The 65,344-nt window shown below is 37.5% G+C and overlaps 1 protein-coding gene across 4 annotated transcripts; it reads right to left on the bottom strand.

Annotated features, from left to right (window-relative positions):
• Positions 1-6,477: 6,477 nt before the first annotated feature.
• On the bottom strand, positions 6,478-57,110 carry LNPK (lunapark, ER junction formation factor). 4 transcript variants are annotated; one of them, XR_014226587.1, is made up of 14 exons: positions 57,031-57,110; positions 53,238-53,319; positions 51,955-51,999; positions 50,633-50,820; positions 47,275-47,333; positions 44,035-44,075; positions 37,795-37,875; positions 37,657-37,708; positions 30,391-30,609; positions 24,060-24,165; positions 23,283-23,353; positions 21,847-22,017; positions 13,490-13,749; positions 6,478-7,091 (listed from the first exon to the last, which is right to left on the bottom strand). XR_014226587.1 is itself a non-coding variant. In XM_082285417.1 (13 exons), exons 2-13 carry the CDS (start codon positions 53,262-53,264, stop codon positions 13,553-13,555), a joined length of 1,257 nt encoding a protein of 418 aa, XP_082141543.1. In that variant the 5' UTR covers positions 53,265-53,319; positions 57,031-57,110; the 3' UTR covers positions 12,798-13,552. The 4 variants fall into 4 exon arrangements, 1 of the variants encoding a protein (XP_082141543.1); XR_014226588.1 differs by having other exon boundaries at positions 51,955-51,996; XR_014226589.1 differs by lacking the exon at positions 57,031-57,110 and adding an exon at positions 56,325-56,460.
• Positions 57,111-65,344: the final 8,234 nt, after the last annotated feature.

Here is a 65,344-nt window from a genome sequence, read left to right as displayed (position 1 = left end):
ATGAGAGCTTCTTTCTCCAGTAACTGCATTTCCCAGAGCTTCCAGTGATTTCTTGGCTAAGAATACTTTCTCATTCAGTGAAAACAGACTCGTTCTCCAGAGACATGCCTTAGAACTCCAGTAAATAATAATTTTAAAATAATTTACTTGCAGTCCTAGCATATTTTCAGCATAAAAGACAGTAAGCTAACATCTGAACAGTGCCTTTTCTCTCTAACATCTCCTGGCCTCTCACCTCACATGGAAAATGATATACATTGCACACAACTAAGGAATTTTCAACTAAGCATTATAGAAACCATCAACTCTCTATCAAAAATACCAAACTAATATTTCAATTCATAATTACTTGGACAACCACCACATTAGAATAAGATTTCTGAGGAAATCATTGATGCAACAAAGTCAGGTTCGATAAAAACATGGTGATTCCCTTTAGACCTATACACACTGTCCTTGTCATTAAAAATGAAAAATATGGGTAGACAAATCATGCTGTATGATCTGAGGCACTTGAGCTTTTTGCTAAAGAAAAACCTGAAATGAATCTTGGGTGGATCAGAAGTGCTTGAATTTAGAACTTAGTATTACCATTCCTTCTTATACCTGCTGTACAGAAGCAAAATATTCAGTTTACTTCAGTGTGTCAGTTATCACCACTATAATTATATACAATAGTGAACACATACAAATAGAACACAAAAATTAACTTTTCTAGAATTCTAGCCCTGATCCTTAAAAAAACTCCCTACCTAAGCCTTTTTTTCATTCAATGAAAGGAGAATCACTCATTTAAATGTTATTAGTCTGGTAAACCCCATCTTTCGTTCAGGTATTAAAATACCAGATAATATTCCAGCCTTATATAAGCTCAGAGAGAAGAGTTTATTAAATCATTATTTTTTAAAGACTGGAAAATAAAAAAAAAAAGGGGGGGGGGTGGTCACTATTAAACACATACATATTTTAAAAATACAGGCATCTTGTATCTGTAGATGTATCACAGAATTTAGATGGAGTCCATTGACTGAGAATCCTTGCAAAAACAAAATTACAGCTGGTTTTAACCAACTCTTCAGAGCACAGAAGTCCAAAGCATAACAACAGTCTTGAAGACATAATTCCTCAAATGTGGCTGAAAATGCACTCCCCCAGTGAGCCATGTTTTGGAAGATGTAGAGACACACCTGGATGTAGATCCAGTCCCGGGTAACCAGGCATTGTAGAGCCATGACATCACGTTTCTCAGTCCTGCTGCCCAAGGAATGCTTTTTCCATCTCAGCTATTATGTCAGTGACGGAAATTAAGAGTGGCAGTGATGCCTTAGGTTTTAACTTTTATATTTTTCAAATCCTGTACTGCCTAGTGTGTAACTCTGAAGTTCCTTGTAGCCTGTTAATTTCTGCTCTCTCGTGCTGGTTACACATAACAAAGCCTCTCCAGGCCTGCTATTCAAGGACACCCAGACCATCCTAGGCCCCAAAAGTATAAAGCAAAAGCCTTTGAGAGGGGGGCAAGCTGAGGGGAATTACATAATTAAACTGAAGCTTTAATTGGAGAATTAACCCTGCTATGCAAATGAACCAAACCTATAAAAGTGTGAAGAACTCGTGACCTGTTGTCCATCTTGGGGTCCATCCTGGCAGTAGCCTCTGGCTCCCCAGGGGGGACCTTTGGAGGCCTTTCAAAGAAACACCTGCCCTACTCCCTTCCTCCTGTCTAGTCTCTGTTTCTCGGAGGCCACTCAAGGCATCAGCAGCAGCATCCTTAAACTGAAGGGTGCATTTCTGAAAGCCACAATATTTGAAGGAACTTCCCTTCAGGCTCAGTGTGGCAGCCTTTGGCACAACCTGAAGAAAGCAACAGCCAGGCAAGACATGTCTGTCCTTTACACACCCTGACCAGAGGTCCAGCACCAGTGGAAGGATCTTACAACCACAAAGCCAAGTTTTCAGTGCAGCAGTACTGGTTCAGGGGGAAACCTCAGAGCTTTAACCAAACAAAATACACTATTCCAAGTAAGTAGCTGGATGCTCCACTATAAACATGAATTCACAGCTATTTAACGCTTTATAAACGTGTGTTTAGCCACTGAGCTTTTTGATATTTTGTATCTTTAACAAGCTACCTTCTGAGCCCAAAAGCAAAGATAATGGAGAATCAGCATTAGTTTCTCTGAGGGAAGGCAAAAGGAGAACGAGATATATCCTTGTACATTTGGCATGCATATTTTTGGGAGTTATACAACTTCAGTTTTGCAAAGCAATTTTCTAAACTTTCACTGACAAACAAATCTGATCTGAAAAATCTTACATCAGCAGGGTTGGTTTGCAGATGTTATTTGTGCCATTTATTTATCAAAAATAACTAGAAAATGTTTTTAAAACATCATTCCAGACTGTACAAATAGGAATGTGACATGGGCTGTCTATTTTACTTATACTGTTTTACTGCTTCATATTCTGAGCAAACAGAGAGGCTATTTTCCCCAGGGGTTCAGGAGGGCATACTATTTCATTTCTTCAGAAAATTGTTTCTCTGGATTTCAATCTTTTTAGCTAGATATGACAAAATATAATATCAAGAACACTTATGCTTTTTATCAGCTCTATTTTCAAAGCATAAATAATAGATCAGTATATATTTAAGTCAGGTGACCAAGTCTTATTTCTGAAATCAAATAAGCATTTTGCAATTTTTAAACGATGCTGTACATTTTCACTACAGTATCATTATACCTTTAAAATGCTTTCAAAAGACTAATTTATAAGCACAAAGTGATTTTGAAGATATTTCACTAGTGTTAATAATACCTCACTCAGGTAGCATTCAGTTTTCTGAATCCTTGGGTTAATGAGGCAAATAAATCAAAATTGAATAGGCCTAGGCAAAAAAAAAAATCCAACAAAACTCGAAACTACATCTATTACATTATACATCCTGAGACTCCTTCACTACTGTTGACAATGGCAAACAATATTCTAGCTCTCAGAATCATTACACTTACTCAGAAACTGAGATTAATCTCACAATCTGAGATTTTAAAATCAAATAGATCAGACTTCACGACTACACAAACATAACACCTTATTATGATATATCAGGAGTATTCACAAGATGTTGTGCACAGTCTTAGTCAAGTAATTTCCATTAAGTGTCCATAATTTCAGCTGCCTACCGTTTCTTTAATAATCCAACAAAGTCCTTCCAGGATTTTACCATTGCAAACTGCTAAGTCTTTTCTTTTAAGATAAGCCTTTAAAAGAAAATACCTTCTGTATCCAGGCTGTTATTCACCATTTTTTAAAAAGCTCCAAAATCACACAGATGTAGGCAAATAGCTGAAACAAACAAAAATCCTAGCATTTCTGAAAAATAAATACTTCTAGTCATACTGCTACAGTAGGAATTGTGGAAAAAATATTACCTTCATCCCTTTCTCTAAAATATGAGAGAAAGGAAATATTTTATAGATACTATAAAAAGGATCCTACTGTTGGGGCATATCAGTGTTGTCAGCTCTTTTTAAAAAATGGTTACTAATATACAATACAGAGAACTAAAGAGGCCTAGGTTGTTACCAGAACTAATAAACTCAGCATGAGCAAATAATCAACAAATACTGACAAGCAATGAGCAGTTGCCATTGCATTCCTCTTATTATTGTAGTCAAGTAACAAATGTACTTCCCTACCCAGAGTCACCTACCTGCACAAGGGCAGCCTTTCAGCCTAAGGAACTTTACTATGGCCCTAGAGCCCCAGCTGAAAAACTAACTTCCTCGCTGAGCTGTCGTAACCATCATCCCCTGCTAAGTCACCAGCATAGACTTAAGATTTCCATACACACAATATGTACATTTTCTAATGGAAAACTGCAGAAAAGTAGGTTGGGTGTTTTTTTCCAAAGTAAGTTACTACTGGCTATTAACATCTAAAAATTAATGACAGTAAAACAACCCAACACCTCTACTTTTTTGTGTATTGTAAAGGAGTTAAGGGCTCAAGTGCTCTCAAGTGGCACAGGCCAAAAGCAACAAGAAACAACACATGAAACAGAAATGTTTGCACCTTGTCCCCAGGTAGCACCTTCCTTGTGGCTTTGCAAAACAATCTGTATGGTCAAGAGCTTGCTTAGGAGCAATTTCTATGATGATCTAATATATTTGTTTTGAATTTCCCCCCTGAGGACAAACACCACCACAATAATTAAGAATTTTCTCTTGCTAGAAAATAATGAGCAAATCTGTTAAAGACACCTTTCCATTGCACTAGAAAAGTTTTTAGTTTTATCAATCTGTAACAAGTGCATATGCACAACAAGAGAGCAACCTCCACAGGCAGGAATTCAAAGACAAACCCAGCCTAGCAAAAGCACCCTTCTGCTCATGGTAGTTTTGCAAGGGACTGGCTCAATTCAGTCCCTATTCCACATCAGCCACGGGGGTCAGCTGCCTCCTGTGCCCCAGAATGGCCAAATGGTACTGGGGACTAGGAGTTTAGATTTTTGACAGTTTAAAAAAAGACATTCCAAAAGATGCTGATTTCATCTTAATATGGAACAAAATAAGCATTTCCACAGCTCCTGAATTAAAGTTCAGGGCCTAACTCCAGCACAGCAACACTGCTCAGCGCTTGGCTACTGAGGAGGCAGGCATTTCAGAAGAACATGAACTTCTGCTTCAAATTATTCCTTTGAGTCCAGGCTGTGGTAGACAACAGTGACAGAAAGTCACCATTCAATGGTTACTCAATTGCTTGCTCAGAATGACACAGTAATTTTATTCTGACTCTTAGTCCACAGAACAGAAACCACAACTGCTATCAGTCCTCTCAAGGCCTTATGCTCTTTGGCAAGGAGTATTGATTTGTGTTTTTATAGCACTACCAGGTAGTAGTTGTGCACTATCATTGTACAAATAATTTATAACAAGCGAGAAAGAACATCTGGAAATAAACCAAATGTATCTCGATCTGCTCAATGAAACATTGCTGGGGTACCTAAAAACAGCCTCTTAAATCAGTATGTGATGCACATCTGAGATGCTCTGATGTTCTGAAAGGCACTTAGAAGCATGTAAACTTGCATTATTACCATGCACATAACCAACTCACGAGTATTATCATGGGAGCAACATGAACACAGTGACATGCCAACTGCCTGCAGGATCAGGCTTTAGCCATAAATTAGAATATGAAACTTAGATTACATTAGAACACAACAAAAATCGTTAAAGAAACTCTCCCAGAAAAAGAGTACGGTAAAAGCCAATGGCACCAGACTCCTTTCTACCACTAAAACAATGTTAATTTGAAAGCCAAGATTAATTTGAAAACGTTCACCTGTAAATCAGAAAGTCCCCAGAGATTAATTTCTGCACTTATGCTATTTGCAAAAAATATTTAACTTAAAGGCATCCCTCTTTTCCTGAAATAATTGCTTGCAAGATGAGAACTAAAACACAATCTGAAGTGTAGTAAAGGTAATTGCTGCACTTACTGTTCATGTCATGTTGATGTATTACTACGTATCAAAGGTCACAGTTCTGTACTCATACATTATCAAATTTGAAAGAGCAATATTCGAATCCGACCAACCTTTAAACTGCCCAGAATATGTGCAAAAATGGATGTGGGCTAACGTGGGTTTAGAAAAAAAAAGAACCCATGTTTTGGAAGCTGAGGGGTCAATCAAGCCAGACTGACAGGGTTACGTGTCACTTCTGTGCATCTAATACCCTCTTAGATTATCAATGAGGTGCAGTACACTGATCTCAAGCCAAAGCAGCTGTGCTAATGAAAATGAAACAGTCTGAAAAAATTAGGTGATACAGGCCTGTGACACAGGGCAGTACTTTGTGGACAATAATGGAGGAATAAGGACATAAATCACCATTTAGATACAATAAAACCTGTAACACCCACCCTGAAAAGTCTATGGAATCGTGGGTCAAAGTCAGCATCTTTGCAACTCCACAATTCCCTCTGAAGCTGCCACATACTTTCAATCCTGAGTCAAGGCAGGTTTTCCCTGCCTCTACTTCAGCGCACACAACATTTTGCAGTCCCGTGCCAGCCTGACCTCTGAGGGTGGAGAGCTGGCTGCTCATGCCATGAGCCAGGAGTTCTCCCAATTGGTTGTAGCACAGATAAATGGGTCTTATCAGAAACTACTCAGCCTTGAACAACTTTCTTCTCCTACATATGCCAGTCCAACTGGGGGGCAGGGACTGCACTAAAGAGGCAGGGGCACCCTCATTCTTTTTTTGTAACATGCAGTCCTTAAAAAAAGCCAAATAACTATGAAATTCAAGTTGATTGAGTACAGCCAGCACAGACAGAACTGTTAAACAGAATTATCACTTTAAATCATAAATTAAGCTCAGGTAAATAAATAGCTTTTTCATAATCAATTTTTTTCTTGAGAAGTTACATACACAGCAAAGACAGCATATATTGAAGTAACAAGCTATGCAATTTAATTTCATATGCTTTAAAATCTGCTTCATTTGGTAAAATAGTAAATTTCAAAAGGGGAGAGCACAAGCTCAAATGTTTTCTCAGTTACAAGCAGAAAAGCTAAGACAGACATTTCATGAAGTCTATTAGAGCCTAAGAACTCACACTAATGAATGTTTTTGCCATTGATTTTAATGGAATTTGAACTGCAGGTGATGTGTTAGTGAAGACCACAGCTAGGATTAAAATGATACTTCTGATTAAAGATACTATTTATAGTACAAAAACACACATACCCTTTACTAATGCAACAAGGCTATTACAACAATAGCATCTATAAATATACAGGATCTCCTGTTTAAATAAAAGCTCAACATACAAAAAATACAAGTACAAACATTCCTAAAGAAATAACAATTTTCACATTTCCTTTAAAACATCATTCAAAACAGTTTGCTTAAAATGAATTTTCCTGGTGGTTTTGTAAAATGTTTTTGACTGCTGAACAAGTCAAAATTAAGTTTCGTCAACTGAGCAGAAGTCCTTGAAGTGATGCAAGGAATTAGAGGGCAGACCACTTGAGAAGAGCTGGAAGGTCTTTGTTGCTTGAGTTTTCTACAAATTCAGCTTCTCTATTTTCATTGAGGCAGGAAAATGGAGAAAGAAAGAGAGAAAGAATTATTATTTCAACATAAGTTACAAATTTAGAGATGACTTTGAATTTACAAATTGAATACCCAAAATTGTCAGCTCTCCAGTATCTGCACCCCTTGTTTTCTCCTATATCTGATTATCTCAGGATTTTGCTGCATGTATTCCTCCCTGGCAGTTGCAATCTCCCTTTTGCAAATTATTTTTGTCACACAACAAAAGGAGAATACATGATTTCACAGTGGCAAAGGCTTATGAAGCCCTCCTGAAAAACATTAGTAATTGTTCACTGAAAATCCTAGCAGTACAATGCGAGGCATATACAGTGGCAGTCTTGAAATAGGTTTATTCCCACGGTGACTACTGTGAAAAATAACCAGTATTATGAGACTTGGTCAGGACACCCCCTTCTAACCAAAAATTTAAGTCAGGATCAAATTGATTTTATGCAACCTTGAAAGTTACATTATGATACAGTGCTTTAGATTTTTCACTGTTCCAAAGTTAAATAATCTATCGAGAATCTTTGAAGTGTTTGCTTTAATCTCAAAACCCTATGGTTTGGGAACAAATTATTGTATAATCAATACATTTCATTTTAAAGCCCTTCTCACTATCCTGCCTATCATATACCTCTCTCGGTCTTATTCTTCATAGAATCACAGAATCGTTATTCTTTCAGGGAAAAGATTGAATGTGACCTGACAAGACCCCAGAAAGGTCCACAAATCAAAAGCAATGGTGAAGTCAAATTCCTTGAGAATCGTGATCTTAAGGGACAACTCAATTTCTTTTTTTTTTTAATGCTGGAGGGTAGCAGCTCCTATTGCTAAACACTATTAGAGCTTATTCTATTTGTTGTGTAAACAAACCTCTAGTAAAAACCTAGTGCTAAGAAATTCCCACCTACTCAGGATGCCATCCTTTTCCTCCAAACACCCAGAATCCAAAGCATGAAGTACACTGAATTTCAGACTGTAAGACAAACTCAACTAGGACACGTTTCTGATGGAAGTTTACAGTTTGACAGACACTTTGGTGCATTACCACACACCAGGGCCTGGAGCCAACCACTCTATGCCAGTCAACCCAATCAGCTGTAATTCCTTGCCTTCATCACCCTCCACAAACCTGAGATATGTAAATTCCACCTAAAGGCCACACCATGGAAGAGAGGAGCACTGCCAAAGACCAGTAAGCATTTCATGCACGTTTTCCTATCAGTGAATCAAAACTTTCTGACAACCGCCAAAAATCTCTGCCATTCACATATTGCCATTAAATACACTCTTAAGCAATAATAAGAAAGCACATGTCATCAATCAAACACAATCCACTGGTCATGGAGCAATCTTTTATTGCCCTCTCATTCTCCAGTGTCATTTTAAATCTAATGCCTTCTGCAAGGCTATTTGTCCAAATTATTAGGAATTTTCAAACTTCCAGTTTTAATTCCTAAAAAACTTACTCTCCACCTCATGTTTATGCACTTGATGTACTGCAGCCTTTTTTTAAATTAGCCTGTATTAGGGATACATGTTTTCTGTACAGTCTCCTTCAGAGCCTTACTACACCAGAAATCTGGACAGGGTTGCATTTACCAATTCTAGAAGGGAACTGAAACATGAAATGCTGACATCTGAGGCATTAACTTTTAACCATGTGATTGGACAGGAAAGAACCTCTTAGAGAGATTAGGGGGAAAAAAACACAACAAACCAAAACAAAAAACAGTCTGTAACATGGAAGGAAATGAAGGCCTAAAGATCTTGCATGAGACACTCAGTGAACTGGTCAAATGATTATTTGCCAAAGACACAAAATGGATCTTCAAGGTTATTGTTCTAGTGCAACATTCCCATACAGGACATTCCTTATTCCCTGAACAGCCTTCCTCATTGTAGAAGACCTAACAAAACCTCATTCCAGAAGCAGAGTAAGTAAGGAGAAGCAGCTTACTCTAAACTTTCTTTACATCCACTACTCTTGTACTGAATGTGTTCAGACTTTATAGAGATTAAGACTTTTAAAATTTTTAATAGCAGGCTTAGCTATTGAATAATGGAAGTTTCCTCTAGCCTACTCACTCCTCCAGCACCACAAATCCACAAGTGCACAAACGTTGCTAAGTTCAGAACCATGTACCAACACCGAAGTGTTTCTCCCAGCCTTTGAAGGTTAAAAAGGTTATAAATCTCTCATAATAGCGAGACAGCTTCTTTCTACCAAGTGATTGTCATACACTTATTCTGGAATTAATTCTAAAAAGCAAACAAACCTCTCCAATATGATTCCTTGTCAACTGCATCCCTATTATTTCTGACATAAGAACATGGTATTAACCCGAGTTATGTACTGCCATGTGGTAACAGCCAAACCCTACTACGTTTTCTGAAAAAAATCTCTTCAAGCGCGCATTTTTTATTTCTTGATTAAGACTTTGTTCTAAAATAAAAAACCATTGTATCTTCCCTCCCCCCAATATGTTTCCCTCATGAATGACTCTGTCATTCTTTTAAGTCTTCCACTGCCTTGGGGTTCAATCTTCTTGACTTCAAGGCAACCATACCCAACCCTAGTTACTTGCTTTCGATAATCTCTAACCATTCCTAAACCATCAGCTTCTACATTATTTTCATTTGCCATTCCTTGGGAGCATCTTTTTCCTGCATGGAGGCTAAACAGATTTTTTGAGAAATCATCAGATTCCACTAAAAGTTTTAATTATGTCAGAATGTCGAAGGGCAATCAATTGTGTTCTCCTTTAGAAGAGGTACTAGAATTTAAAATACTATTGCCTGTTTTAACCCTGTTCTGCTCACTTCTAAGTAAAATTTAAATTTGACTGCCCCATTTCAATTTATTTTGAACTAGAATACTCATTTGTCTTTTGTGCCAGAGTTTTTAAGCAGCCAAGATAGCTCCTCCCTAATTTATAAACTATATTTAAATACAAGGAGACCTCTGCAGTTATTCACAATATTCCACAGTCAATAAAAACACTGCACCAACAAGCTTGCTAAGTATTACTTCACTACCCAACTTAATTTTGCTTTTCATCCCAGCCACAGAAAAAAATGGGGCTCCTATGACATCTTAGAAGTCTGGTCCTGCGAGAAGTCTCAGTACTTTTGAAAAAATTGAGATTCAAGTACATGCCAAGAAGTCAGAAGACAACAAAACATGGAACCACAGTATTTATTTTTTTCCCTTTACTTTCTTCCATCCTTAAGAGTCAAACTGCAACTGGATTAAACGTGACTGACAATTACTGTACTTTTTTTGCCTACATACTCCTACTTCTAAGGTTTTTCTGGAGTTACAAAGACATGACTAAGTGTGGCTACAGCAGTTCATTTACAGGAATTTTTGGATTTCGATTCAATTCCTGTTGGACAGGTACCTTTTACTATTGCCACACAGAGTACACAGAAGCCAAGAAGCAATTGCTGCAGAAACAGAATCCTCTTCTCATATTCGTATCAGGACTGGGGCACCCACACTTGGCAGGAGTAACATGCAAATGCTTACTGTAAATTGAGAAAAGCTCAGTCTACAACAGTCATATGTATCATCATGAGCCTGAATTCACCCACAGATTAACCCTGTGCCCTCATTTACTAGAGCTACTTTAATACCCTGAAAACCTAGAAAGTTAAAAATAGATCTTTCTCTACCAAAATTCTAGGGCATCCTTAACATAATCTTGAAGCCTTCTGAAGCAGTTAATGGAAATGACTGCTCAGACACCTTTTTAAGGTATGAAAGTCTTTCAGAAAATTCTATCATGCACTTAAAACGGACTTAATCTTCCTGTGCTCAAAAGTTTTAGGTATTTTTAGGTTACAAAGCAGGTTTTCACATTCAAAAAAGTATTTGTTTTCACATCAGGTTGACTGTCTCTACTTGATCCTTCAGTGATATATTAAACAAAAAGTACCAATCCCTTCTGTGGGAAGTTGCTCATGTCTCATTTAAGAATCTTGGGAGAAATAACACCCCACCCCACCCCACTGAGTCTCCTTTTTCAAAAAAAAGTTCATATTCCCAAAGTCCTAAGAAGCATCAGTTTCTTTGGCAAATGCAGGACATGTGAAAATATACATGTCCCAGGCTAATTAAAACATTGTTAATATATAGATCCAATATCAACAGTTTTCTCAGTCAATTCTATAGATATTACATGCATAACAGCCACTGTTTGTCATGGAAGGGACCTAAAATTCCTCTACAAAAGACCAGACACTTCAAATGTACATTTTTAAAAGGAAGCAATATCTGTGCCTAGAGTAAATTTAAGTTCTGAACTGACAGTAATTCATGCCTTCATATCCCCTTTGATGGATTAGGATATCAAATTTTACTTGGTTTTAGAGCTTATAATGTAAGCACATCCAACAGTTAACTGTACTGATTTACTCACATGGTCTGTGATTTTTTTCTCTCCAAAGAAATAAGCCTTTAAACAGATAAATCAGTGAGGTACAAAATGCAGTGTAGAGATTAACAACTTACAAAACAATAAATAAGCTTCGTCACCTTTCAGGCAAAATTATTTCCATTTTAAATAAATTCTGTAATCTAAAATATATTCTCTAGAAGTATTAAAAGATTAATTCCCCTATCACTTTGTACCCTGTTACTTTTCTCATACTGTCCAACATGTTTGGAAAAGGGACTGTTTTCTTTGTATTCCCAACTAAGACAGTCACACACAAAATGCTTATTTGCTAATTGTCCATGTAAGTATGGACAAGCACCTATAAGTACTCCTTTAATCATATGCCTACATTCTGTCTATTAAGAATAATTAAAATTCAGTAATTAAAATATTAATTGCAATTTACATAGGGAAGCAGAAAAAAAATTCCTCTGTAATCTAAATACGGACCAAACTTGATTCTGACTGATGCAAGGCTGAGCTTCTAAACTATCCCCAAAGAATCAGAAAATTAAGCATGTCTTTGAAAAACAAAATTAAGCATTTTTGTTCATGTAACAATTATGTCTTGCATAAAGACATGGATATTAAGGTCACATTTAGAAACATGCTTTTCTTGTAAAAGACTCTTAAGATACTAAGATTTATGGGGTTTGTTGTCTTCACAGTGTAAAAACCATTTCCATTTGGAACCAAGACAACAGATTAAAAATGGTTTTGAAATTTCCCCTCTTTCTGTAGTAAGATACACAACACTGCACAAAATAATACTTTTATCAGAAGTATTACTAAATCAATCAAGTTACATATGGTCAGCTTTTATTTCTAAAAAAATCTGTTTGACTCAGGTACCTCACAGACAGAAAACTTCTAATCCAGGATCCCAGCTGTTACATTTAACAGGAAATGTGTAACAAATGTCCTTATCTTAAAAAGCAATGCAATTAAAAAAAAAAACAAAACATTTTCAGTACTCCAGCAGCAAATATTCATTGCAATTGTAACACTAAATAGTAACAAGTTTTAGGTACAGTTAGAGAAGCCTTTTGACAAATGCACATGCGCTTTCCCTTTCCATCAGGGATCTACTTCTATTCTATCAAAGCCACCTTAGCTACATACAGACATGCTCCTTTTAAGGTGGCACACTCCTTCTGAACTTGCACAAAGTAATGGCAGAATAGCTGCATACAGCAGAACGAATTCTCTTCAGTTTTAGGAATCACAAAGCAAGTAATGCTGCTAGATGTCTTTATTTTCCTTTAACAAAATACACAAAGGCACAAAATTCACTTATATCTTGTAATTATTGTACAGGTATAAATAGTGCTTTGTATTCAAGTACAATCGAGTGCAGAGACTTTCTATATTTTATGTAAACACAAAATAGTTTTGCATGAAGGTGCCTCTGGTTCATCTGCAACACAAACACCAAAGGAGATGCCATTTATCCAAGTGCCATTTAACTGAATTCTGTCAAAAAGTTAGACAATGAATAATATTAACACCACTGCAATGACACTTCCATATGCTTAAGTCAAATGTCGGATGACCCTTTAGCTTGTAAACATCTGTGTATTAAACATGTACTCAATCCATTTTAACAAGGCAGCATTAAAAAGTATCTTAAAGTTCACTAGACCAAACTTACTAGGTCAGATGCCATCAGTAATTGCTCTTTATGTGTGACAGTTAAAGAGATGTCAAACTGTAAGTCACCCTTAGCAAAGCTTGTACTTCGAAGTTTTTCAAGACGCAAACTAAACAAGGGCTACAACTGTTAGGCTTCAACCAACTACATGGTCTATGTGTTAACTTTAAGAGACATGCTTAGTTTACAATACCCACTTTTACACATAGCTTTGACACACTGTGGCAGTTGAGGCAGTTTAAGCCCAAGCAAGATTATTAAGTTGTACCATTAAAAAAAAAGCTCACCTGAATAGTAACAACAGGCATGAACAAAGCTAAAAACTAGCTACAGAAGGCACTTGAAGTACTTTATTCTGCTTTTATTAAAGATTCTTCACTTTGTTCAGCTGAAGCAGACTCTGAAATAGTCTCTTCAGTTGCTGAAACATCTTCTGCTTCTTCTTTTTCAACTTCTTCAGCTAGCTTATCATTTAGATGCTCAGAATTTGGTGCTTTATCATCTGTGTCATTTGTCTCAACGATCTGGGCCACATCATCTTCAGATTCTGTGAAAAGAAAAATTACAAAATAGCAAAATTACATTTCCAGAAATTAAGAGGCAACTAATATTCTTAAAAAGCAAATGAAACATTCTGCAATCACATACAGGTTTTGACTAGTAACTGCACGATGTTCTCAACTCATAAAAACTTTGATTTTTCTAAGATAGTCACAGGTAAAACAATTAAAATTTAAGGAAAAAAAGAAAATACTATGGAAAAGAGCTTAGCTCCCACTAGAAAAATACTTTATTATTTGCATACATTCACCCTCAACAGAAGCTTTCTAAGCTTGTTCACTAATGTGAGATGTTAGACACATGCTAATTCAGTTTCTTTGTGCTTGGTAATGTCAGTTTCATCAACAGTTTTATTTTTTTAATAAGGGTTCAATCTGTACACAAATTAAAGCATTCTACTTGATGGAAACTATTTTAAACGTAAGGAGTCTGATACCCAGAAAAAAATTAAAACACAAAAAAATCCCAACCAAAAAACCCATAAAACCAACCCTAACAAACATATCAAACCAGCCAATGAAAATTACTATATATTCTGTCTTCCATGGAGTAGTGCAGGAAGGTTGAACAGGAATATACTTATTCTTCATCTGGGATGGGACTTTCTTCAATAACACATGTATTTTTAAGATCAAAAACATTTATTTTAAGTACTGCCTCTAAAGTAAATTCTAGCTTCACAACAGGACTTCAGTAGCATATGAAAAGTCATATTTTGAAGTAAGCAAAAGCACTGAAAAACTGAATGCGGTTGCACTAAATGACACAAAGGTACTGTAGAATGGCATTACTGATGGCAGTTGATTTATTGACTAGTATTAGTCAATACTATACAGTACTAATGCATACTGTGAATGCAAACAGTTTGCAAAACTGATGCAAAGTTACAGCTCAAAAATGTTAGCCTTATCAAATGTTTCTAACTGCATAGAATCATAGAATGGGTTAGAAGCAACCTTAAAGATCAGTCTAGTTCCAACCTTCCCCTAGACCAAGTTGCTCAAAGCCCCATCCAACTGCACCTTGAAAACTTCCAGGGATGGGGCACCCACAGCTTCTGTTGGCAGTCTGTTACAGGGTCTCATCCCTCTCCACAGTGAAAAATTTCTTCCCAATATCTAACCTAAACCTACCCTTTTAGCTCATATCCATTCTGCCTCATCCTATCACTATATGCCCTTGTATAAAGTCCCTCTCCAGCTTGCTTGAGACCCCTTTAGATCCTGGAAGGCTGCTCTATGGTCTCCCCAAAGCCTTCTCTTCTCCAGGCTGCACAGCTCCAACCCTCTCAGCTGTCATCACAGGACAGGTGCTCCAGCCCTCTGACCCATGCTTGTGGCCCTCCTCCAAACTTGCTCCAAAAGGAGAGTGTCTTTCTTATGCCAGGGGCCTGTTGTTTAACCCAGCCTGCAACTGGGTTGCAGCCCAGACACCTGCCTACTCCCCACCCACCCTCCTGCCACCCTGGTGGGATGGGTAGGAGAATCACAAAAAAAGTTAAACCCCAGGGTTAAAATTAGAACAGTTTAATAATTCAACAAATTAAGATAGTAACAACTACAACAAAAATAACTGTATCTAAGCAAGGGGGCAGGGGGAAGAGAAAGGAAAAAAAATTAAACACATGTGATGTCGAATACTATGGCTCCCTGCCTGCTGACTGAGGGCCAGCCCATGCCCCAGCAGTGTTCAGCCCCTCACATCCAAGTCCCCCAGTTTACGCACAGTCCATGACATTCTGTGGTATGGAATAACCCTGGAATAACCCGTCCCGGCTATGCCCCCACAAAGCTCCTTGGGCACCTCATGCTGGTAAAGCATGAAATACCAAGAAGTCGTTGACTTAAAATAAGCACTACTTAGCAATAACCAAAACATCCATGTGTTATCAACGTTATTCTTGTACTAAATTCAAAACCAAGTACTGCACCAGCTACTAAGAAAAAAATCAACTCTATCACAGCTGAAACCAGGTCAGTCCCCCGAAGATGGACACAGCTCTCCAGGTGGGGTCTCACAAGAGCAGAGCAGAGGGAGAGAATCATCTCCCTCACCCTGCTGGCCACAATGCTTTTGATGCAACCCAGGACACGGCTGGCTTTCTGGGTTACAATCACACATTGCCAGGTCATGTTGAGATTCCTGCCAACCAACATCCACACATCCTTCTCCTCATGGCTGCTCTCAATTCCTTCTCTGCTCAGCCTGTATTCGTGCTTGGGATTGCCCTGATCCAGACACAGGACCTCGGACTTGGCCTTAATGAACTTCATAAGGTTCACAGTCCCACCTCTCAAGACTCTCAAGGTCCCTCTGGATGGAATCCCTTCCGTGCACCACACAGCTCAGTGCCATCAGCAAATCTGCTGAAGGTGTGCTCAATCCCACTGTCCATGTCCTGACAAAGATCTCATGCAGTGCTGGTCCCAATACCAACGGCTGAGGAAAACAGTGTCAGTCAAGTGCCACGTGTTCATGTTCATCTAAATGTGTTGAGTGTCTGAAAGTAATCAGACTGCTTCAGGCTGATACAGAATTCAAGCAGAGACAAAAGCTTTAGAAGTACTGCTCTGGCTTCTTGGCCCATGACTGAGTGGAGGAGCTGCTGGCACACCCATGTCAAGCAGACCTTGTACAAATGCCATCTGTCACCAAGAACTTAAGACCCCTCTTCCCACACAAAGCTCCACCTAGCTAGTTCCAGGCTTCATTTCAGACTGCTCAGAGCAGCCCAGCTTCTCCGTTCTTTTCTCAGACTCGATCTTTCATTTTAGCAAGTTTGCAGCTGACTCACCTCCTGGTTCCTTCCCTGCTCTCTCAACTACAAGCTGCTCAACACCTGCCCTGGCTTCTTGTTCCAAAATTTTTCAACCCTACTTCTGCCCAAGCAAAATAATGTCCCCAGTTACTTTCCAGCCCATCCCACTCTCTCTTCCTGCTCTTCAATTTCCATCTTGATCCCATCTCTGTCTGTGCTCAATCTTTATCTCCCAACTGTCAGTTTTCTTTCTGTCTCATCTCTGCATTTTTTCTTCAGCCTCAAATTCTATGAATAAGTTTGTGCATTTTCCTGCTACAACCGTCCACACTTGAGTTACATTCCTTTATTGCTACTCTTCAGGCTAGAGTCAAAGAAAGTATGGGATGCAAGGAAGAGGCAGCTCCATGCCCTCTCAACTCATTTGTAGCATAGCCCAACCATTACCTATTTACAGAGTTTCAGTCCTGCAGTCTTCAACTGAATAATGCTTAGCACTCTGCAGCAGTGACTTGTTCTTACTCTGACAAAGGTAAAGAGACTGTTTGCTCAGTCTGATCAGAAGGATGCCAAGCATCTACAACATCTTTGATGTAAGACCTAGGGACAACCACAGCCAGCAGCTTCTAATGGAAAGGAGAAAACCTGATGAAATGCATATTCTAACTATATTTAAAGGAAGAGGATGGTGCTTTCATTTTTATATTCTACTAAAAGGTATGGAGACACTGCTTATTTAAGCAAAAATTGACGGGTTTTTTATTAATTTTCCCTTCACTCTGTTCTTGATTAAACTTCTTGAAACTCTCCAGAATATACAGTAATACAAATTTACATGGAAAAATTTGGTCTTATAATTAAGTCTGAGAAAGTTAAAAAAACTAAAGAGTAGGTCCTTTAAATGAGTAGTCAGGGCATTCAGAGTAAGTGATGCTAACTCCAACCATAAACATGATCAGTCTTCATTAAAAATATATAGAGATTCCATTTTAAACACAGCAATTAATGGAAAGCTTGCCCAAAGTCAACCTGATTTAAATACTACACGATTAAAGTCATTGTGAGAGCAGTAGCCAACAAGTGAAAGCTCTGACTAAAAACTTAAAAGGATGACAAAAGAAAATGTAAGTGTCCTTGAAGAGTAATACTTAATCCATGATTTTATCAAAGAATGTAGCTTCACTCACATGATCTTAACAACAAACACAGCCCTATGCTTGCTGCATATTTAAGAGCTGCAGCAATGCAACCTTAAAAAACCTGCTCCTGGCTACAGCAGTTTTTCCCCCCAACACTCCTGCTTAATGCTTAGTACTTAGAAAGCCTATGTACTTCACACTGTAAGTAGTCAGCCACCCCTCCTCTTGCTGTAGAGAGTATCTCACTGCGTAACCAGTGAAATCACAATACTGCATCACTATTAAATTAAGTAGAAAATCTCTGTTAAGTGGGAATTCATAAAAATGTTGTAATTGCTCTAAAATATAGCTGCTTGTGCTTTCAAGCAGCTTTGGGACAAGCTTTCTTTGCTACTAGAGCTCCCCTTTAAGACAGATTTCCACATAGTGCCACATGTCTGAAGTATCTTTAAAGGATGTGTGTCCCACAGTAACCTGTTATTGGCTTTGATACCAGAGAAAGCTATTTGTGAAACCTTTGAAACAATTCAGATAATAGCACAGCATTCCCTCTACCCTTTATGTCCTACCAAAAAGGCAACTTACGCTACTCAGCAAAACTGAACTGTGGTTCACTAGAAACATAATAGACTTTTAAACCAAAAAAACTTGTTTACAAGTCATTAAACTCAAGGTGAGCTGACCTGTGTCTGCTTGAGAAATCATTGAGTTCAAGCCTTATTAGTCCTTTGTCTTCCATCAGTTTTATTCCCAGAAAAAGTTTGTTTCATCTGTAACACTTGCCCAAAGCCAAGCTCCACTTGTAGAACTCACAGTGAGTAAACACTTGAAATGGCATTATTTCTGGTAGAGCATTACTGTGAACCCTTCAGTTGAATAACAAGCCAAGTTTCTGCACTTGCCTTTAAAATGGAAACCCTTTCAAACATACTAGCAGCTGCTGTATTCCAAGAATCCTTACAAGTGACAGAGTATTAAATCATCATAAAAATATTTGAGCAAGATGGTCAAGGAATTGCATGCAAATCTACAGATATGACATAAAGCAGTCCATGAAGTGCTGACCACTGTGGTGAAGTCTAAAGTTCAAAGACATCTAATGAAAACCTCTGAATATCAGCACCGGACATTCAACACAGAACACTGAGAGCAAATTTTTTTTTTTTAAATTTTGTTTCAAAATACTGCAAAATGCTAAACCTGAATCAAGAATACAGCGTAACAGTACTAAATAAAGGTAAGGCAAAATTAATCAAGATGCTAAAAGTGGTTCCCCGTTGGCTCTGTCAATATGATCCAAACCTCAGTACATTTAAGAAAAGTACATGAGAAAACCAACTAGCCTTTGATTGGGGGGGGTATGGGGGAGAAGGGGGTGTCAAAATTGAGCCATATATGGAAAGGGTAAGAAAAGAGCTCAAGTGTATTGCTTCACTCTGGTACCAAAATTTCCTACATTAATCTGCTGAATAAGGAAGCATGATGTTTGTGCCAGTAATCTGCACCAGATTGACAGCTGATGACTCCATATTTCCAGAGGTTTAAAAAAAAATTCCAAAGTTCAGTACCAACAGCATGCCCCATAAGCATTCTTCAGATCTCTTATCTACAGGAGTTGTATGTAGCATGCTTGTCACTACATGAGCACACAACTGAAAAAAAGACTTAGCTTCATGCTCTACTCATTAGTCAAAGTAGCTGACCGGTAAAAAATATTTATAGCATTTCTGTATCACATCGTACTGCTGTTAGCTATGGTTTAAATGAATTACAGACAAGAGTTGTACTCCCCTGTGTTGTCAACATTGTGGTGAAGTTGGTTTCCTGACGTTAATGTTTGTCTACATCAGTAAGTGAAAATATTCTCTATTCTGGCTATGACAGCAGCTATTTTACTGAGGTGAACAAAAGCCTTCCCCAGAGCTCTACCTCAATGATAGCTTTGTACCTTAAACTTACAATCAAGGGATATGTTCATTTGCTAATAAAACCCAATAGCATGTAAGCAGTTATGTTTCATATTACAGTTCTGATGGAAAAAGTAATGTACGGAAAATATTTTCTCATTCAGAAGAGATTCCTTTGTGGCAAGTCACAGCAGGCACTGGCCTCCTCTACATCAACAAGACATTTCTCAGATAACAGTTATGTAAAATACTAAGACATACTCTATGTCTGGCTGCTTAGCAATTACCAAAATAGAATGGTTTGTATCATCTTGGAGAATAAATATTCAGAAAAGATCAGCTACTTAACCCAGAAAACCAAAAGTCTGTATACCCCTTACTTATTTCTTATGCCTCTGCTGCAAAATTTCACCATATACTTCTTATCAGGAAAAGAGAACTCTGCAATGAAGCTCACAGTCGTTTCTTTTCCTGCTGTTTTTAAGTAAAACAGCACATTAATACAAGACAACATCAGAATAAAACAAGTAATTTTCATTATTAAAGGTAAGTTGGTAAAATCAAATTTACCACAATAAATCCATCCTATTTTTTCTGCTGAAATGCTTGATAAAATTCTGCTTCCAAAAAAAAGCAAGTTCTCGCAGTTTTCATTCCTACATCTGAAGTGCTTAAACAGCAATCTCACACTAATTCTCCAGATTTTACATTTTTTACAACATCTATAGACTGACTCAGCATCTCAGACCTATTATAGGCACAGTTTGATAATAATTTCTTTCAACGATAATACCAGATTAATTAGCGAGCACCTCTCCTTAACTCTCTAAAAACCTGCAATAATGGATAATACTCAGAAGCCCTTGAGGCAACACAAGAGTTGAGTAGCCTTTTTTAAGGATCTCTATTTGAGTCAGAAAGAGGAAAACAAGCACACTTTTAAAGATCCCAGTAACAAAGTATGTCTTTTTCTGTAAGAATCTTCTAAATTCAAAAGTAGCCAAGAAGCTACTAACCTACCCTCCCCTCGCTTAATCATGATTCTGTGATTTAAGACAAAATGAGATATTTTCATTCTCTTTGTTTCATCCATTCGATTTCAGTCTTACTTTCATGTCAGTAACAGCACTTGGACTGAGGTAAGAGTGCAGTATGGCACAGGAAAAGAAACCAAACAGGTTTTCACTACAATGCACCCTCATGAAGCCATGCCCAGAGACATCCACCATTAGGTATGACTCCTCTACTGTTCTTTTGCAGCTTTCTCATGCCAGAAAGTAAAGCCCAATGTTATTTCGTACTCCCTCTTAAAAATAATCAAGCAGAAGCACTCTATTACCCTGTGACAGTTTCCCACAGTTGCTGTGTGGTTCAGTAGCCTGAACCTCAGCGCTGCACACTATCTGATAGTTTTCCCTCAGGACCCCTGCTTAAAATAACGTGAAGTCCCATCAAGCACTCAACAGCACATCTAACTGGAGATCCTCTGGTTTGAAATCATGATTTCTGGAGTCTTTTAAAACACTGCATCTTCCTGTTGGCTGTACACCAGATGTCTACTGTATCTGCAGACTATAAAATGTCTCAAAAGGAACTATGTTAAATTAAAATGACAATTTGTCTTTGAACTACCTGAAATTAAACACGGCAGTTTTACTAGATTTTCCTGCCCTGAGGAAAAGAGCAAAAGGAACAAAGGCAGAAATTCCAACACACCTCAACCAAACGACCTGCCAAACACAGTGAAAGTTAACTACTTTGGGACATACTCCCTCCTTAACTATTTCTGTAATTTACAGTGCTATTTTCTATCTGTTTGTGAGTAATATTAGAGTGAAAAAAATTGTTATGCCATCATTTGCACAAGATAATGACCAATATGAAGAAATTTTAGGGTACAGGAAAGAAGACTCTACTATCAACAACCTAAGCTAGGAGCAGAGACAAGAACTGAAAAAATATATAAACTGCACTTACTATGAAGTCAGAATAAACGGTACTATTTCAGTCGGAATGGACCAACAACAATCATCTAGACCAACTGCCCAACCAACTGGGGGTTGATCAAAAGCTAAAGCATGTTAAGGGCATTGTCCAAATGCCTCAAACACTGACAGACTTCAGTCATCAATCACCTCACCAGGAACCCTGTTTGAGCAGTGTTTTGAGTATTTCAGCTGTTGTCATTCTTACAAGAAAACTTAGCTCAACAGAGAGAGACAATGGGGAATTTCATTAGACTTTTAAAAAAGAGCAGACTTCACGAGATTAGTACATACCTTTTGTCTGCTGAGGCTCCTGGGGCTTTCTCTCCCTAGGTTCTAGAGGCTCAGTTTCAGATCGCAATTCTGTAGATTGCTTTCTTTCAAAACTGAAGTCTGGAAGTCGTGGAGCTTGAGGTCTAGTTTTTCTTGCAGGATTCAGGAAGAAGCAGTAGGCACACCTAAATGCTACACAAAGACACCCAGTAAGCAGCCTCACTAATTAACTTCACATTTCACCTTTATTCCTACACTATCTTCTGATGGTCAAAAATACCAAAACCAGAGAGTTAACTAAGTGACTATCAGTACCAGAGAGTACCTTCATCAAATTCACATATGCTGTTCTATACAGGTCCTTCTCTAAATTGAGCAGGCATTTGCTTTTTGCAAACCTGCTTACTTTCAGCTCTGCTGCACTGTGTACTGCCCAACACTGTGAAAGATTTGACCACAATGAACAAAATAATGCAATTCAGTAGCACCAGATGTTGCCACATGGTGCTCTATTCTTTCCTACAAAAGAATTACGTTGGCAGATGAATTTTTTTCCCTCCCCTTAAGATGGCACTTTCGCCACAATCTGAGTAAGGAGATGTTAGGAATTCCACAAGGTATGTCTCGTTCTGCCTTTTGAGGAGCATTCTGCTCAAGTGACGCTTAATTAAGAAAAAGCAGTTTTGTTTTGTAGAAGTACTGGATACCATTTAATACTTCAATAACTATTTTTGTCCTCCCCACTCTCACCAAGACAAGTAGGGAAGTGGCAATTTCTGGTACAGTGGAGTTGTGAATTAAAATGACATACAGACTACGTATCTTTGGTTTCATAGGAAACATTCAGCTTATTCTTACAGTGCAGTATATTTACTCATAAAATTAAACAAAATTAAATAGAAGATTTAGCTAAGAATCCATAGTTTCTTAAGCATCAGGCTTACACTTGTGGTAGAAAGCAGGCAAAATACAACATCTGTGTTCAATAAAGAGCTGTGTCTGTCTTAAGTTATTGTCAGCCATAAATTCACGTATAGGCCCCTAGGGCTTGTTCCCACTTTTTCCAATACGCCCCCAAGATCTTCTTGCCAAAGGAAAATTTAGTTTAAGTTCTGCTAAAAGAGGCACACTTTAATGTCAGATAGTTTCTCAACATAAAACCCTTCTGAGAACCATTCATAGCCAGTAGCAATGTTCAGGGATGTATTGGAGGAAGCTTATTTCTACTGAATAGTTTTCTACACATAAAATCCATGACCTGGAGGTTGCAATAAAGTACTTCTCTAAGTCTTGAAGGAAATCTTAAGATACAGAGAAATAAGTTACCAAAAAATATCCCACATGAAGTGATACGTCACAATGTCAGTTAAGTACTTAGCTGCAACCAAAATGAAGTATGATTCATGTTTGTTACGAAACATAAGCCAAGTAACAGTCTAAAAAAGATTAGCTCTTACCTATATACTCAAACTCCTCCTTCAAAGCCATACCATTGTGAGAAAAACATTGCTGACATATAAGAGCATACCTAGAAAACATGAATAATACATAATTACATACCTTTAAGTAAAAACACATTGAAGGAAGATGTATTTTACCTTACATATTGACTAATACCTTAGATCTTTTCTTCTAAAAGGTGATGTCCACAATGAAATTATTACCCTTGAAAGCAAACTACATCTGTAGATTAAATAATACTTTTTGAAGTTGGTTTAACCACTGTGAAATACTCGCAGCTACACTTTAAATCACAGTTCAACATATTTTTAATATCATCAGTGTCAGAAAACAACACACAAATTAAGCTTTTGTTTCATTAGAATACAGTTAATATGAAAAGTAACCATAGTTAATGTGTTATGTTCTGATATGTCTGGATAGTTCTGAAGGCAATCTGAAAGGCATTTATAGCAGATATAAAGCTAAAGTGCTGAGGCAATGGATATTTTTTTATTTCAAAATATAAGTCATTCACCCACTTGAGTACAGATTTTTCTTTGTATCACACGGCTAATACCACTCAGAACAGAGGTTAGTTTTGCCCAAATATTAGCAGTTTCCCTGCAAAGAGATTTCAACTGAATCATTGAGAAAGAGCCATTTCTTAATTACGAAAATTTTGAACAAGTTCATTTGCAATTCTTTTAACCTTGATGTGTCTGGCTTAAACAAAAAGGTTAAGAAGCTTCCTTTCCCCAAAGTGCTTAGGTATTTCTTAAAGAACATTTTACCTGTTCTGAGGACCATCACCAACCAAATATTCAATAACTCTATCCACAACTCCTCTTTCTCGAGGAAGAACAGGTCTTGCCAATGGAGGGCCTGGAGGATGAAGACCTAGAAGACATGAATTATATCAAAATTATTTTCCACTATATTATTACAAATCGTATTTTACTGTGTGTGCTACTGTAACAAAATAATTGCATCAACTTAATATACATGGGCATATTTCTTAGTCAACTAGGAAAGCTGTAAGATTCTTCAACCCACAATAGTTGAAAATTCCTCTTCTGCTCCTTTAGCTTACAATTTCATTAAATCACTCCATTTTTACACCTTGGACATGTAATTAAATTTCCAATTTCTGAAGAACTTTATGTATCAATAGTATTCAATGATTATTAACAAATAGAGGCTTTTTAAGAAAGAACAACTTAACTAAGTTCTCTTCATACACTCTCAACTCTGCAAATTTATACTTCTAGTTTATACCAATAAATCTGGCAAAATCAATGACAACAATAGAACTAGAGATCAGGGCAACCTGGTCTCCTGGAAGGTGTCCTGTCCATGGCATGAGGCTTTCAAATAGATTATCTTTAAGATCCCTTAAAATCCAAACCATTCTATGACTTTATGAAGTTGTCACCACTGAAACACCCCCTGGTTTCTGTGTAATTACTATACCACATGAGCATGCCCTCAGCGTGCATTCAGTCTTTACATTAAATCTGTCCAGCTGTTTGTCACTCCGGCAATCCCTCATTTAATGGCAAGTTGGATACTTTCAGATTTATGCTTAGTCAGAGAAGCCAGAAGGCCACTATAAAGATACTATTTCCCCCATGCATTTAACAAACTACTATCAAAACGAAACTCCTTAAAGAAAAGGTAAGAGCAATGGTTGGTACTTTTTCACCTCTACCTACAGCAGTTAAATTGGAACACTAGCACAAGTTTTTCTTTCTGCAAAGTTTTAAAACATCTGGTCCATTGTATAAGACCAATGCAAACCACCAATTTCCATTTATATAGCTTTGAGTTCTTATGTCTACTTTCTCTTGCAGCCTTAAAACAGAATAAGCTAGGCCTAACATAAGCAACTCAGGTCTGAATCATTCCAATGCAAGTGTAGGAACCCAGAGTGCCGAGAATATTTCTCTGCCTGTTTTTAAGGGTTCTTACCCCCCTGAACAACACTGTTTTAGCTTCAAACCTTGGAAAAAATTACCAACAGTCAGACAAGAACTAGAAAATACAGTGGTGTGAATTAGGTGATAGACTACTACGTAAGATTGTCACAGGGTGAAAAATTTAGAGGTTTTGGGCTTCTCTTTGTAGTAAATAGATAAGAATAAAAACCATCAAAATGGAGGATTGTTGTTGTTCTCTAAAACTTCTTCTCCTTCTTCTACTACTCCATGTTCTGCAGTAAAAGTAGTTTGGAATGATTGGATAGAAAATGCCGCAGTTCCTGCCCGTGTTACTGAATAATTGTAGGAAAGTGAAAATAATGTACGTTTTTAGTAACTATTGGTTAAAATATCTTTAAAAGGCTGTGTAAATCTTGATAGAGAGCCCTCACTCCTGCTTTTCTGTGCTCTATGCTGTACCTGGGTCACGCTAGTGGCTCTGTTCCTCTGCTAAGACTTAATAAACAGCTATCTGGAAGCATTGAAACTCAAGGAAAAGTCTCGGTTTATCTTTGAAACTCCTTGCAAGGACTTTCAGCAAATTCTCTCCCATCCAGAAGGACTTGATTTACGGCACGGTTCAGTGTCATGCAACCATTCAAATAACTAAGTATGGAGAGGAAACATTTTACAGTTAAGCACCAGAAGCATTATGTTACAGTACTTTCAACAAACAGTTCTGGGTGTAAGATAATGCAGCACTTGGGGGAAGAGAAGGGAAGACTTAAAATCTATTCCCATAAGAGCTTTATGAATTACATTCAAAGTCCACAAAACAAACAAGCAAAATAAACAGTGTTTGAGTAGAACAACGAACCAGTCTTTCAGAACTCTCAAACTGGGACAAAATGGTCAGCTTCAGCCACTTCAAGACAAAACTGTGACCCCTTGCAAATAAAACTTGGTTTAAACCAATGACAAAATTACTAGTAAAAATGCAAAAGTCCTATACAAGCTCAGGACAGCTAAGAAGGTGAGACAGGAAAAAAAACCAGCTAGTATTAGCAGGTTTTGTACTGAGATGAGCATACAGCAACCTGAAGCCCTGCAAGAACTAAGTATATGTAATTCATAGAAATTAAATAATGGAGGTGCAAAAAGTTCTGGCTCGTAGCTATTCTCACTACATCCAGTAAAAACAAATATAGAAACAGCAGGGCTTAAAAGAAAGGCCTTTAGTAACTACAGAAGTCAGCCTGCAATTCTCTTTTCAATTTGCTGTATGCTTCCAGTGTTTTTCTTGACATATGTTTCACAGAATCCCCTGTAATGACCAATAATAAAGAGGAAGTTAAAGGGTAAAACAAACTAAAATCACTGTCTCAATATGCAACAGAGTAAAACAGATTAAACGCACTGTCTAAAAATGCAAAATAGGATTTTTTAAAAATCCAAACAAAGGACAACTAAGAGAGCATAGTTTGTTAGTATGTTGAACTACTTCAGAAGGACATTTGATTGAAAGATATTGTGTTAAAAACAGTTGACTTCAAGCTTTTCAGGATTGTTCAGATTTAGTTTTCTTATAGCAACTTAGCCAGGGACAGCATCAGGACATGCACAATCATAGCTTCCAGCACTTTGATAAACATACAAATAGAAGTAACATGTACCTCTTAAGCAGAGTATTCATACAATATGATGAGTTGGAAGGGACCCATCAGGATCATCGAGTCCAACTCCTGGCCCTGCAAAGGACACCCCAAAAATCACACCATGTGCCTGAGAGCGCTGTCCAAACGCTTCTTGAACTCTGTCAGGCTTGGTGCTGTGACCACTTCCCTGGGGAGCCCATGCCAGTGCTCTGGGTGAAAAACTTTACCCTGATACCCAACCTACACCTCCCCGACTCAGCTTCATGCCATTTCCTTGGGCCCTGTCACTAGTCATCAGAGTGAAGAGATCAGTGCCTGCCCCTCTCCTTCCCCCCATGAGGATGCTGAAGACCACAGTGAGGTCTCCCCTCAGTCTCCTCTTCTCCAGGCTGAAAGAATCAAGTATCTCAGGCACTCCTCATAAATCTTCACCTCCAGACCAGGAGGCAGAGAAAACAGCAAGTCTTACTATTCAATAACCTGATCCAAGATGGGCTTCATGTTTAAATACAGCATTGAAAATGACTGCGAGCAAATTACCATTTCAAGCCTCCTACCTTTCAATCTTCACAGACAGAAGCAACAAAGGAAAAAGTAACTAAGGGCAGAATGTACTACATTGTGGTAAACCTCACGCTCAATGCCACATACAGATAACCTCCATCCTCTATGGCAAATGTCAAACATTGTAGGAATCAAGTGTTTTCAGCAGTGCCCTCTTGCAGTGCTACACATAAAACAAGACTAATCTTGACATTAAGGCTGCACTATTTCTAACAGTCTTTCAAGATACATCTTGTCAATATTGGATATTTGACCTAAATGGACTGTCCTAATCTTTAGGAGCACAAGAAAATTTGTTCAGAAAATACTGCAATTTACAACCCATTTGTTAAGTAAAAAGATTCCATACTCAACATAAATGTTTTTAAAATTTTTTAAGTTTTCACAAACAAGAGAAATGAATTCAGGAGATAACAATCAGTGAATGCATTTCCAAGTTACCCCTGTATTCTGTCCTCAAGCAGGAACCTAGACCCTCACAGCAACAAAACCCTCACAGCAGCAAAACAGAACAAATTCAGTGCAGTATAAGCTAGATTCTGCTAAAGCTGTCCAAAGTAGAGGTCAGGCAAAATTCATTTCCTAGAGCCTCATAAAAACCTAAAAGATCCAATACTTCCATCAAAAAAAGGCACTGATACAATCTGCACTAGAATTAAAGCTCTAGAACAACTTTGTGAATACCTGGTTTACACTCAAATGTTTACTTAGGAATTTATTCAAAAGACCAAGTTTTCATATGACTTGTAAATCACCAATATATTAAGTTTCTAAAAGTCAATAACCAAGGTAAAAATTGAATAAAGTCACCTGGAGTGAAACATCACAACACACTCCAACAACAACTTCAATTACCTGCCTACTAATAACTCAAACCAACCATCCCGGTTCTCATGCTGTTACGGACACCAGTAATTAATATAAACATCAAAAGCAATCATTGTAGAAAGACTGGTCATTTTTGCAAAGCTTGGCAAACTCTCAACTACCTGCTGGTTATTAATTTTCAAACATATGGGAGCTCTGTGGTAATACACGTTAAATTGATTCTCCCCTACAAAATATAGTATAATGAAAATGAATTATTAATCTTCTGTAAAATAGAGATAATTAAGGCTATTCATATTTGTTGCAGGCCATGCATAAACTTAGATGCAATATTGTTCTTATAGATACTGAATTTACGTACTTTTCACTACAGCTACACGACAAATTTCATACACCTGCAAGGTTTGGGGAAATTCAAGAAAAAAGAGGACTTCCATATTAACTGACAATTGCAGTGGCTCCCATTGTTATTCATGGCAAAGTAACATGTTTGGTCAAAATACCAGTTACTAGTGGGGGAAAAAGTGCCTGTAAGGCATTATCACAAAAACTACATTAGAATTTTTAAATCACAAGCTTGTCCTTTCAAACAAGTCAGTTACTTTATTTTCCTTCCTCCTCTAAAACATTTATGCAGTACAGGCTGAATTTCATCCAGCTTATTCAATGTGCCTGAATCTTCCCCAAAGAACAAAGCTATTATACAGCTGATAGCTTATTATACAGTCAGCTTCCTTAAAAAGAAGCATGCAATTTTAAACTCATTATGGAATTTTTGGTAATCAGATATCAGTGAATGTGGTTTGCAACCAGATGACCAATTTCCTGGTGCAAGGAGCTAATTTCTGGTACTTCAAGATAATCAAGACTTACTAACAATTTGCCTTTACAGTTCACTTCAGGGATAAAAACAAATTTAGCAGTTTCATAACACAGGTAAAGAATTACTAACAACAGATAAGATTTAATGGACTCTACAGAGAAGGGAGATCACAACTTTCCATGACAAGTTTATTCCACTTCACTAAGCAACAGGAAAAGGCATTTTAACATTCAGCTTCCCAAGATCTTAGAGAGCAGGTGTCAATATATTATTTACAGGTCTACTTTTAGATTGTATCTTGGAAATTAGTAAGGAAGGACATACAGCTGGTAAGACTTAAGTAGCTTCAAGTAAAAATCAGGAACACAGGGCAGAGAAAAATATTCTTGATCCCTGTATACATAGAGCGAAGAACTACTCCACATTACACTGGTGCTCACGAGATTCTTGGCAAGTTTTACCCCTTCTATTTTCAAGACAGCATTTCATATCTTTTCTTGCCTTGTGATCCAATTTGTCAAACATCCCATGAAGAATGGAAGGCCTGGCACAAACCATCCTTTACACACAGCTTTACCATCCATGAGGAAAATGAGAACTGTGCTTCCCACCCAAAACTCTCAAATTTTGCAATTCCTCCAATTCCATTTAGTTCATATTCTATTTATTGAAAGTCCATCCCATCTGAATACCAAATAAGAAATCAAGTGAAAAACATTTTCAGGCTACAAAACCAAATTTTAAGGACTACTCATTCCTACCAGATTTCAACCTGTTGCTAGACTTTGGACTCTTGTACCAAAATAACAATGCCTTTTTAGCATTCAGCTACAACACAGACAACTTTTCTGTTGTATTTGGTATCCCACACTTTAATCTATGAGTAGAGGCTGCATGACTATACCTTCTAGAGTAAAAATTTAAATAAATGTCAAAATGCATGTTAAAAAAAATATGTGCAGGGTTTAGTGAGAAGCATGAATGTATTCTGAAAGTGTTCTCCTCTGTACCTGATTTATACAAGCATAGAGCTCTTCTAAACTAAGAACATAAAAAGGTATGCTATATTGTTGACTACAGAATACTGCAAAGTTTTATTGCCATTTAAACAAAGAAGCCATAACAGTTAAATGAGCTCAGGCAATAGGTTTCAGCATCAAAAGGTGCCAGCTGTAAAGAGTTATGGCTAATTGAATATGGAACTCCTGCTTAATCAGATAACTGCTCTGCTATCTCCAAATGAAATGCCATTTCCATACTGTCTGAAAATGGCCTATTTTATTGGTAACCAGAGAAAACAATATAAACTGTAAATAACATTAAGTGCTGTGTTTACCCATTCCAGGCACTGAAGTAGCAGGGGATCCAGGGCGTCTTGGTAAAACGTTTGATTGCAAGGATGCCACAGCAGCTCTTTCCAGGAGCCCGCTCACAGCTGGTGTCTCTCTCTGCAGATTCGGAGATGCTGGAAGCAGGGACTTTGGAGAGCCTTGTTTAGGAGTTGCAGGTTGAGGTGTAGAAACATTTCTTTGAGCTGCAGTCCTCTGACGAATTTCTGACAAGAACATGTACATACTGAATTTAGTATCTAGCATTATAGGCAAGATATTAGTAAAGGTACATTAATATTGTTATACCAATTAGCAAATTACAGAATCAAACAAAACCAGGAAGGTCTTAAACTAAATATCATCAGCTGAGCATGTCACAGAAGTAAATACCATGCAGAAGTAAATACCACATAGAATACTGTATTTCAATAGCAATTATCATAACTGTTAAACACTTTGGGCAAAATTCTTCTAGAAGGCAATTAGAGAACAGAATCATAAAGTATCTGCTAAGGCAGAATGCTGGACATATGAATAGTTAGACTCAAACCACAATGCACAGAACTGACCACTTTTTACTCCATGGCTTAAGAATGCTTCCAAGTATTCAGCTTTTCATGGGACCAAAATTACTCAGTCAGTACCTAAAATGCCCAGGCTAAGTGCCCAGAGTTATTTTAAAATATCAGATTGGATAAATGAAACAACTCTAAAAACAGAAGAAAAGGTAATGCTTCTTTCAAGTGATGTAGTTTCACTCACTTGTTTCAGTAACCCTGTCATCAAACCATGTGCATGGATTCTCACAAAGCAAGAATGGGCTCTGCTGGAACACATCCCTACTTTTACCTCTTCTCACACCACTATCAGTTAGTATTGAATCACTATCATGAAAACCTTAAACATACTTCCTCAGTTGTTCTTACCTGAAGCCAAATACCACCAGAGTAATATACTATGGTTTCAATGCTGTAATAGTCACTATTGCAACAAATCGAACTGCAATGTAACCATTGCTTTAGGTCTGCAGATATTCACATGGTTAAAAAGTACCAGCTTAGTCTCTAAAAGGGACACCCCAGTAACACCCACACCTAAGGCTGTAATACCCTACAGAGTTAGCATATAGCACCCAAGTCACTTTGAACAAGCTTGCATGTCTTCCTTCACAGCAAATGGAATTTAACACTACATTTGGACTCTAAAATCATTTCCATGAGTGTCAAGATTAGAGGGATTTTATCTGCTGACTTTGTGTCAGGCTGGAAGAGTTTAAATGCTTCGCAGGCAGTTTATAGGTCCACTGGCAACCAGCCACTGGAAAATGGGTGTGCTGAGTCTGAAGGAACGATCCCTGCCCCCAAAAGTACAATACTACCACGCCAAGCTCCTGCTTTGGGTGGAGGAGGGGAACATGCTACATCGGCTTGCACTAGCTAAGAAAAAGCTGCTATCACTGAAGTACTAGGTCAAACATAACAATTCTGTGGGAAAACAGCCAATCTAGTGCCATGAAAATTGCAACATACATAGGTTATGGTCTTGTCTACTTATCTGTACATATAAATAGGATTAATATACAACAGAAGAAAGAATTAAAAATTTGTTGGTATCACCACTTTAAAAACTACAAGTTAAAAAACTACAGTCTTACTAAAAATCCATCTAGTTCAGTTTCCTACGAAGCAGAACAAATTACTACTTTTCCCCTGCCACACCTTCATGTGCATGGCTGCATTACTTCACACAACTTCATCATCCAAATGACATCACCCCATAAGTCTGAAGGTTCTGTATTTTAACTTGATTTTAACAAGTTAGAAGTTAATGCTTGCCCCCTCACTATTTAAGATGTTCAGAATCTGGAAACCAGGATTAATTGGTGAGGTAGTTGCAGAAATTCCATCAGCTTTTCCTTGGTGACTTGCTTCTAGTTTGAAAACTGCTCCTGGTGTTGAGAGTTTTATCTGAAGTAAGAATTCATTTATGATGAACCTCCCCATTAACATGTCTTCAAGAGCTTTTTGTGAGAGACATTAGCAGCAACCTTTCAAGTTTTACTACACTAGGACAACTGCATTCTCTCTATGCCATCTGACCAACAGGCATGACCCACCTCCAAATACAAAATACTGATTAAAATCCATGATTTATTTAACCATTATTGTTGGTTTACAGTTTCCAGTCGTGTGTTAGTTTCCAAAATTAGGCTACAAGGTATGTAATTTCTCAAGTCTTCTCTGGTCCACGTATGTACAAAAAATGAGTGATAAAGCCCAATTCCACTTGTTCCAAGATAATTTTCAACATGTATAAAAAGAGATCTTAATCCATTCTTTTTTCATTACAAAACCAAACAAAATCCAAAAATGGATGTTAGTTTTACATTTTGAAGGCTGTCTTACTAGATCACGTGGTTTAAGCATATTAATTTTAATTGCTTAAGAGGTCTGAGTCTCTTTCAATAGGTCATGGCTATACTCACATTTATTCTGAGTCCATAATACACTATTTCTAAGCAATTTCCATGCTGCCAGCAAGAGCTTTGCCCCTTATGCCTGTTCTTTCTGAAGGGTCAGTTTTGGCAAGTCTTCTTTAAATGACTTTCAATTAAAAAGATACTGCTACTTTAACAACTCTTTCCCCATATTTTTGTTCCTATAAAGATGCTGAACCAGTACTTTACAGTCAGTATTAGAGAGATGTGCTTCAGTAGTTTTAGTCTCATTACAGAGTTAAGAATGCAAGACTCATTGCTAGTTTCCACAAAATATTAGGTTATGCACAATGCCTTTATTTTTTGCCTTCACTTAGAAGTTCACTTGGCTTTCACTCTATTCTATGATTCATACTTAAGAGAACTTGCCAACACTCTGCTGCTCCCCAAGTAAGAGAAGTCACCAGAACTTGCATTATGAGAAAGTGAGAAACACTCTCCTTGGCAAGACCAACAGCCCATCCATTCCAGTGTTTCCTTTCATAGAGTGGCTGCAGATGTTATTCAGTGACAACACACAAACTTGAATTTCTGATGCTTACATTTCTGATAGCATCCCCAGGATCCATAAATGCATTGTCATGGGCATAGCAAGTAGAGCCCTGTCTCATCATCTTAGTATCACATGTGGACGCTTTACCCATGAACTCCCCTAATTCCTTTTAAATCTGCTGTGCACTTCCACAACAGCAGCCCTAATATTTTTCTGATGTAACTGAATATGATCTATATACTTCTCAAATTGCCTTAAGATACAATGTGTTAGAAATGAGCCTCTTGCAAAGTTCCAGATTTCCGTAATTCCAAGTTACACAGCTTAGCTAAGAAACATGTCCATTGACCTCAACACTAACACAATATACAGGTACTGCTGATGTAGTTTTAACGAAGTTTTGCCATTTTCCAAGGATTCTCTTCAGTAACGGTATTTGTGTATCCAAAAGTCAACTGCATGAAGACAGACAAATAGCTTAAAAATAGAACACAGTTCAAATTCTACAGTTACAGGCACTGGACAATTCACACATATAAGCAGACATTACTTAAGAGGTATCTACTCAACTGATGATTCAGTACGAGCTCTTAAAGACTATTACAATGCTGCAGTGGTGAGACAGTGATATGTTTCACGTTTACAAGCATAACTATTTTATTTTTCCTTCACTTTGAAACACCTTGACTTTTGTAGAGAAGAATGTATTATTTTTATAGAGCAACAGTACACTGCAGGTCAGTAGATAGTTTACATAACTTGTTGGCTTTAGTATCAAAGACCAACCAATAATTTTCTTTCTTCCTCCTCATGCCTATATCCATCCGACAGCCTGCAACCATCTTTTATTGCATTACTTTTAATTCAGGTCACAGAGTGATCTCATTTACAATACACCCCTGCTAACAGTGGTGTTAGCAAAATGAGAAGAGCAGGTAACAACAGGATATTGTTGATAAATATTTCACTGCAAATATATACTTACACTATTTTTCTCTATGGCCAAAGTACTGAATAAGCATATATTCACTAACTGTACCCCTCAAAACATTTCTGAACAGATAAAATAGCACTTAAATTTTCAAATTCCTTTCCTTCTGGATTTCCTCATGGGTTTTTTTATGCCAAACACAAGATTGACCTAAATCATCTGTTAAAACTACCATTACTTATTCAAGCAGTACATGTCAAAATCACGAGAACTGCAAAAAGAGCTAAATACACAGGAAAATTGGGGCACTACCAGTTGTTTTTCTGAGAACCAACTATTACACAATACTGATTAAACCTTTGTACCAATTAGTATGATGTGCAAGCTTTCATTTCAACCAGTAAGTCAAAAACATACCAACTAACTAACCTTTCATCAGCTGACTCACACCCAACATTGACCAACTTGATTCTATATCAGTCATTATTTACCCTCTTTTCAAAAAGACTCCATTACAGAGCTCAAGAAAATGAGTTCTGTTGCTTAGCTAGCTTGTGTCCAAAGTGAGCAAAGACAAGATCAGGGAAGATTTAATGTTAACTTGCTAACAGATATTTTATTATTCCTAACCACTCTAATTCTACCACATACTACATGCACCAAATTATACCACAACCACATAGAATGCAGGTGTCATCTAGTTACACTAAGTTATATACTGCACAGAACAAAAGCTAATACACATTTTGGGCAGACATTTAGTGTGAACAGCAGTAAGCTAGCAGGTTTTTTGATAGCTAAAAATTGAAATAATTACTGCATATAACAGGAACAAGTTATTTGGAAATTAAGTCTCCATAATTTCACAAGCCAAAGCCAAACACAGCATGTCCCTTTGAACTATAACACACCTCCATATAGAATAGACTGACTAACCACTTACATGGAGACAAAAGCTGCACTGATTCCAAATTCAATGTGTTAGAGAACAGATCAGAAAAAATAAAATAAAATTGTGCTGTATATGAACAAAGTTATATTGACTCCTAGAATAATTTAGGTTGGAAAAGATCCTTAAGATCATAAAATCCAACTATAAGCTGTGACAACCTAGAAAATTTGTTTTCCAAAATCCTTCCCAAAGCTAAACTGCACTTTTATTCAGGTTCAAGCAAGAATGTCCATGCACCCCAAAACGTTGAATCTCTTTGAAAGAGAACTGTACATTTTCTCAGTTGTGTCCCCACTTAGAGGCTATTGTTTCACAACATGACAGTCTCAGAGAGCAATCTTTGCAAATGAAACTGTACTAAAAGATTCCTTCCACCAAGCCCATGAGACCTGTTTCCAGCTGGCTCTAAATAAAAAGTTCTAAAGCACAGTGTGAGCAAACTCCTCAGCAAAAACTGGTTCACAAATCGACTCATACCACACTTATTAATGTAGACCACAGCCTACAGTCACTGGCTCTCAGTAAGAATTCTATCTCAGAACCTCTCCCTCCCAGCCCTTCTATTAACAGTCAAGACACAATCAACACAACACAGCATATGCTGGACCCAACTGATCTGCTTTTGGCAGACTCTGGATCAAAAGCAGGGGCACTATGCTTTGAAAACCCAAACACACACAAGACTAATTAATAGAGACTCACCAACTCACTTCTCAGCACTGCTCCTTACACTTACTTGCTCCTTACTGCCTGGGTAGGGGGGAAGAGATCAGTCATGTACCTCCAAAGGAGTTTCAAAACTGCTGCTGCTCTCTCTTAATAAAGCCAGAGTGACTAAAGACTTATCACCATCTAATTTATAGCTAATTATCTGTAGATTTCTATACAGAAACACATTTCCAGACAGTTTCATACCCTGGTCAGTGTTACTTGCATTCTATAAACAGATCTGTCACCCTACTACCAGACTATTGGAGTAATTTCTAACATAGCTTAAGGAGGATGAATTTTATAAAGAGTTAAAAAAAGCCAACAGACTACCTACACATTACAGGTATAACAGAAAATTCTTGGCAACCACACATGAGCTGTATTAAGGCAGAGAACAGAACAGGGTGTCAGAATGGCCCTTCAGCCTGAATAAAACTATGAATGCTGAAGAAATGGAATGATGGGAGAGCAGGTAAGGAGCAAACTTGAAAAAAAGCTGTTGTGCCTAAGACACCAGAAGAGATTAAAGCTTCACTATTGAGGTACTGCACAGCAACTATTCACTGTCAATGTCAACAAGTAAGGATAGTTTTAAAACATTTTCATGGCAATTTGAAGCTAAGCAAGAACAACAAACCAGCAAATTTGATGGTGCAGCTTATAAATACCCTTGTCAGTAAATCCAGGTGCTCTGCACCCAACAAAATGAGTACTAAGACTGAGAAATGGGAAAAACGGAAGTTTGGTTACTCACAAGAATTTAACACAAAGTTGACAATTCTAATAATAAATTCTAAAGCAATATGTCTATTTTATGAAAAATTATGCATATCAGATACTGCAGTTTATTTTGAGCATCAGCCCTTTCAGGTTATAACAGCAAGTTAACAGCAAAGATCTGTCTTAAAGTGTGAGTACAATCCTCAGTAGTATAATAACGAGGCAGCCTTTATACTGTGTTCATACAAGCATATTCAGTTTAACTACAGCACAGCATATTACACTCAACCTTAACAAAAATTAACAGTAGTTTGGTCACGTAAATATTTGCATAAATACCACCTTTTTAATGTAAGCATTCTACTGTGTGTGATATCTTTCCAGTTTTGAAACTTGTGTGGGTAATCTAGAAACAAGGCTGCCTTGAAACACATTCAAGTTTTTTTTCTGTTTTATTATTTTATTCAATAGCACCTTTAAACGGAACATCATAAACGAGTAAAGAAGTGTCCACTCTTTGCAACTAGAAAGTAGTTGAATTACGCACCAGCTTCTTTTTCCTCTCTGGGCACTAAACAGAAGTAGTTTAAGCACTGCATTAGGAAAGGTCTAACTAGCCATAAATAGAAACACAAATGAAAAGCTAGGTCAATTAATATTACACTAGATTTGAAAACACCTTAGTGTTCTAGAAAAGTTGCAAGTATGCCACAAGGAGTTAATTTTCTCTCAGCTTTAACATCAAGCAGCATTAAATATTCTGCTGTCTAGAACATCAGGCTTTAGTAATAGATCCCTTATCTGAAAAATACAGAACAGTAATGGGCACAGCCTAATGAACAGTCTATTAACCCTAAATAAAGGTCAATTGATCTACAAATTTTATCATAGACAGACTTCTAGAGTGGAAATTGCTGTGAAAGATGAGTATCTATGCTAAAGAGCACCTGTTTTACAGGGCTATTACCTTGTCCAGGTCTTGGGGTTGCAGATGTTCCAGCAGATGGTAGTTCAGTCTCCTGCCAATTAATTATAAATAACATTATCTGAATGCTCAGCTCCATAGTACCTTTCATATAACATCAGTATCAATAACAAGACTCACCTTTCCACTTGATTCTGGATCAAACCTTTCAAGGATTAGTTTAGCAGTCTTGTATGTTTCCTTTTCCATTACTTCCTCAAGCTGGAAACAAAAAGGTTCCACACATCAGTAGAGAATTTTTCTAAGTATTTCTCCCCCACCATAGCACCACAGCCTCCCATTTACAAGCATCTTATCAACATTACCAAAAGGTGAGGCTCATCCAATGAACCAGTAGCATTTTCAGATACCTGCAGATTTGCTGTATTCAATGGAAAATAAATTTTGCTTCCAAAACTAGTTTCTGAACTCTAATGGACTACTTGTACTTAACAGCTTTATTGCAAGGAAACACCAAATATTGCTAATTGTTTACATATAATGAGGAGAATAATTACAAGCACCAACTTCAATAATGGAATGTGCAAAAATCTATCAGCCATCATTATTGGAAGTTATTAGACATGACAAGCAAATGACAGGCAATTCCTTAGATTTATTTCCTCATAGCACTTAATGCTATTAATTTAAGGAAGGTCGTTAGCCAAGTGCTTTACAGAATAAAGTCCCTGTGCCAATTAACTGCTGTCAGCATCGATTTTAGATTATTTATTAGCAGAAGCAATTAGCTTGCTGCAAATGCTGTGAAAACTCACTAACTAGAGAACAGCCATGGAATTTGCTCAAATGACTTTAAAGGCTAGATCTACATCTTTACAGCAATTCAAACTGCTTTTCAGAAAAAGGAACACGTTAAGAATTTAAATAAAAAAATTTACTGAGAACTATGCATACTTTAGGGAGTGTAATTAAAGCACTTCATTATTACAGCGTTTTATTTACAATGCACTCAAGTGGCTTTATTGCTAATACATGGGCTTAATTAAAAAAAGTAATCACTAGTAAAGTATCATTTTAGCGGTTAACAGCCAACATCAGAAGCATCTTAACTTTAAAGTGAGATAGTTGAAGTTATGACAAATACCTAATATGTATAGAAATAATAATACATTTTACAGTATCTTAAGCAGACCTTTCTAGATATGCTGACTAATGGCCATGTTCAGCTAAAAGTGGGGGCTTTGTTTGTTCTGAAGTTTGCTGTTGGCATAAACTGCAAAACTGAAAAGGTCAGTGGTCAAAAAATTAAATTCTCTCAAACTCATTTATCACTGCTGAAATAACAAATGGTGCAGGTTAACATGAATTTTATGCCATTATTTAGCTAGTGAGAAACTAAAGTTTCAGCCATTCTGCATATACAGACTGTGAAGGAGTTTTACATTTTGACAGACCTCAGGATTACAAATAGACCTCAGAAGCTAAATAAAAATTCACTCCATTTAATGGCTACTGTGTATTCATTCAACACTCACTCCTCCACACATTTCTTGAAGTTTGAGGCAAGGAATACCTTCCAGGCTGTTAATTAAGGACTGTTGAAACAAAAGGGAGTGAAGAAGGAAGTAAAAATCAATTTCCTAAACTTGTATTTCAGCATCACTTTGGAGTTAACCCACTAACTTCATAAAACAAATGCCACACAGTGCAATAAGAGCAGAATTAATGGCCTAATAGGAAAAATAAAGTATTTATTGCTTTTAAAAGTGAAAATCGTAAGACAGATTTTTATATAAAGGGGTAAGGCTAGTGAGGTGAAGCTGCAAAGCAGGGAAGCATTAACAGTCAGTGCTAATATCCGGCCAGCAAATCAAAATTTAAAAAACCCAATTCACTTCACATCAATGAACATAAAATGCATGCAGTTGTCTGTATAGCCAAAAAGAGAAATAACCTTCCGCAGGACAAAGTGACCTTTAGGGGAGAGAAAAACCAGAATGCTCCACCATCACTCAACACTTTCTTTATCTAAAGCACTTCCTGCCACACCAGTATTAGACAGTATCGTAGCTATTTGTGGATACATAAGTTTTGCAAATACAGTAACATTATTTTGAAACATAATTCAACTCTCACCACAAGATTCAGATGTCGAAGTTATCCTTCACATTACACAGTTATTGGATAATTCAACGAGTTACTCTTCATATTTTGAAATTCATATATAGCTTAAAAATTCTAGTAAAGCTGAATCTGAACAAGAACTCAATATCACAACTGACTCTTTACAAATTTCTTGAAAATATATAGAAATTGTCAGGATTTCTATAAGCATAGCCACATTTCTCATGCTTTCACTTATAGAATATACTCTTCTAAAGTAAATTGCATTTTGGCTGACAATACCAAATAAAGAATCAAAAAAGTCCAAGTTTACTTACTGTGAGCAAGTAAGTGTAATTACTCGAAGAAAGTAAGAGCCTGTGTAAAATTTAAATACTACTTCTTATGTTTGCATAGCAGAGGAAAACTGCTTGTGTGCCAACACAGGAAGCTCACTGACGAATGTAAACCAACACACTGACTTCTGGAACATTCACCATCCTGAAGCATAATCTGGGAAGGGTTAACTTAACACTGAGCACTGGCTCACTAACATAGCAAATTGCTCAACACCTCTTCCTCTTTTTCTGTAATACAGTCTTCTCTGAGATCCAAAACTTTTCCTATAAAACCATTTTCTGCTTTCTGCCAAGGGCTAACTTGTAGTCTGTCCTTATCAATAAAATTATAATACTGAGCAACCAGAATTACAAGTGAACTCTCTAAGAAAGTTAATACCAGCCTAATCATGAACTTCTCATGGAATTAATCAGATATTAAAAAAGAAGTATGGAAACACATTCTCTTCATATGAGCAACTGTATCAATGAACTCCTTCCCAACAGGCAACCAAACAGAATTCCTTTGGGAACAACATCAGTTGCCTAAATTGAAAAGTAATACAAGTAATGTATTTTAAGCTTCTTGTAAATGCAATTTAGCAACCAAAGACTTAAGGATTGGTGTGGTGCAAACCACTCATTATTCACCATACTACTAGGTGAGTTCATGAACTGAGAATTACTTGGTATTTCAAACCCAACTATGAAGAGGTCTTTCTTTATGTTCACACAAAGCCATGACACTCATTCCAGTCCACCATTTAAGATATACCAGTACACATAACAGAAGTTTCATTAAAATCCAAAATAAATCATTTAAGTCACAGTAATCAAGTGTACTCTGAACAGATCCATGCCAACATTAAAACCACCAAAGTAACTGCTTTGCGTGAATGCTACATGAAAGAAATAATTCATTTGACCCATCGTCAGTAAATATGATTTTTAACTGTATTTTGAGTTTCCAATTGCATGCTTGCAGTACTCTAGCATATACCAGGTAGACAAAATGGAGCTTATACAACAACCAACTCCTCGCAGAGTTTTTATCACATATGAAAGTTATCAAAATATCAAAGGTTGTCTACACCTAGAATGCTGAAGACAAAGTTGATTAAAGAGTAATTATTTTAAGTAGCAGAACTCATATGCTGAATTTTTTTTCCCATTACTAACATAACTCCAAGACAGCCTTGAAATCAGACTAGTTGGGGGCTTTTTCCTAGATTAACAAATGCAACTTTCTAAACTCTTACCTGAAATGGCTAGGAAGTCTGTCAAAGTCTAATATTACACTTAGCCTACTATTCAGAGTAGCTGAGCAAGCTTCAGCAAAGTTTAATTCTAAAATTAGCAAGGTAATTACTACACTAGCTTCACGACTTTGTCCTCAGGCTAAGAATTATCCTATCTTTAAGACTGCTGTTCCAGGTAAACTCTCCACTAATTCCCCATGGTATCAGCTTGATACATGTCCTACGCCCTTGCTTTAATATGCTTAACCCTCTGAACTTGCTCATCTACCCATGTTCAGGCTTAAGGGCTGACATCCTCATTAACTGAGAAACTCTGAGGCCAAAAATCACAGCTAAAGAGTCACAAACACAACCACAGTATCCCTTATGATCAAGGAGGGAAACAAAGTTGTATCTTGAAGTAGTGCCTTAATTACAGCTAATTAACTTAATCCCTACCCCTAATTCATAACTCAACAAGCTTTAAAGTATTCACTAGGAAAAAAAATAGAAGACAGTCAGTTCTGTGAGAAATAAGTATTACACAAGCTTTAAGTCAAAGTACAGGATAGACAATACTAATGGTAATTTCTAGATGAAGTATCTGTATTTGTCAAGTATTTTACCCACATGAGTATCCACATGACTCTATCACCAAAGCCAGAACAGAAATTAAACAGAAATTAATTTCTATTGAGCAGTCACTGCAAACCCACCAGGACATTTTATCTAGCAGATGAGGAGCTTACACCATTTACGGGTAAGCCCTGTAACAGCCTTATATCCCTTCAGCATGCAAGTAATGTCTGTAGGGAAAAGGTGGGCCACATGACAGTAAAACACAAGTACTGTAACATTTTTCAAAAGGACAATTGTCTTCAGCATAAGATTGATCCAGCAATTAGGTAGCTGAGCTGCAACAAAGTGAAAAAGCACAGCTGTTTCGACAGGATCTGTGCCTAGGAAACAATTTGCATTACAAATAAACAGGAAACACTTAATTTACTTATCCTAGATACTTTGAGGACCACAATGTAAATTTCTTAGTAACTAATCCTATTTGCAAACTTAGCAGCAAATCAGAATTCAACAGGGGAAAAAAAAACCTCTCCTTCCCCATTATTTCACTTGATTTTTGTTTTGTTTTACTCAAAAGTAGGTTATTCATAGCCAAAGGCACTCCTAAGGAAGTTAATAAAACAAAACAAAATCAAATCTGAGTATTATCAAAACAAAATTTTAAAGAATGCAATTTTATCAGTGTTTTTATCTAAAACATGAATTATATTCTGTCTTGTTACCTGCATCCCCTTCCAGCTCATTTCAACATGTTCTGTATCGTGTATAATTATCTAATTTTAATGCTTAATTGAATATCTTAAATTATGATGAACCTCCTGAGTCCATCTTCTGAGTAAAAAATACCAACACTGCACTGATTCAAGAAGTTGCAGTAAGCCCTCTGTTTCTGGTTCCTTGCTAGGAACCAGGCACCCACAAGACCACGTGATAATCACAGACTGTGAAAAATATCTGAGTTATATGTTACTGGACTTCCCAGAACTCAGTTTCACTAATCCTATTTAGAAGTTTGTCTTTAATGATTAAAGCTTGACTTGCATATACACTAATGGCAATCTATACTTCCAGATTTAAATTCCCCGTAGTTACACTATAATTTCATTATTGTTTACAAAGTATTTGTGCAGTTGCTTCATTTTTAACTACTCCTGGTTCTTCTACAGTATGCTGTTTTGATGTTTTGCATATGCAAAATACACATTTAGGTTTTTCCTGACTAATCTTTTATTCAATGCCTTTATTCTTAATTGCTTCTCACGTACAAAAATTCAGCATTACTAGTTCTTCTACAATAAAGATTTTCATGATTACAGAAAACTAAACTTAAACTGAAATGAAGACTTTACATTTAAGATTCCAAAAACTCTTTTGTTCTCCACTGCGCTTTTTCGGCTTCAAGAACTTTTCCTTGAACGCTACCAAATGACAATGTTAATTGGAAACATTAACTAATTTCAGTTAAGCAGTTTTCATAAAATAAACTTAACAATGCAGTTGTCATGCTCATTTGTTTCTTTCCCAGAAAATGTAAGCCTCTCAAACCCCTTTGTATCACCACTACAACCAAAGGACACATCCATTTAAATACTACCAAATCCTCTATACCAAAGGACAATGACATCAGTAGGTTACAGGTTATCTTTTTTACATCTACATTTTAGAAGTGGTAAAACACAGATCATGACATAATACCAGACTCTTATACAACTCATTTTTGGTACCTTTGTTGTGGGTTTTCTATTAATTTAGCTACCACGGCAAAATCCAGAAGGTATGAGGTGAACACTTTGGGCAACTCACTAATAACAAAGCCTCATAATACAATTTTTGGAGTTTTTGGAGGGAGGAGGAGTTGCTTTGGTGGGGTAGGGCTGGGGGGCTGAGAGTGTTAGGGTTGTGGTGGCTTTTAAGTTTTGCCTTACAAGGCAGCTGAAGCCAACCACGTGAAAACAGCAAGCTTCCTTATGGAATTATTAAACAGAGAAGAAACAGCTTTCAGTGTTACAAACTTTGCAAAGAGGGCAAGTTATCCAAGACTTGGAACCTTTTCCATCCTAAATTTGTCTAAGATTAAATGTTGATCAAGTTTGGTGCAAATACGTGGCATACGCCAGTTTTAGTGGACCATAGCAACCATTTTTTCTTGACATTTTACTTACTATTTTTTTCTTTTGAGATTTTAAATCTTCCAGCGCATCATCTAAAAGAAGAATATTATACATTAGTTTTCAAATATAAATTAAGATAATTTTAGCACACTAAACATTGACTTCGCCTTGTGAAATGAGGAAAAATTATGCACTGACCGCTACCAACTCTACACATCAGTAAACTTTGTATAAAATAACTAGAGATTTTACGTGAAAATAAATCACTTAAAATGCTGAAATCACTTATAAATTATAGCCCACTGTTATCACTTTACAGTTATAACTATTAAAAAATTTTATGTACCATTTCCTCATTAAGCAAACCAATTCTAGCCAGTGCCCTGCTTTGACCTACATTAAAACTGGTACAACAATGGACCAAATACATTTAATCTCTTGAGTCAAAATACAGAAAAAAGCTTGAGGTCTAAGCATTAATATATCTGAGCACCAGATTTACTGGGTTCAGTATTTCCACATAAACCTCTTAACACATACTAGTTTCAAATGCCAGGTCAATTCCAAGCTTCAAAGCTCAATCTATTTCTCCCTTTCTATACATTCAGACTACAACAAAACCCCCCAGTTTTGTAAGAACAGCTACCAGAAGGTCATTCTACTACTAAATGTTAAGAAACTGTTACAACAAGTAGGCACAGCACCTAACCTCTCTAAGAGGAAGAAGAAAGGCCAAATGCATGTGGGATTTTCCTGGAAGTCAGTGTTTGGAGCTTGACACAAGGAAAACTCACTGTAATAAACCATCACCTAATGCAGAAGATACTCTCTCAACAAATTAGCTTTCTACTACCATCATTCACAGCAAGAAGATTGTAACAATAAACTGTACAACTTTTTACCCCTTCTCAGCTGTACTGAACACTGGCAGTTTACCTATTTTTACCCATTTTTTCAGATTTCAAAGAAAGGAAAAGCTTCATAGAACTATAAGACAAAACCAAAACCAACCAAACTAAATACACTTTTTTTTGTACCTTTATTTATTTATAAGTATCCTATATCATTTAAATTTACTTCAGGAAAACTGTTGCTTAAAATTAAGGGAACAAATAATCACTAGCAGAATGCAGAAAATCCATTTTGATCAAATAAACCTCTTATTAAATGTCCACAATACTGAAACTGGCATGCACATATCCAAAAGGTTATTTTTTATGCAATAAAAGGGTAACTACAACTATCCGTATTTGTTAATAGGACATGAAAACAAGACCGTATTTAATACTAGGCTGGAGCACAGAAGCTGGACAATTCCAGAAAGTGTGCATCTTCAAATTAGTAAGGTTCCTTTCAATAAATTTTACATTTATATTAGAACACAATCTCACATGTTGCTCCACACAGATTAACATCTTGAAATGTACTGCAATGCAGTGTGGTATCACAAAGCCAAATAAACAGCCAACTGTTAATGGCTGGTTACTCAAGAAACTGAAATTGCTTTTGCTACAGAAATGCCTAGAACATCTTCAGGCATAGCCTTCCATGAAGCAATGCAATCATTTTAAAGTGTGGGTGTTTCTTTCTGATCACTGTACCTCCTGTATTCAACAAGAACCTCATGAAACACCTGCCCCTTCTAACGTGGCCAAATGGCAATTACTGCAAAGTACTCTCAAGAAACCAATATATCTCATCTTAATTAAACCTACAGAAAAAAAAAGAATTCATACTAGAGAAGTCAATACCTGCAGTATACCTCATTTCTTTTCTCCACGCTTTGGGACAGATCAGCCTAAATCTCCCTTAACAGTTGTTTGCCTGACCAGTCCTAAAAACTGAAATTCTATCATTTCTCTGCATCGCCTTTCCTGGAGTCTAGCTATAAATTTTCTTCATTCACAGCATCATTCCCAAATCTGGTGTATACTGGTTATCCAGCACAGGGCTTTGTTGTATTAAATAACCACCTCCAGTGTCTCAGTATGTTATACTAACTTATCCCAGAATAAAAACTTAGCTTTGAGCAACTTGGTTGACAGTTTGCTCTCTCAGCTACACTTTCTCCTGCTTTACTGCTTCAACTCTACAGCTGATTTTTCTTTTTCAAACATAGGACTTTTATCTCTGAGCTAAAACACTTCATTTTTATCCAGTCTCTGGAACCACACAAAAATAATCCCTTTTGGCATGTTCTATCATCTACTAAACCCTTTAACACAGGTTCAACAAAAGCACTAGACTTGCCTGTATGCTCAAAACAGCAATAAAGACATTTAAGCAAAATAGAAAAACATACTTTTTTTTCCTATTCAGCCATGAAATGCAAATCATTCATTTCACCTTAGAAATGAATCACACAGCACCATGGAATATATGGACAATTTTATTTCTACATAAAAATGTATGTTCTGCACTTGCATATCAAATACAAACATTAAGTTTAAGAAAAATTCTAAAAGTGATGTTTAACTTGTAAGCTGTCACAAATTAAATACATCATGCTGTTCTGCAAGTCATAAAACACAGTGCAACATTGAGGTTTCCCTGTATTATTGCTCACATCACCATGAGATATTGTTACAGGCTGGACTGCTTTCAAGGAAAGTCTCAAATGAATTCTAACTACTGCAGACAAGTGCCACAGATGCTGTTTTTAAATAGCATGCAGATTCATTCTAATGCAAAATTTAACAACTTTTTATATATATTTGAACACCTCCATTACTTTTTGGTTTTGTTACACGACTTCCAATTTTCCTTAGCTCTTAAAAAAAGCAGAAAAACACCTGCTTACACCTTTCCCACTCAGGAAAACGTAAGTATGCTTTGGAGAACTTGAGAGAGAAAAGCTATCTTGACAAATAAATTAGACACATCAGCTATAAATCTCTTCCCTTTTGTATAAGGATAACAGATTAAGACTGCTGGAATACTTGCGAGATGCAAGTATCAAGGGAACTACTACTATTGTTTATATTTCCTTTCCCCGTGCTCCCACTTCTACACCATATTTTATTCCATTACACTTTTGACACATGCAAAGACAGGAGAAAGTTAGCACAATTTTATAAATGAAGTGGAAGGTTAAGCAGTTTCCTTCCTGTTCTTTCATGAATTATGTGGTAGAAAAAAGTTCAGCTCATACTACCCAGCATCAACTAAAAGGCTACTCTTGTCCTCCTGGAAGCCAAATGATCAAAAGCATTTCCATTATCATAGCAAGCATCATTCTCAACTAGCCACATATTAAAAAGCAAACAAACACCACAAGGAGAAAGTACTTACTATTCCTTTCTGTCCGTTTGGAAAAGAAAAAAATGAGCAGTGTTCTTATACACCAGATTCTTTAGAAGACAAAGAAGAATTATATTAATTAAAATATATTACAGCAACCATTTCTGAAATCATTTAGCAAACAGAACACTTACCAGATGAGATTTTATTTTGCAAATACAAAGGACAGAAAACTTCAAACAGTATTTATATAAAAACTAAAAATTAAATCAGCATCTTGTCAACAAGACATCAACATTGCTCTAAATAAAATCGTATTTTCTATTAAAATTAAGTGTTACTTAAGGCAGAAATACTAAGGCAGCAGCAGCAACATCATCACTTGCTAAAAAACGTTCAGCTGAAAATTACTTAATCATCACTTCTTATTTGATACTTTCATAATGTATTTTTTCCAAAAAAAGAAACTTACCAGTTAAGGCCCAAAATTAAGGCCCCAGAGATTTGTGGGAAGAATTCTAATACCAATGAAAACCATGAGATACAACTAATGTATAAATGTTCTCCCAAGCAGAATTAACTGACCTGAGTCCGAGTGATTTTAGAGCTCTAAGTCTACTCAGTTTCTGTAGGGTTTCAGCTGACTTAGCTGGAGCAGTTTATGTCAAGATAAACTGATCTATGACCATTTTACATTTGAAAGGTCTCTCTGCAATCATCAGGACTTCATTTGTTTTAAAGCTTAGAATTGCTTATAAGTATTAAGCCAACACATTTCCTGGTAAGTTATTCAGTCTAAGCCAAGGGGCAAACCTCATACATCAAGCTATTCCAAGCATCTTATCCAAAGCCCTCCTAATGTTAATTAAATAATAGAGCCTAAATTAGCAATGTTTCATTTAAGAAAAAAAAACAATCATAAAGGCTAGAAAGGTTATCTGACTAACAACATGCATAAGAAAGCAGGCAAAAGGCTCTAAGATTTCAAATAGTTTTGACTTAATTCATAAGAACATTGTCTGTATTTATATAATGGTTGCCCAATTAAAAATGTCTTCACATATTAACAACACAACCCAAATTAGGCAAGTTAGATGATGCAACTGGAATCTGAGAGCAACCTATCCAAGGTAAGAAAAACAAAGAAGTTTAACTATTTCATGTTCAAAGGTGTGCTATAATAACTGATCTAAGAATACAGGTTGATTTATCTGCTTACACAACACAAAACGTGTCTTCATAAACTACCAGAAGAAATAAATGTTTACGGGGTTTAATTTTCCTTAAATATCTTGTTACACAGGCAAAAGCATTACTTCTTTTTTAATGTATGCCTTAGAGTCTTCTGCCTAAAGCTGTATCCTAAATATGGTAGGACACCATGAAATAAAAAAGCATTTCCACTTTAAGAAATCCAAGATGAAAATTTAATAGCAGACCATTTCAGACCAATTTTACAAAAAAAAAAAAAAAACAAAAAAACAAAAAAAAAAAAACCAAAACACAACCACCATATTTCAGTGAAAATCAGAACACTCAAATTAAAACTAATTCAAATAAAAATCAGTTCAAGAAGAGCACCCTTCTAAAATGCTAACATATTTTTTCAACTGTTCCGGTATCTCAGTATACATTTAAAATTAATGAAGTTATATTCCTAAAACTTAACTTGCTCCACCAACATCAGTAACTTGCTGAGACCCTGAGGGACTGACCTAAGGCAGAAATAAGTTGGTGACTGACTGCAAGCTGGAAAAGGCAGACATACTCCAGTTTGATTAGGGCTGAAAAATCTCTAGAGCTATTACTGGGTGGCACCAGGCATTCAGCATGGAGTCACCTCTTGACCGAGAACAAAGACAAGCTGGCAGCTGCTTGCCACTCATATCTGCCAAAAAAAAGCTGAAGAGGAATAGCTTAAAGGAAAAAAATCTGATAAACAGTTGCAAGTCATAAGAGAACAACAATCTAAGTCCTAGTAAGCTGATATCTAAGTCAGAGTTTTACAGAGAGCCATCCTGAGAAAAACAAGCAGAACTGGAAGACAAACTAGAGAATAGAAGTCCAACATGTAAATTCAAACCACAGCACTAGAAGCCATCACCTTCAATAATAAAATTTCTACACTAATTCTAACACATCTACGCAAAAGGAGGCAGGTAATACTTCCTCTTTTACAAGCTTCTCTATCAGCATGAGCAAGCCTCACACACTAACAACAAAGACTTCAAAATGCTTGTCCTTAAGAACAAAATTAATTCATATTACTGCCAAAGATTAATTTGAGCTCTAATTTCTATATTAATCCTTTCCAGTCAAGATACTGCTGCCCATGTATCTTCTCCACAGGAACCCACAACAGCAGAATATCAGTATATTATGCATAACACAGTACGACATACAAAAAGCATCTTCAGGTTGGGGGTTTTCTGCATGTTATGCTGACCCACACTCATCGAACTTGCAAGGCCTTAAATATTTACTTTTGACCTCGCCTTTCAAGTCTAAAGCTAAGGCAAATATAAGCCATGCTTTCACACAAAGGTGCTGTACAAATACAGAAGTACTCATGATCATTTCAGCAAATTAGCAAATGCACTGTGCTCCCCGCCGGTAGGAAAGATGCTCAGCAGGCTGCTTTCACCTCCCTGATGGTCTGGAACAGCAAAGCAGCTGCTCAGTGAGGTGGAAGCCCATTTTATTACTTTTAGAAAAGTAGATTTCTTAGAAAACAAAAGCCACTCATCAGGATAAGCAGCCAATCAGCACAGCGGAACAAAAATGTAGGCAATACTTCCTCCAGTTCACATACGATGAAGTCTGCATACCTTCTTGCTGAACAAAACAGTCAATGATTTTCCAGAAAAACAGCTAATTGTGTAAAACTAGTCTTCAATACACTTAGGGTGATGACCTTTCAAGTCAATTCTGTGTTAATAGCCACCTAACACATGAAAGTAAGTTTTTCCATTCATTTTTGTATTTTTCTCAGGCTTTATACACTACATTTTACATGCAGGTGACATGCCTTTGGTTGCTCCCATATAGTAATGTTACTTTTCAAATTGCAGTAAAAATAAAACCCAAGATAATGCTCTTGTGCTTATACATTACAGCTGTTCAGATACAGCTCTCTAGCCCCAGTATAATTTTGACAAACCAAGTAACTTTAGATGCTATTATCTTTTGATGACAAGACTTAGTTCTATACTAAACCCAGACCCATGAGAGACATTCCCCTCAAAGAAAGTGTCTGCCTAACTACTTGAATTTATTTTAGAAGAAAAAATTCAGCAAGTTATGACATCTCAAGAATTGTCAAAGAAAACCCAAACCCCTGCTGAGATGTATTTTCCATCTCCTTTTATCAGAGACAGCAGTTACAAAATAAAAAGGCATATTTACTTACATCAATGGAAATGCAAAAAATGGAAGTGTCATTGTCAGCCTTGCTGTCCATTCGTCAGGAAGACACCACAAATATACAATTAAGCAAGTAATAAGGTAAAGAAGTGAGGAGTAGAGAAGAAGCCTTCCAACCCATAGTTTCTGTAGCCTCTGATTTTTTTCTCTAAATTCTTCTAATGTCTGTATTTCCTGCAAATAAACAGGGTTCAGCCTTATTAGTGAAATTAGTAGGTAGTTTTACTAAGCTGCCTTGAACTGTTTCCTAAAATCAGCCCTATCACTTTGGTACTTGATTAGAAAAGTCAAGCACCTTTTTGATAAATGACACTATTAAGGTTATGATATGGGCCACTTGCACCTTATTAGCAATTAGTAAGAAAAGTCAAAAATCAGCACTTTTCCACATTTGTAATGCATTAGTATATTTGGGACAAGAGAAAAATACCAGTATCTTATGAATGGCAGTCTTCACAATCACATAAGTCACTACTAACCATACTCAGCATTCTAAAACTTTCATCAGATACCTGTGAAATTTTAAATGCCTCTAACACTTTCTACTAACATGAGGAATTGCTGAAACCTCTCCATCATCTCACTTGTTTTCCTTTCAGTGCTTTCCTCACATTAGAGGTGAAATCCTGAACATCTGTATGATGCTTCCAGCATATTAGTAAGTGATGGAGCAATGCTCTGCTATGTGAACCATTTTGACTGGATTTTAAGTGACAACAGAAGTACTCGCACTTTCATTAAAAGGAAAACAAAAATACCAGCAGCATATTTCAAAACAGTTAATTTCCCCACAGAGTACAGACATCTGTCACAAATGCTGGTGAAAAATCACAATGGATTACTGAACAATCTATCCAGTTATTCTGCCCCTGACTTTACTTACCACCACTACAGTTACAACTTCTACGCATAAAAGCATACATTGAAGCTTTTCTAATCAACCTGATGAATGGAACTTTGTATTAGTGACATTTTCCATTACATGGGACTTTAACCATTAGTTATAACTGAATTGTGTAATCAAGGCAGCTTAATATTCATTCCCATTTCAGGCTCTCTAAATAAATACTTGCCCTGTAGTTTCTCACTATCTATTATACAGTATTGGTATTTTATAAATGACTAAACAATAAGGGGAAAAAAGATAATTCCTCTGAAATGCGGAATCTCTACTACTTGAATAATCACCAAAATAATTTAAAATTTCATTAGAGTATTTTACCTAATATGAGAGAAATACATGGACAGCAAAAATGACGTATATTTCTAAACAAAAATCAAACAAAGCACCAAAAAGCAAACACATACCTTATCTATTTTTTCTAACACTTCTACAGTGGAAGGTTTTGCCTGCTTACAAGGGAAAGAACAAAGATATTAATCTCACTTTTAAAAACTCAGTATTTGGAGGATTACTGTACATTAACAGTTTCCTAACAAAAAGACATATTCATAATAGATTAATAAATTATCTATTTTACATAAAGGTAAGAAGTTTTCCTACTTTAATAGTGACAAATAGAAGGTACCATAATGAATCACTATTTTACAGCTGGCATTATTCTTAACAGAAAGCTCCTCTCCTACATCACAAAAAATGAAAACCTATAATGCATCTACAGCAATAATGAATGCGTGGGTGGAAAGTAAAACAAGAACAGAGTTGATGAGTGGAAGAAATAGGCAAAACACAGAGAATATAGAGAGGAAGCCCTAACCTGAGTACTCCATCTTTTTCTTACTATTCTTTCCATATAAGGACACATAGTATAAATAAATCATAAGCAACTGCAAGTAAGTGTTGCCATCTCCAATAAAATTCCTCATAGGAGCAACTGGAAATCCACCTTCTAGGAATCTTTCCTAATTTCTGAGAATTATCAAGCCACAATCTTTCCCCACCCTTCACACCACAAATTCAAAAAGCATAGCTCACAGTGAATCACCCTTGAAAGCGAGTTTCTACTATACAAGACTGACATTCCACCTAAGTTTCACCTGTAAAGGAGTTTTGTATGGAAGGCTCTGAAGCCAACTGCTAATAAGCAAAGGCAATTCTAGACTCAAACAACTCACACCTGCCAGGAGAGTAGTCAAAAACCTCATGCCCCTTCTTCCTCATAAACTCAGTACACCACTCAAGAACATACAAAGCAGTAAAAGCAGGTAAGAAGACAGACTTGTACAGGACTAAGAAGCTACCAAACTTTGTTAAAACAGACAGAAATGTATTCTGCACATACTCATTTTTACCTAGGTCACCAACTTTTCAAGTCACAGATGCTGCAGTTTCTATCCTAATGATGCACCACAAAAGTATTTAGATTTACAGAAAGAGTTAAAACTGTATTTTTCTAAGTTAACCAAGGCAGTGACAGACTGGCACTACAGAGGAAATAAAGGACAACAGCAAAGTTTCACAGCTTACTGATTTAGCAAAGAATGCTTTTAGTCATGATACCTCACTACTGGACTTTTAAGGGACATGCTCACAGGAAAAGTTTAGCACTAACATTCAGCCAGCATTAACAGCCAACAAGTCCTAGTCTTCTAGAGTAAAGATTACTACATTGTTACACAATGTTACTTACCCTCCACCTTGAAATTAATCCACCCATCTTCTGTTCTGGACAAACGTTGGCAGAGCTATCAATCTTCTACAATAATTCACAGCTAGAAATAAAGTATTAAGCACTTAGGAGCAATCTAACGACATAATCAAAGACACTCAAATTCATTCCAACATCTTAAGAAATCAAAATATTGCATAAAGCCATAGTCTTGCTATCTACCTACGTGTTATTTTTAAATCCAGTTTTCTGATTCATAGGCCATCTTGTAAGTCAGTTGATCAGCTCAGATGCGGCCAAAGTCATTTTTATTTTGGAAATACTTAACCAGAGGGGAGTCCCAAAAACACAGGCACAAAGTAACTGCGAAAAGAGACACCAAAATGCTCCAGCAGAAAAACAATTATAAAAACTTAGTACTGGGCAGGATTATTCAAGATACTGATTTCCAGTTGTTTCCTCTGCTTCCCATAAGCATAACTCAGTGTTCCTTTTCAGCTGTCACTCTAGGCATTCAGCATTAACATCCTTCTGTTCATGAGAAAGCTTCTCAAATAAATCTACTTCTTTTTTATCAGTAAGAATACACATGATAGCACTATTGTTCTTTTGTATGCTCAGTTTTAAGTTCAAATAACCAGTTTCAAAGATTTCATCTGCTATACAAAAGCACTACATTGGCAGGTCTTCGCTGCACATCAAATTACACTAAAACAGTCCCAAAGCCGCAAAAGCAGCTCACCTCACCCTACAAACCTGGAACCCATGAACAACACTAATTTGATGATCTGGGTCTAAGTTCCTGAACTAAAATTGTAGCAACTTTCCATCAGAAGGTAGTTGAATCAAGTGACTTTGAATTTTAGGATGGCAGAATTTCTCTCCAGTCATTTAATTTACAAGTTTTTTATCTGCTGAACCAAAAAATAATCAGTTCAAAACAACCCTGACAGTAAACTAATACTCAATCCCAACCAGGGCTCAAACCTTTTTCATTCTGGAATGAAACACTAACACTTATTAAAACAAAGCACTGATCTAGCTAGACAGAATAATAATATATAAGTGATTATTATCTTGTTTATTAAGTTTCCTTTGGCCAAAAATGGAAAGGTATATTTCAATCCAAATTTGTTTTCAAATTGTCTGAGGCTGTTAGAACAAGTTAATATGTATAGGATATGCACTGCTCACTAGCACAAACACTACTGCAGTCTGGTAACCTCATCATCTCTTAAGAAAGCCAAGGACTTCAGAACTATAGGCCCTATTGGTTTCAGAAGTCAATCCTTAAAGATAAGGAAATCCATATTGGAAATGCCATGAAAATTAAGCTGGAACAGATGGGCAAATTAGCTCTGCTGCTGCCAAATTAGTACCGCAAAGGGGTGAGATACGGAAAAAGCAATTACCCCTTGGACTCGAACAAATTCTCAAAATAATCACTACTGCAGCAACTCACCTCAGTAAAACAGCAGTCTTTTTTTTTTTTCCAAACCCAATCCAACACCAAGAATTTTACACAACTGTGACTTTGCAGATACAGGTAAGTTTTTGCATGGCAGGTATTGCAGTAGATCTGAGCATACACTTTCTTCCCAGATATTTCTACAGAGATAGATGGCTTTCATATTGTTTTGCAATCAAGATACTATGTCAAATAGCCAATTGAGAAGTCTGGAAAGCTAGCACAAAGCTCGCAAATCTAGCTTGCTTTCCTAGCACTGCCACTGCTGTTAGGGGTGGACATAGAGAGACACAGAGATGCTCACACAGCCTTTGTGTGTGCCATTTTCCTTCAAACCATAGTTTGAGAACCTCTCCACTAGAAGTGTTAGAGGATCTTTTGGGAATAGGTCATCCATGAGCTATTGGTGACACTGACTTATATCAATAACACATTCACAGAGCTATTGCTACACAAGTTTTTTTAAATATCTGGCAAATGCTCAGAAGAGAAACAGGTTTGACAAGTGTCACTTACACATGTGATTTTACAGGAGCTATGATGACAACAGGCTTTACAGATGCTGCTCTGCAAGTCTGTAATACTACCAAAACCCTTTCCCAAAGAGGTATTAAAGGATTAGGGCCACTAGATTCACATTTGCAGTTTAGTCACTGAATCCTCAGTGAGGAGATGGAGAATCTTCTATGATTTCCTTTTTCCCCTCTCTTTTTTTTGACATGACAACAGAACTTGTCTTCAACTGCTTCAAACTCTCCTCCTTCCTTACTTGCCACTCCACATACCCACCACTAATATCCTGCTATTCATGGCAAGAGATCTTCCGCATGTTGCTGCCTTCCCATGCCCTAACCAACAAATTACTGCATAGCACTTTTCCCTTCTGAAGGCTGCACTCTAGCACAGAGCTGTGCATGCCACTGACTAAGCAGTAGTGCAGTTGGACTTATTTCCACATCCATTATCACAGATTCAATACATAAGTAAGATAGATGCAACATGTCCTAGGTTTAAAACAGACAACAGAAGCGTTAAAAACACTGAACAGAGAACCTTAAGAAAACACTACTACCAATTTTGTTACCTGACTCACTCAAGAAAAAAACAGATAGCAGCTCTTCTACTTCCAAAACATGTACATTATTTATTTAAAAGCAGAACTGCCAGACTAAGAGACCAGAGCAGAAAAAGCTTCTCTTTTGAAAGAGGCATAAATCCACGAAGTCATCCACGCCCATCCACCCAGGTGGAGAAAATAGCTTCATGATCTCATTACACTTTTATCAACTCAGTCTCAAATTTCTTCAGACTTGTTAATGTTTTAAAGGTTAGAAGTTCTCCAAAAACTCAGTCTCCTAAGTAAATTTCAATAACTGACATGCTGAAATTCAAGACTGAATAACATCATTAAAAGAAAAAAAAAAGGAGGTTAGCAACTTGTAATCAAGGCCTTGCATACAGACATACAGAGCTCTCCCTTAAAGAAATGGGCAATGCTTTTTAAATCGGTGTTTCTTGCAAACCTAGTGACTTCACTTTATGTCAATATTTTTTAGATATTCACCATTGCAAAGAACACAAGTTCTACCTTTCAAATTGAATCTCCAGTTCTGCTCAGAGTTCTCTCACAATTTACTGACCTCAGAAACTTCCACTGGGACCATAAAAAGTTTCTCCAGATGAGTGCCACAGACAAGGAAATAAGCAAAACCAAACCAGGAGCATCACCCACCACCTACTGCTGGCCTGTCCCAGGACGCCCCAGCTACAACAAAATACTGAACTTTTTTCCATTTAAATTTCGTTTTCAGCTGTTTCTGTCTGGAAGCATCCCACAGAGGTCCTATGCTTTGTAGAGCCTTAATTAAAAAGGCAAATTAGCTCCCACACGGACCGCAAAGCGAAGGAGCGAGAAGTGGGTGGGTCAGGCGCTCTTTTTTGAAACCCAACCCCTTGCAGCCTGCGCGAGGGGCCGCCAGCGGCCGGGGCCCGGCGGCCAGGGAGGGCGGCGGCAGCCCCCGGCTCCTCGGCCCGCCGGCCGGGACAGCCGCACGGCGCCGCCGCGCCCCCTCTTCCGGGCAGGGCGCCCGCCGCCCTTCCCCGCAGCCGGGGGCTTCCTCCTCCGAGGCTGCACCCCGGCCCGCCGCCGCCCCGCTGCCGCCCGGCTGCCCGCGGGAAGAGGGAGGGGGCACCTGCCGCCTTGCTCCGCTTCGTGCCCGGGCACGCGGGGCCGGTGCCTGAGTGCAGTCATAGGGAGCGCCGGGCGCCCCTCTCCCGCCACCCCGCGGCCCTCTCCCGCCGCGGAGCCGCTCGGGGCCGGGCCGCGCATCCCCCGCCATCACGTACCTGCCGCGGACCGGGCCGCGCATCCCGCCCGCCGCCAACGCCGCCGCAGGAGGAGCGCGGCGCCCGGCCGCTACTCCCACCAGGCCCCGCGCGGGCGCGGCAGCCAATCAGCGGCTCGCTGCCGCGGGGTGCGCTGGAGCGGGGCGGGGCCGCGCTGCGGGCGGGCGGGCGGGCGGGCGGCGGCCGGGGCGGCATGGGGGGTTTGGGGCGGGGCTGCGCTCCGCTGCGTTCCGCTCCCCTCCGTTCCGCTCTGTACGGTATCGTACCCAGCGCTCCGAACTGTACCGAATCGTAGCCCACCGTGCCGTGCCATGCCGGGCAGCCGCTCCCGCCGCGCCTCGCGGCCCGGCCCGGACGGTGTCGCGCTGTCCCGAGCGGCGCCGCCCGGCCAGGTCGGAGCGGGCGGGTGTCGGAAGGCGGTCACCGCCGGTGGGCCCGGGTACGCTGAGCCCGTCTTCCTGCGGCTCTCGCTGGTCCCTGTTTACAGAAAATAAAGGTGTTTTAACGCAAAAACCTAGGAACGTGAGGGTCAAATGGTCATACGGAGGTTTGCAGGCCTCCTGGCACTCGTGTTCAGCCAATGAAGCAGTGCTGACAAAGAGGCGCCGTGCTGGATGTCCCCTTAGCGTCACAGCAGAGGGCTGCTCTCACTGTCCTCTTCGTTCCAGACGGCAAGTGTTGAATATCTTTGGAGAGAAACAGAACTCTGGGTTTCTTTAAATCGCATTACTGTAATAACAATGTCCTCTCCCTTGGTGCTCTGCTTTCATCAGTTTTCTTATGTCGCTGACACCCGTCCCTTGCCTCATGCTGAGAGGACGCAGGAACAGAGAGTCAATTCTTGCTCTGTTTGCATTATCTTTCTGATGTGCCCTGTTCAGAAGTTGTAGCACTTTAGCAATAACACAAGTGGGTGCATGTGCACAGATGTGGAAGAAAGTCCAAGTCAAAGTGCCTTGTAGTACAAATTCCTATGCAAAAGCTGTACACCTTCAGCTGACCCTGCATTGCTGAACTCGTATGTAACAGTGCATCATAATACAGCCTATAAATGTTGGGTTTTTTCCAGCTGTGGTACATTGACCCTGGTCAGCAGGTAAAGACTCACACATCCTCCTGCTCCTTCCCTCTCAGAAGATGGGGGAAATACTAGGAAAAGTCAGAGAGCTCATGGGTTGGGTTAAAGGAAAGTTTGATAAGTGAATGAAAGAAAAAAAAGTGATGTGAGGGAAATAACTAACCACTTTCCATAAGCAGACTGATGCCCAACTAGTCTTCAAGCAATTTATGATTCTGGAAGACAAACCCCTCCGACATTCTTATTCTGCAATCCCAGATTTATTGCTGAGCATGACATTATGTGGTATGGAATATCCCCTTGGCCAGTTTGGGTCTGCTGTCCTGGCTGTTTCCCCTCCCAAAATTCTTGCCTACCCCCAGCCTACTCTCTAAGGGAGCAGAGCATGAAAAAGGTAAAGCCTCAATGCTGTGCAAGTTCTGTTCAGCAATGGCCAAAGTGTTGCTGTGTCATCAGTGCTGTTTTAGTCACAGAATACACAACACAGCAGCATATGGGCTGCTGTGAAGAAAATTAACTTGACCCAGCCAGACCCTGTACATTAATTTTAAAAATCATTCAAACTCAAAAAGAACAGGCAAAGCTTTTAGGCCAGGAGAGGACAAAAAAGATATCCCACCACCTGTCCAGGCAACACAATCAGCTTCAAGCTTTACGTAGGAGAGCTGCTGAGTCTGATCATCTGCCAAGCATTTGTTCTTAGTTTGGACATTGGGAAGTTGATTCTTTTAGTTCCCACCAGTGCTCATTGTGAACCTTGCTGCTCTACATGATCAGATAGTTACAGTACCAGGTAAGTAACAACTTCAGCTGAGAATCATGGTTTAGGACCAGCTTCAAGAAGCTTCATTCAAATCCAAGTAATGGTGGTCAACAGAGAGCCACTGACCCTGCTGGAAATACTCTGCTATCGGTTACAGAGGTCACCTACATATGCAGCTTCCTTTTTCTCATTGAGGCCTAGACTGTTCCTTCCTTTCCAAGTGGAAAAAAACTCAGTGACTGAGCCTCTCCTACTCTTCAGGTTGCACTCTAGAGCAACTTCTACTTAAATCCTTGTAACAATTAATATTACTTTGCTGAGAGGATATCTTTTGTTCTTGTTTCAGATCAAATGCAGCTGTAGTCCACTTCTGACTTTGATACTTCAAAGTGGTGTGTTGCTGGAGGGAGGCTGATTTAAATCTTCATCTTTAAGCTAACACATTTAAGTGTGCTGACATCTTTTTCCACAGTCTAGCAGCATATCCACTTAAAATAAATGCAAATAATGAAGATACCATGTTTAAAGGCCTCTGAAAATGCTGCAGGCAACACTAGTGTCTCCACGAATCTGCCTCAGTTTTTGCTTTTTTTTTTTTCCCCAGAAATTTCATAAATACTTTCAAGTCACAACAAAATCGAGCCCTGATTCAGGGCTGAACCAGAGTTGTGAAGGAGATCCCAAACTCTTCTTCTGTCCTTGGAGCCTTTTGCAGAGCTTTTTATGCAGGCCTCCACCATGAAGTTCTAATCATTGCTATTCAGCTATGAATCTATTTAACTGGTAGTTTAAAAAAGTATTATTAGCTACCATTACTGAGCTTTACATGCAGACAAGCCTCTCATCTGGGTGATGTTATACAATAGCATGCAGCTCCCTGTTTGCTTAAGCACCAAGATATACCTAAAAAAAAGAAATTATGCCCAGGTAGCTGCTGAGGATAATAATACTGAGTATAAAAACATAACTTTGAATCAGCCAGTTTAAAATTTTCATTAATCTGGTTCAAAACTGCCCCCTACAGAGTATTTAAAACTCTTAGATAGATTCCCTTCAAAATCCTTCATTATCAGTGGGATTAGTGTTTAACCTGACTTTGCATAACCACTCTAGCAGCAGAGTACATCTTCAGAATTTTCCCCAGCATCATAGGCAGCATTTAGCACTTTCAGTCCCTCTATATGCAGAACACTGAACAATCAACTTATTTTAAAAATCAAACAATAAGCTTCTTTTAAAATGTTTTGGTCTCACACCCTAAGACTGCTGTTGAAAAGAGTTTTTCCATGGTAGCATTTGTAGCATTCCTTTATTTCAGCAATATATGTAGCCTAGTAGACCAATTTATTTTTCTAAATAAGTGTATGGGTCTGTACATCATTTGGAACGTGCTGTCTGGTTAAGAGAAACTTAGTGTTGCCAAATTGTGTTTACTTGAAGTTTTTTCTTTAAAACAGACTCTTTTGGACTTCTCTGGCTGGTGAGGCCATGTAGGTGCTGAGGAATTTTAGATGCTGAAAGAGAACTACTGCTTACTTTGCAAATGGAGATGTGATTGCAGCAAATGAAGGTGTGTATATAGCCTGAAGATCAGGAACTTCACTACCCATATCACTATGACTATGCTCTGTGCCATCTCACCATGTTTTTCACTTCCCAGTTTTTGAGGATTAGGTGCTGCTGCACTTTGCATTGCTCAGACTGAAGCTGGGGTACTGTGCTCCACTTATTTTGTCTGCCTTGGCCATTCTGTGCTCACTGCTGTACACCACAGGGGACTCCTCAAGAGCACAGCTTCACTCCGGGGCACTTCCTCATGCCCTGTGGGCACCTCAGTGATTAAAGCAAGCCCAAGGTGTTAGGGACACAATCCAGGCTTTCCTTGCTCTGCTCTCCACCTGCAAAGCCACTCTACCACGACTGGTGGAATAAAGGTGGTGTGGGGTTTGGGTGGCTGCAGCATCCTGCCATCCCATCCTCAGTGGAAGGTACCACAGCCAGTGGTGTTAGTGGACACCAGAATTTAATCAGGACAAGAATGGACAATGTGTCTCAAGGCCTGGAATCTGTTTTCTCTGCATCTTGAGCAGAATGAGTGCTTGCTGATATTTCATAAATGGCACACAGTAACTGGCAGACATTTTTGAATGTCCTATGTAATTCAGCTTGGGGAAAAATAGAATTATGTTTATGTCTATTTCATTTATAATATATTTGGAAAAGTAATATAGGAAGAAATTCTTTTTTACCAATGCAAGAAAATACGTATATAATTAATAACTTTTGTGTGGGCGTATCTGTAGTAAAAGTCACACCAAAGCCTCTACCTAGCTCTTAACTGATGTGACTGATTGTGATGACTCCAGACTACTTTCTTGTCTTGTTTTGTTGCAAGTCCCAGTTAGGACTGAGACTGTGAAAAGAGCTAAAGAAAATAGTTTATTTTACAGGGGACAGATAAAACCCTAGTAGAATTGCTGAACTAGAAAGAGTTGAGGCCTGAGGGCAGATATAAATTGGTACCTGCAAGAAAGATTAAAATTGGATTAACCAAATGCATAATGTTTAATTTTTGACATTCAAATTACTTCAGAGCATACAAAAAGGTGGAACTCCCAAGCTGGGGTGACTTCAGTGGCATATTTTGACAAGATGTGCTTTAAAAATGTTCCACAACAAGAGCACTGAGAAAGATATAATAGTTTTGATTTAATTTTTCATATGTAATAGTATATGCTTCTTTTGATGTTCTGATCCAGCTGTAGTATTTGGAGTGTCAGATGTCTGTATTCTTAGAGCTGCCTCCAGCTCCCTGAGCTTTTTGGTATTTCATCATATATGGCATTTGGATGCTCCATTGCTTTCATTAAGTTCTTTGCATCTGATTCTTGCCAAAAAATTATTACCTCAAAAAGAAATATGTAGTCCATCAGGTCAAAAGATATAATTTCAAGTAAAAGGCTCATATAAAAATCTCTTAGCAGTTGCATACAGTCACCAGAAAAAGCCAAGAACAACTTTTCCACTCCATAAAGTATTCTTGTTGTGATTAAGGTCTTTGCTTTTGGTTAATAATACTACTATCATTACTACTTACTTTTGTATTGCTGTGGCAACTGTTACTGTTGCTATTGCTACATAACTAGTAATTAATAACTATGTAGTTATTTATTATTACAATTGTTTCTATTATTATTTCTATGGTTATTTTACTGATTATTGTTCTGTCACAAATGTAAACATTTAAAAGCATTAAATTAAATAAATATATTTCTGTCTTAATCCTCTTGTTTGATACCCTTTTCTCTACTTGGAAGACAGTCAAGTTTAAAGTAGAAATGAGAGGCTCTTCTTAATTTGAGTGCTATACATCTCTGACAATATGTTTTGGAACATGGTTAAACTTTAGGTTATTTTTGTGGCACAATGAATTAAGCAAGTGATTTCTTATAAAATGCTGAAGTGAATGTGTTCTGTCATTAAGATCTCATGAGCAAACAGAAAAAGCCTAGTGTGAAATTCTCACATGAGAAGGAGAAAAATGGTTTTACCTCTATTTGAGATCAGTCATGCTTCGAATCATATATGAAATTTTAGAAGCAATTATTATATACATGTAAGTACATTCCCTTCCATGATGGGCATGACTTCAAGCTTCTGACCCTTAAAGGCTGTAATGAGTAATTTATGTTTATAGTTATAAAAATTACTATATAAACAATAACTCAATGTTCTGTAAAAAAAAACCATACTAAATCAATTTTCCCTAGTTTCCAAATGAAAGCATGATTATTCTCATTAAAAGTATTTGAGCTGTACTAATACCTAAGTCAGTTACATTTTTGCTTCCTGGAGCAGCTTGCTCTTTAAACAAATTAGAGTTCTGATCCAACAGGATTCCTCCTATTTAATAAACATGTAAGTACATCCTTAAATGTTATTAACATCTATTTCCTTGAAGCTAAATAAAATAAAGAATACTTTCCAAAAGCCTTTTAAATATGGTTGTGCCTACTGGGCAAAGTTGAAACTACCCCAACAAAATGAGGGCCAAATTATTAAGTAATTTGAATGAAACTTCTGTTGACCTTAAGAGGATTTTTACTTGATTAAGAATAATGGAATTTGGAACCAAGTAAATGTGATTCAAGGGCTGAATGCGAATGTGCTGTTGTTACTGCAGGAAGCTTTCCTTCCAGGGCACTGCGTGTGTGTGCAGAGCACAGGCAAGTGCAGGAAGAGTGTCCCATTTCTGCTCAACCTGACTGCATTTTAATGCTTTCTTATTAGTCAAGCTGGAGGAGACAGGCAATGAGAAGGAAAGTTCTAATTAGTACATATTTTTTGCTTTTGATAACTGTTCAAATGGTAGATAGAACATTACCTACACTAAATGCAGTTCATACATACTCCTGATTGTTACAAAAGCTTACTTTAATGAAGTATTAAATTTACATATAAAATTGTTTTCAGTAAAGTATGAAGAACTGGGTCTGCTAATAAGCCTTGTTCTGGTTGGAAACCAAACGGAACCAAGAGTCCCAGAATGCCAGAAATAGGACAATAAATATTTCTGGCACAATTTCAAAGGTGCATAATGCCAGACACAGACATGTAAAAGTAATGGCAAAGCTCTACAGAGATTATAAAAGAAATAAAATCACAGTTCGTAATTCATATAATCATGTTAAATAGCAGGCTTATAAACCAATTCTTATAATAAAATCCACATGTAGAAGTATCTGTGATTTCATTCAGTTAAAGATGACAAATATTAGGGCTCCCCTTGAAAGCAAATATATATCTTGCAAGCTGAAGGACAATGAGCAGTTTCTTTGTGTTCATGTTTCGTGGTATAAACTCTGCTAGCCTTTTCACATGTGATTTTCAAATAACTTTTCAAAGAATGTGAAATTTGAAAGTGTTCAGAATTTTTGAACATATTGCAGCTACTGCATATCCTTTACTATGACTATTACTGCTTCAAGTTTACATCATTTAAGATCTGAAATTACAGTCCCGTCACATGCAAAACTCCCAGGCAAAGTGATTTTCTCATAGTATGTCATACTAATAAATGTCTGAAACAGAGCTTGAATTAATTGCATTAGAAGGGTATCAAAAATATGCCCTTTCTCAAAATAAATTCATTTCATTAAATGCATATAGAAGTTGGACAAAAAAGAAGAACTTCTACTGTGATCACTCCAATAATTTCAAATTATAGTATTCAAAATCATTCCAAGCCTCCTTTGGCTATATAAAGGTGCTTAGATAAATTAATGTGTCTTGAATTTTAAAAGCACACTTGGGAACTGGCATATCAGAGCAATGTGTTGGGTCTTCACTGCACATTTTTGGGGTACTCTCCACATTCCAGTTGTAAACGGAACCATAATCAACCAGTGGGCCCATAATCAACCAGTGAAAAACAAGGCCAGTGATAAAGGTGTTTTGAGTCAAAGATAAAATGCAGATGAGATGTGGGGGTAGAGAAAAATTTGAAATAAAACTTTAGGATTTTAGGCAAAGTAAACCAGAATAAAATGCATTAAAAAATGCTCATTTTCCAGGAGAAGCAGCACATCAAATTGAGTCTTGTTGAGAATAAAGGGAGTTACTAGAAAATACAAATAGCGTGTAGTGCAGTATAGGACATTTGTTTTAGGGCAAAATATGGTTTTTTGTTAGGTCTAGGTTATTTTATTAAGTGATATACATTTATCAATATTAGATCAGTTCTTTCATGCCAGAAAATAAGAAAAAATTACTGTAATACATTTTATGCTTGTCAGTGACTTAAATTCTTTATGAAGAACAGTAGTTTTGCACATTAATTTAATTATCTTCACTTTAAGACAGATAGGTGCTAATCTCAAACCCATCAACCTATTAAAGTACAATGAAAACTTTGTTGCTTTCATTGTTAGCTGCCTGTCTTAGCAACTTGTTTTTCAAATCGTCACAAGCTCCCTTCATTTTCACAGAAGTTCTAACACCATAGTACACTGAGAAGACCTGTGAAAAATAGCAATATTTGGCACATTGTTAATTAAATAGTATTGTCTTATTGATGTCTTCTTGATGGATGCTTTTTGCTTCTTTCCCTATATATAAGATATAAACAGTTTGGTGCTGTCTCTGTTTTATGCTTGAATGACCTATGGCTAGCAAATTAGATCCTGGGATTCCTGGGAGCTTCCACAGTGAAAATATCCCTCTCCTATTTTATAATGTAGTAAGTTATATCTCTCTGATATATGCATTGACAAATAATAGGCTTTCCTATTTGAATTGTTTGCTTACTCTTTGATTTACCAAGAAAACTTTCAGAAATGCTTCAGGTGGGATACTGCAAGGGATCTGATTTTCTGGAAGTGCTAATTGCCTAACCTTAGAAAATCAAGGGGATTTAAATGTCAGGAGCAGAGGAATCCATTCATACTTGCTAGTTTTTTTTTTTTTTTATCTTG

Source organism: Coloeus monedula (assembly GCF_965178545.1).
Source record: "Coloeus monedula genome assembly, chromosome: 7".
In the NCBI taxonomy this organism is placed as follows: domain Eukaryota; kingdom Metazoa; phylum Chordata; class Aves; order Passeriformes; family Corvidae; genus Coloeus; species Coloeus monedula.
This window is presented reverse-complemented; position numbering and strand designations above follow the sequence as displayed.

Excerpts from the sequence above, each read along its gene's own strand:
- LNPK (XM_082285417.1), bottom strand. The coding sequence starts at position 53,264 with ATGGGTGGATTAATTTCAAGGTGGAGG. Across the intron at positions 50,821-51,954 it reads TGTTAGAAAAAATAGATAAG|GAAATACAGACATTAGAAGA; the intron begins GTATGTGTTTGC and ends GTTTATTTGCAG. Across the intron at positions 13,750-21,846 it reads GGAGCCTCAGCAGACAAAAG|AATCTGAAGATGATGTGGCC; the intron begins GTATGTACTAAT and ends TTCTTTTCACAG.